Below are 72,089 nucleotides of genomic sequence, written 5' to 3' on the forward strand. Positions count from 1 at the left end.
AGGTGGTGTGATGAATTGGAAGATTGGGACTGACATGTATATACTAATATGTATAAAATGGATAACTAATAAGAACCTGCTGTATGAAAAAATAAATAAAATAAAATTCAAAAGAAAAAAAAAGGAGTAGTGGCTAAAGATAGGGACAAGCAGGGTCTGCTGATCTACTAGTGGTACCCTCTACCCTATATGCTTACCTAAAACATAGCAATCAGCTACAATATGAAAATCATTAACACTTTGGCCGATAGCACTTTAAAATCCTGACAGTGAAGACATGTCATCATCTGTAAAATGATGTACTTAGTAAATCATTACAGTAAATAATCTGTAATATATATATATTTAACTTTAGAAAAGAATCTTCAAAATAATAAACTACTGATTTTGTATGTGGGGTGTACTTTACTCTTCTCAGGCAGTGTAGTATCTCAGCATCCATTATGTTGTGTTCTTTAGTCAACTGGCAAATGGGATCACCATCGCTAATCCAGATGTAGACATTTTGGTTCCTCGCTTTTGGTAGTATTATTTCTTTCTATCCTAGAATTCTATTATTAACAACAAGGTTATACTAAGTAAAGCCATCCAGAAAGATACTAGTAGGCTCAAATTATAAGAAAAGTTTTACAAAAGTTAAAATGACAAACTAAAATGTAAAGTTAGGTTTAAGTTTGTTTAAGTTTGTTTAGAACTGTTGAAAAACAGTCACTTTTCTAAGTCTAAAAGATTGCTACAATAAGCAAAATGAATGAGGTTTATTTGGAGGTCTAGATTAGTTCTTAAGTGTTACAATTTGATGTTATTGTTAAGTGTTCTGTAAGAAGTTATAATATATACATATATAATATGATATGTATATATGTATGTATGTGTGTTTTATGATTCCATATTCTCTATAATGATTTCTTCACTTTTATGGCAAGTATTTTCCAATTAAATGACTCTCCAGTTTTACAATAAAGTCAGTAGGAAAAAAGCACTCAATTTACTGCAATGTCATTATTCCATAAAAGGTTTCTTCTTTTTTTAAAATTTTTGTTAGAGTGTAGTTGATTTACAATGTTGTGTTAGTTTCAGGTGTACAGCAAAGTGAATCAGTTATACATATACATATATACACTCTTTTTTAGATTCTTTTCCCATATAGGTCATTGCAGAGTATTGAGTTGAATTCCCTGTGCTATACAGCAGGTCTTTATTAGTTATCCATTTTATATATAGTAGTGTGTATATGTCAATCCCAGTCTCCCAATTTATCCTTCCCCCTCTTCTCCCCTTGGTAACCATAAGTTTGTTTTCTACATCTGTGACTCTATTTCTGTTTTGTAAATAAGTTCATTTGTACCATTTTTTTTAGATTACATATATAAGCAGTATGGTATTTGTCTTTCTCTGTCTGACTTACTTCACTCAGTATGACAATCTCTAGGTCCATCCATGTTGCTGAAAATGGCATTATTTTATTCTTTTTGATAACTGAGAAATATTCCATTGTACATATGTACCACATCTTCTTTATCCATTTATCTGTTGATAGACATTTAGGTTGCTTCTGTGTCCTGGCTATTGTAAATAGTGCTGCAATGAATACTGAGGTGCATGTGTCTGTTCAAATTATGGTTTTCTCTGGATATGTGCCCAGGAGTGGGATTGCTGGATCATATGGTAGCTCTATGTTTAGTTTTTTAAGGAACCTCCATACTGTTATCCACAGTAGCAGTACCAATTTACATTCCCACAAACTGTGTAGGAGGGATCCCTTACCTCCACACCTTCCATGAAAAGTTTCTTCTAAATTGCCTAAAAGGTATAGGATTGATCTATGTGAGTTCTAGGGTTCTATAGACTTTTCTATAGGCTTTTAAGATTCTAGCTCTAGGATTCCACATTTCCATTATCTATAGGTATTCCTAGATTTATGAAAGCACAAGAACTTAATCATGTCTAATCTGAAATATGTATGTATTTTACTTGGATAAAACTGAGGAGGAAAGAAGAGAAGTTGACTGTTTCAGTAACTCTTAGTGAGGATACCACTGTGATAGCTAGTCTCTGACGATGGTCACACTGATGAACCATACCTCCTGGTATGCAAATCTATGCATGGTCCCCTCCCCTTGAGTCCAGGCTGACCCTATTACTCATCAGGCTCACCCTATGACTGACCAATAGAACATAGTAAAAGTGACACTGCATGACATCTGAGGCCAGTACCTAAAAAGTCTTGCAGCTTCTACTAGGGTCTCTTTGGAACATTTGTTTTAAGGGAAGACACTTGCCATGTGAGAAGAATGACTACCCTAAGATTTCCATGCTCTGAGGAAGCTAAGATAGCCATGTGAGAGGCCACATGGTGGGAGAGAGGCTGAACAGCCTGAGCTGTTCCAGCCATCCCAGACCAAATGCCAAATGTGCAAGTGAAGAAGCCATCTGGGATATCCAGCCCAGTCGAGCTTTCATATGACTCCAGCCGAGCCACCATCTGACTGCAAACAGATGGTGAAATTCCAAATGAGCACTTATCATCAGAACAAAAAAAGAAATTAAAACCACAGAAATTTATTGCCCTACAGTTCTGGAAGCTAGAAGTCCAAAATCAATGTGTCAGCAGGGTCAGGCTCTCTCTGAAAGCTCTAGGAGAGGATCCTTCCTTACTTCTTCCTAGTTTCTGGTGGTTGCTGGCAATCCTTGGCATTCCTTGACTTGTTGATACATTGCTCCAATCTCTGCTCCCATCTTCACATGGTGTTTCCCTCTCTACGTATTTGTGTCCAAATTTCCCTCTTCTTATAAGGACATCAGTCATTGAATTAGGGCACACCTTAATCCAGTATGACCTCATTTTAGCTTGATTACATCTGCAAGGACCCTATTTTCAAATAAGATCGTATTCACATTCCTACTGGTGGATAGGACTTCAACTTATCTTTTGGGGGACACAATTCAACCCATAGCACCGTTCAGTGCCTTCCTTGCTCAAAGTCACTACAATGGCCTCACACACTTTTCTTCCACACTCTATGTGAATTCATCTTACACTGCTCACTATGCTTCCCTGTCTTACAGGGCATGCTCTTTCCTCAGAGTCCTTTAACCTTCTATGATCCCTTTGCCTGGTACCCTCTTTCCTGAGACACCTCCTCTCCACCCTCCATCCCCTTTCAGATCTTAATCACTTCCTCGGTAAGGCCTTCCTTGACCACATTATTTAAAATTCTCTTACTACCCCTCACCATCTGACTCTCTCATCCCTCTTCTTGGCACCATTTTTCTTCTCTGATGAGGCTATAGCTGTTACCATCCCCATTTCACAGTAAGATGAAATATCTTGCTCAAGATCACGGAACTAACTAAGAGAAGGAAATAGAAAAGCTGACTCCTTACAAGCTTACTCCAGAACTTGTTCTCTTAGTGTTCTATGAAGTCTCTTAATGACTATTTTCTATATTTAATTCATTACCCGCCTGGCTAGGATGTAAAAGGCCCAGGCTTAGTGGCAATCAATAGATTGTCCAATGAAGGATAAATTTTACCTTGCCTCATTTAAACAACATTTTTTTCAACATTCATAAAAGTCTGGTTTTCCATGAAAGACACAGGGTGGAAATTCTGAGCATGAGGGTATAAACTAATATTTTTATTTTCTTGACTAGTGATCCAGAGGCTGACTGAGCAATAAATCAAGGAGAGTTTATATTTTATTGAGTTCCCATCATGTCTATAATACTGGGGGTCCTGGTGCCTAAAGAATAGCATGGACCCATAGTTAAATGATTTATTTCACCGAGCAATTTTGTTTATACAAATCAATCAAGAATAATTGTCAATGGTGCCATTTCTAAACAAAGTCTTATTTATTGGTATGATGTCACATAGACACGATTGTTTATTTGCATTATGTCACATGCACACACATACATTTGTTTATTTGCCTGATGTCAGACCAAGAAAAGGGTCACCCATGGCTGAAGACTTTTCTGGGAATTACCCAAATGCTAGTCACTGCAGAAAGTACTTTTGATGTATTGCTAATTAACTTTCCTTAACTACGCTGAGGAAGGTATTTTATATCTGCTTTCCAGATGAAGAAACTGAGTATCTGGGAGATTCAATAACCCGGTCCAAAGTTACCCAGAAAGTCAGGATATGAAAATAGATCTATAAAACTACAAAGCAATACTATACAAAGACTGCAGTACATTTTTTTAATTTGCAGTGAAAAATATGCACAGGAGAAAGCAAGAATATATTCATGTTAGCTAGCTGTACACACTACTTCCCGTTTAATAATGCCTACACTAGTAACCATGCTACTATCACATACAGTGTTTATTAGCCTCAGGACGCTTCTATCTTGGGCAGTTCTCAAAAGGCACACAAAATCTTCTGTTTATTATTTTCTGTATTTCATGAAAATCATATTTTCGTTATTTTGCAATTTGCCTCAGATTGTGAAGACAATCTATCAGTTGCAATACAGTAATATTTTTCAGGAAGACACTAGCCATCTTGCTTGATTTGAGAGCACCAGGCCTCTTGCTAAGCCACTTGTGAAATATCCTTCCCTGACTCAGGTTTACAAGTTGATGTGGCCACAACTGACTGGTGCAGGTGGCTCACTCATCAGATTTGTATTGATTCCGATTAGCAACAATGAAGATCATTTAATTTATAATATCTGTGTCCCAAATACCTGAGGGTGCATTTCCTTAGAGACTAGAGGTTTCATGTACTCATCATATGTCTCAAAAAAGTCATAACTTTGATATATGAATAAACTAATCAAGATACGTTAACAGGTTTGAATTTTGCTGGGCACTTTTTCATAATAAGTATTTTAAAATAGTTTTTCTTTTGCTGAAGGAAGAGAAAATAAACCTCTTCAAAGACCAGAGAGAGCTAGGATTTGAACCCTGACTCCAAAATCCATATTCTTGAACGTTACATTAGAGTGTTTTTGCATTCCTAGTAGTTAGCTACTACTCTTAACTAGATCTTCATATTCTGTTCTTATTTGCAATCTTTGCCTTTTCCCCAGAGAAAGACATACATGAGTGCTTTGAGAGCATTTATCTTGTCATGTTCTCAGACTCTTAATAAGTTCTTCATTTATTTGTTCAATAAACACTTCTGAGAATGTGGCATACTCCTGGGTAGATTCTGAGGATATAAAATGGATTGGACATTGACCTTTGCCTAAAAAAATCACATAATCCACAGGCAGGTAAGACAGACAAATACTGTTGATACAGGGTGATATTGTGCTTTGGTACTAAGGAAGCACACAGGAGATTTATGAACTGTAGAGTAAGTGAAGAAGAAGAAGTCAGGATTCAGGATAAGGGAGCATCTGAGCTGAGTATGAAATACCATAGTTTTATGGATGAAAATACTTTATAAAGGCTATCCAAGCACAAGAGAAATTTATGAAAAAGCAGCTCCAGAATTTAAAAATATTGGCTTATGTATGGACTGACCCATAATTGAGAGTTTACAGGGCATCTGAGGGAAAAATGTAGGGGATCTAGTGTGCTGGCCATGAAACGAGAAAAGTGGTAGAACGACTGAACCATCAAGGCCACTAGAGAATGAAGTGGACAGAAAGGGAGAAAGGAGAGGGCCTGAGGGACCGGATGTCTCTAGAAACAAAACAAAACATGTGTACTTGTACTTGTGAGTAAAGCACTGAGAAGTTTTGAAAATACTTTGTTTGTAGATTAGTACTTTGTGATTTTAGATTTCTAGAGCTGTAGAAGTGAGGACAACTTTTCTAGTGGAGAAAGATTATGACATTACCAAATATACCTCTCTTGGCTCATTCTGTTAGTTGGCAAAAGGCTGAGTGCTCTTCAGAGAAAGGTACATGAAATCCATGTTTCCTACAAGGATATCCTAAAACGTGGCATCTGTGATCAATTGACAAGTGCAATTTCTGCTGATCCCAGCTTTTTGATACAGAACTGTATATTAGTAACCTTCTCTAGAAGTACTGAACAGATAAAAATCCACCTATGAAATATGTTAATCAATAATGTAATTTGTTCTTTCACTCACCAGATGGAAAGTACAGTAGAGTATATCATTTTTGGATGTATTAGAGATCTTTATCTGTTTCATTTTTCTTTTCTTGAAGGGTATTCTCACACATACTTTAAAGACATCATCTCTCAGGTTTTGGCCTGTTGAGTCAGGCCCTCATATCCCTAAGGACAAAGCTTGTGCAAGACATAGTCCCCTCTTGAGACTGCTCTGAGGAGAATCAGAATGTGAGAGCTTTGCCAAACTGTTGCTGAAAGGCAAACAGTTGATCTACACCAACATTTTTCTTTTTTTGTTGTTGTTAATTTTTCTTTCTTTCTTTCTTTCTTTCTTTCTTTCTTTCTTTCTTTCTTTTTCTTTCTTTCTTTTCTTTTCTTTCTTTCTTTCTTTCTTTCTTTCTTTCTTTCTTTCTTTCTTTCTTTCTTTCCTTCCTTCCTTCCTTCCTTCCTTCCTTCCTTCCTTCTTTCTTTCTTTCTTTCTTCCTTCCTTCCTTCCTTCCTTCCTTCCTTCCTTCCTTCCTTTCTTTCTTTCTTTCTTTCTTTCTTTCTTTCTTTCTTTCTTTCTTTCTTTCTTTCTTTCTTTCTTTCTTTCTTTCTTTCTTTCTTTCTTTCTTTCCAGCTGCATTGAGTCTTCATTGCTGCATGCAGGCTTTCTCTAGTTGCAGTGAGCAGGAACTACTCTTTGTTGTGGTGTGCAGGCTTCTCATTGTGGTGGCTTCTCTTGTTACGGAGCACAGGCTCTAGGCACGTGGGCTTCAGTAGTTGTGGCTTACAGGTTCTAGAGCATAGGCTCACTAGTTGTGGCACACGGGCTTAGTTGCTCCACCGCATGTGGGATCTTCCTGGCCCAGGGCTCGAAACCATGTCCCCTGCATTGGCAGTCAGATTCTTAATCACTGTGCCACCAGGGAAGCCCTACACCAACATTTTTAATACAAAGCAATTTTCTCTGAGACACCAGATTTGGATGAATATCAACTCATTGAAAACTCATGTAATAATTGCATTGGGAGCAAGTTCAAGGAAAACACTGATTATGAAATAAGAGATCAAGCTGTATCATAGGAAATATGAAACCAGTTCTTGGTTGCAACAAAAAGAATAAAATATCTAGGAATAAAACCTACCTAAGGAGGCAAAAGACTTGTATGTAGAAAACTATAAGATACTGATGAAAGAAATCAAAGACAACACAAACAGATGGAGATATATACTGTGTTTTTGGATTGAAAGAATCAATATTTTGAAATGACTATACTACCTAAAGCCATCTACAATCTACTATCTGATGCAATCCCTATTAAATTACCAATGGCATTTTTTACAGAAGTAGAACAAAAAAATCTTAAAATTTGTATGGAGACAAAAAAGACCCTGAATAGCCAAAGAGGTCTTGAGGGAAAAAAATGGAGCTGGAGGAATCAGACTCCCTGACTTCAGACTATACTACAAAGCTACAGTAATCAAGACAATATGGTACTGACACAAAAACAGACATATAGATCAATGGAACAGTATAGGAAGCCCAGAGATAAACCCACGCACCTATGGTCATCTAATCTATGACAAAGGAGGCAAGGGTATACAATGGAGAAAAGACAGTCTCTTCAATAAGTGGTGCTGGGAAAACTGGACAGCTACATGTAAAAGAATGAAATTAGCCTAACACCATACACAAAAGTAAATTAAAAATGGATTAAAGACCTAAATATAAGGCCAGACACTATAAAATTCTTAGAGGAAAACACAGGCAGAACACCCTTTGACATATATCACAGCAACATCTTTTTTGACCCACCTTCTAGAGTAATGGAAATAAAAACAAAAATAAATGGGACCTAATGAAACTTCAAAGCTTTTGCACAGCAAAGGAAACCATAAACAAGACGAAAAGCAATCCTCAGAATGGGAGAAAATATTGGCAAATGAAGCAACTGACAAAGGCTTAATCTCCAAAATATACAAACAGCTCATGCAGCTCAATATCAAAAAAACAAACAACTCAGTCAAAAAATGGGCAGAAGACCTAAACAGACATTTCTCTAAAGAAGACACACAGATTGCCAACAAACAAATTAAAAGATGCTCAACATCACTAATTACTAGAGAAATGCTAATCAAAACTACAATGAGGTATCACCACACACTGATCAGAATGGCCATCATCAAAAAAAAAAATCTACAAATAATAAATGCTGGAGAGGGTGTGGAGAAAAGGGACCCTTCTTGCACTGTTGGTGGGAATGTAAATTGATATAGCCACTATGGAGAACAGTATGGAATTTCCTTAAAAAACTAAAAATACAACTACCATATGACCCAGCAATCCTGCTACTGGGCATATACCCAGAGAAAAACATAATTCAAAAAGACAGTTGCATTTGGAAGTATATAGCAGCACTATTTACAATAGCCAGGACATGGAAGCAACCTAAATGTCCATTGACAGATGAATGGATAAAGAAGATGTGATACATATATACAGTGGAATATACTCAGCCATAAAAAGGAACAAAATTGGGTCATGTAGAGGCGTGGATGGACCTAGAGAGTGTCATACAGAGTGAAGTCAGAAAGAGAAAAACAAATATCGTATATTAACGCATATATGTGGAATCTAGAAAAATTGTATAGATGATCTTTTTGCAAAGCAGAAGTAGAGACGCAGACGTAGAGATCAGACGTATGGATACCAAGGGGGAAAAGGGGGTGAGTAGGATGAATTGGGAAATTGGGGTTAACATATATACACTACCTATACCATGTATGAAATAGATAACTAATGAGAACATACGTATAGCTCAGGGAAATCTACTCAATGCTCTGTGGTGACCTAAATGGGAAGGAAATCCAAAAAGAGGGGATATATGTGTACACATAGCTGATTCACTTTGCTGTACAGTAGAAAGTAACACAACATTGTAAAGGAACTATATTCCAATAAAAGTTAATTAACAAAAAAGCAACTAGTTCTTGGTACATTGTACTTGGAATTTTTGGTAAAATTATTACAGTTATATCTTAAACAGAAGTAGGTAATCATTTCAACCAACCAAATACCAATACTAATTTTCACTACTGAAAAGAGAAAATATATGTAATTTAACTTAAATACTTTTTCTTTAAATGTCTATAATCCGATATACCTTGCTTAAATTTATTACTTGAAGATTTTTACAAACCATAAACTACTAAGACAACAACAGCTTTAACATTAACTTTTAATGAAATAATTATTAAGAAATGCTTTCTTATTTTGAGGAGACTACATGAGACAAGACTCATATGTACTAAATTTGGTAAATATTATTTCTATTCTCCTATCCTCAGTTTCCTCATCTGTAAAATAAGCTTATGAAATGATAATTAAATGTGATAATATATGTGAAATATCCTATGCAAATATCCTAAATGGTAAAACAAAATAAATCTGGGTGTACTTATCTTTGAATCCCTTCCTAGTGGGCCAACATTACAGGTTGTATTATGTTTATCCTCTTTGCTTACCAACACATTTAGGATGGCTTTTTGAGACCAAGTAGAACACAATAGCAGTCACTTCCCTAATCCTTGAGAAAGTTATACCATACTGTTTTGTTCATAAGACTGGAATGGTAAGTCTTCAAATGTTTAGAAAAATAGAATGAAAAAAATTTTTTTCAATATCCATTAGTGACCTTTTAAGCCTAAGAACTTTTAAAAAACCTCCATCATTGATGTCTCAGTGTCTTAGTCCATTCAGGCTGTTATAACAGAATACCATAAACTAGGTGACTTATAAACAACAGAAATTTATGTCTCACCATTCTGGGGGCTGATAAATTCCAAGAGCGAGGGGCTGGTAGATTAAGTGTCTGATGAGAGTCCATTTCCTGGTTCATAGATGGCTTTTTTGCTATGTCCTCACATGGCAGAAGAGGCAAGGGAGTTCTCTGAGGTCTCTTTTAACTGGCACTAATCCCATTCATGTGGGCTCCACCCTCATGACCTAATCACCTCCCAAAGGTCTCACCCTCTAATGCCATGGCACTGGGGATTAGGTTTCAACATATAAATTTCGTGTAGGGGTGGAGAGAGATACAAATATTCAGTCTATAGCACTCAGTATATAAAACTAAAACTGGTACATGTACTATGAGTGTTTTTAGTCATGGGACTCACCCTCCTAGTCCTTTGTTTGAAGAAGACCACCAAGAAGCTAAACTAACTCTTGACCAGGTTGGAGGGGTAACGGGGGAGACAGAATTTGGAAATAGTCACCTAGGTGTTTGTTGTGTCATTTAAACTGTACTAGGCTCTTTACAACCCTTATAAAATTTAAATGTTATAATCCTGATAGTAAGACATGATTTTGGCAATTAGAAAAGAATGAGGTCAGATTTGATGCTATATTTTCTCTTGTTATGAATCTGGCAAACAATAAATACAATTATAGAAGTACCAATCTTGGTTGGCATCTAGAAAGGCTGTTTTTTAACAGAAAAGAAATGGCAGAGTTTTATAGAATCTCTGTCTTTTTACCACTGGAATTTTATTATATTAATTCTTTTTGATGAGTCCTGATCATTGACTCCTCATTTTCTGTTGTTAACTCTGTGAGTATGACCCCCAATTTTACTCTGAAAGGGCCCAAAGTAGAAATTATCAGTTTTCTAAAAGAAAGAAGATCTATCCAGCAATTCCACTTCAGGGTATATATCTGAAGAAAATTAAATTATGTCAAAAAGATATTTGCACCCCCATGTTCATTGCAGCATTATTCACAATAGCCATGACATGGGAACGACCTAAGTGTCCATCAGTAGATGAATGGATAAAGAGAATGTGATGTGTGTGTGTATATATATGTGTGTGTGTGTGTGTGTGTGTGTATATATATGTATACAGTAAGTCTTCTACATACAAACACTTCAAGTTGCGAACTTTCAAATATGTGAACGTGCGTTCACATGTCCAATCATGTAAGTTAGTTCATGTATGTGTCTGGTGTACATTGTCACGTGTGTGTATCCTCTACAAGTGGTTGTGCTTTTGTGTACTTTACTGTACAGTACTGCATAGAGTACGGTAGTACAGTCTCTTTATTTCAAGTCCAGGGTATCCAGAAGCAAGTGGAAAAGCAACGGTGATATAGCTGGTACTGCTAAGAAGCACCAAGAGATAATGATGGAAACAAAAGTGAAAATAATTGAGAGAGTGGAGAAAGGCAAAAAGTTGGTAGACATTGCTCATTCTTATAACATGAATCGTTCAACCATCAGCAGGATTCTAAACAAAGACAAGAGCATGGAATATGTGAAGTCTGCTGTGCCGATGATGTCAACAATAATGTGGAAATGTGAGGGAGGAGATGGAGAAACTTCTCAGTGTGTGGATGCAGGATCAGCATCAGTGTCGAGTCCTGCTTAGCTTAATGCTGATTCAAGAGAAAGTTAAAAGCCTTTATGAAGACTTGAAGAAGAAACATGAAGAAGAATCAGAGGGAACATCTTTTAATGCCAGCCATGGCTGATTTCATCGGTTCAAGGCTAGAGCCAACCTTCACAATGTAAAAGTAAGTGACGAGGCAGCGAGTGCAGATATGGTAGCTGCCCGGATATTTACTGAAACACTTCGAGAAATTCTTGGTGAAGGCGTGTGTTTACCCAAGCAAGTTTTTCATGTGGATGAGACAGGACTGTACTGGAAGAGGATGCCAGACCGAAGTTACATCACTAAGGAGGAAAAGTTGATGCCAGGTTATAACATAGCAAAGGATAGGCTAACTGTATTGTTTGGTGGCAATGCTTCCAGCGATATGAAGCTGAAGCCTCTCTTAGTTTATTATTCAGAGAAACCAAGAGCCCTTAAAAAACATAGTCAAGGGCTCTCTTCCTCTTGTGTGGAAGAGTAACCCCAAAGCCTGTGTTACACAGGTCCTTTTCCAGGGCTGGTTTTCCACCACTTTATCCTGGAGGTAGAGAAATATTGCTTGGAGGAGGAAGTCCCATTCAACATTCTTTTGCTGCTCAACAGTGCTCTGGGCCACCCTCCATTCATGGACAACTTTCATCCTAACATCAAAGTAGTGCATCTGCCACCAAATACTATGTCGCTCATCGAACCTATGGGCCAGGGAGTTATAGCGACTTTCAAGAAATATTATTTATGTCACACTTTTTGTCAGACAGTGAAGGCGAGTGACAAATCAGGAACAACCTTGGAAAAATTTTGGAAGGACTATAACATCTATGAGGCCATAAAAAACATTGACTTTGCTTGGCATGAGGTTACGGCTGTCACCATGAATGCAGCTTGGAAGAACCTTTGCCTGCAGTTTATTCATTATTTTTGTGGATTTGAGAAGGTGGATGAGGAGTCCAAAGAGGTCTTCTGCAACTTAGTGACCCTCAGCGAGAAGCTGGAGCTAGTTCTGCAAGAGGACGACTATATTGAACTCCTTGCTGTGTAACACGAGGAGCTTACTAATGAAGACCTGTTGGAATAGGAGGCCCAGAGAAAAGACGAAGAGGGACAAGAGGAAGAAGTAACTGAAGAACTGAAGAGATTCACGACGCAGGAAATGGCAAGGGGATTTTCTTTATTTGAGGAGGCACTGTTAGTTTTTGAGGCACAGGACCCAAATGTAGGACAGTATACGAAGCTTACAGAGCTACTACCCAGATATCACTGGATCATTTTTTCAAGAGGGTAGATATAATCGAATCCAGCAAGGAACTAGAACCTGTGCCTTCAACGTCAGGCATGAGTGAAATTGCACCTTGCCCTCCATCACCTATTGCTAACAATCCTTCAGCTCTACCATTTCCCACCTCCTCTCTCTCCTCCAGTCAGTAACTCTTCTTTCTTGTTCACTTGATGCCAGCCCCTGTATGTCAGCTGTTGTACTGTACTACCATACTTTTCAAGATATTGTACTGTACGATTAAAAATGTTTTCTTTATTTTTTGGTATTTGTTTTTTATGTATTATTTGTGAGAAAAGTATTATAAACCTATTACAGAACAGTACTATACAGCTGATTGTGTTGGTTGGGCGCCTAGGCTAACTTTGTTGGACTTACGAATAAATTGGACTTGCGAAAGTGCTCTCAGAACTCATTCATATGTAGGGGACTTACTGTATGTATATATATGTATAAGTATATATATGTATATGGATAATATTTGGCCATAAGAAAAGAAGGAAATCCTGCCATTTGCAACAACATGGATGGATCTTGAGGACACTATGCTAAATGAAATAAGCCAGACAGATAGACAAATACTGTTTGATCTCACTTATACATAAAATCTAAAAAAACAAACAAACAAAATTCATAGAAAAAAAGATATATTTGTTCTTACCAAAGGCTGGAGGTGGAAGGAGGGGGAATTGAATGAAGGTGGTTGAGAGGTACAAACTTCCAGTTGTAAGATAAATTAATATTAGGGATGTAAAGTACAACATGATGACTATAGTTAACGCTGCTGTATGGTGTATTTGAAAGTTGCTAAGAGTAAACCCTAAAAGTTCTTAACACAAGGGAAAAAAATTTATAACTATATAAGGAGATGGATGTTTACTAAACTTACTGTGGTAATCATTTTGCAATATTTGTAATTCAGGTCATTATGTTGTACACCTTAAACTTTTATTGTGCTGTATGTAATAATATCTCAATAAAACTAAAGAAAAAGGAAAGAAAACCCTATAGCCTCAGCAAATTATGAACATATTGGTTAGTTAAACACTTTTTTCTAATTTCATGCCAGTTTTTTTTTTTTACAAATTGTTAAGTTTTGGCCAATATTCCATACAAGGAGCAGGTGGGCTCTTCCAACAATTGATGACTGTGACACACTCAATCATATTTTGAGAAATTCAGAGGTGTAGCAGAAGATTGACAATTCTTCAGCTGGTATCTACTTAGCCTTTGACTGTGGGCAGAAACTGATCATGTATGAATTTACCTAGATTCATTGTTATTAATGTACAGACTGGATATCAAATTTTTCAAATTTAATTTAATTTTTATTTTATATTGAAGTATAGTTTATTTACAATGTCATTTAGTTTGTAAAGTGATTCAGTTATACATATACACATAACCATTCTTTTTTAGATTCTTTTCCCATATAGGTTATTACAAAATATTGAGTAGATTTCCCAGTGCTATACAGTAGGTCCTTGTTGATTATTTTATATATAGTAGTGTGTATATGTTAACCCCAAACTTCTAGTTTGTCCCTCCCCCCACCTTTCCCCTTTGGTAACCGTAAGTTTGTTTTCAAGGTCTGTGAGTCTATTTCTGTTTTGTAAATAAGTTCATTTGTATCATTTTTTTAGATTGAGATATGTACAATGGTGATGGGTTTTGGCCTCCTTCTCTTTGCCTTGCACCTTAATGATTTGAAGGCAATACTTAAGAAGTAGGAACTATAGCCATGTACTACCAAATATAAAGAGCTAAACATTCTTCTCTATTTCATTGTTTTCAGATGGATAATTGAGTGATCTTGTACCACAATCTGTCATTTCAATTCTCATCAGGTTTGTTCTGATCAACTAGACAAATGTCTCCTTCATTGTACCTGTAGTTATATGCTGGCTCAAAGACAATGACCATCCTAGGTAGCTAAGAATAGTGATAAAAAGAGTAGTTGTTGGAGGAGGTCATCGACAGGACATGATCATGGCAAACTGGATCCAGGCAATGAGTCTCCTCACTCACTTTCCGCCCTTGGGATGTGTGTTCCACTTGCCTTCCCCACACTAGAAGCTGCCCTAAGGACACAGTTCAGAGAGTAAAGTGTCGTTGAGGCCATCTGAACAGTATAGGTGACTGAACCCAGCTAAGGCTTCTATATAAACTTTAAGATTCTGGTGCGCATGTGCGGGAATCTACTCAGCTGCCCAAGACACCCACCTAAGTAAGTTCCCTTGCTTATTAAACCTGCTACCTACCAACCTGGAGTGGTCTGCATCTTTCTTTGATGTCTCCTTGCCCTCCGTGTACAAGTACAAAGGCCAATTTACAAACAGTAGTTGGGTTTCCATGTGATTTTCATAAAAAAGAGTGAGACAAAATCAATTATTCTAAGACCAAAATAATCATTTTTGACAGGTGGCCTCTAATATTTAATTAGCAAGTATCTGCCAGTTCTCCACATGGAATCAAATTATTCCATGTTCCGGGGTTACGTTTTTCTCACTAATCTTTATCTGATTTTTATAAGAAGCTGAATTGTTTTAAATTAGTTAACCTGTGTGTATTTCACTGAAACTTTTTAGCTACCACAGATGTTTGGCAATGGTTCATTTGAAAATACTTCAAATTAAACTGGTATAGTTGTGCTCTATAGAATTGGACTTTGGGAACTCAGTCACCCATGGGCATAAAAGTTCAAGTGGACCAAGAACTTTTTCTGCATAAAACCTTGTCTTACCTGTAGCCAGTACTTCAGACCACCTTAATATCAATATTAGTGGCATGGCACTAATCTTTATTTTAACTATTCTACTCTTCCTTTGACCCATTTATCTACTTATTGTATCTAGTTGCAAGTTGTCTGTTTTTTCAAGCCATGACCTCAAACACTTTTTGTACAAAGTGGGTTATAATAAAAATGATAATAATAATAATGAGCTACTAACAACAACAATAAATTTATAGCTTAGACTTTTGGAAGAGACCCCCAGAGCTTACCCAGTTTAATAGCTGAGATGCAGGAGAGGCAACTTAAGTTTGTGGCAGGCTCAGGTGAAAATCTATAATTTTGATTCTCTGTTTAATACTCTCTCCACTAATCCAGGATACCTCTTGGGTCAGGTGTCTCTGATTTTTGGGGGCAATTGTTCCTGCTATCATCCCAAAAGCTAGAACCCTTCTATCCTCTGCCAGAATATCACTGGAAACCATGAAAGTAGGGATTCCTTTTCTCTCTCCCTGAAACTTTCACAAACCTGAAAGTTTTCTAAACAAAAATTCCTGTTTGACGTTATTCAGATAAACACTAAAGTCCACATTTGGATCTTCAAGACAATAATGGTAAAAATATTTTATAATGTAGTGAAATGTTCACACCTTATTCAGTGTTTGCAGTTGCCCTTACATAGACATTAGGAATCTCGGAGTTGTTTTAAGTATTCGTAGCTGGCAAGAGAGAACAGGGGGAATCCAAAATTGAAGGATTAACTCTATCTAAGAGGCCATTATCAAAAGGAAACTCCTCTTATTCTTTGATAAAGACTTCCAAAGTGGACAACAGCCAAGAAAGCTTTTTTTCCCCCACCTCCTATCAAAGATTGCATCCCTCATTTTAAAAGTCTAATGATGCTGGCCTTTTTCTGGATCCATCTGTGCTATATCTGGACTCTCTCTTCCAAAGAGATTCAGGGTCTGGTTTTGTTCAATTGTACTTTGCTCTGTGCTCTCTTTTTATGTATCCTTTAAATGGTTATTTTGACCATAGTTCTCATCAAACAAAAGATGTCTATCTTTTATCATTTGGAGATATTGAAAGGAATGTTCCTTCTCTCCCTGCCTCTCAAAGCATTTACAGCCATTATACAACGAGAAGAGAAATTCCACAGAGACCAACTACCATAAACATGTGCAGGTTAAAGATATGTGAACATATTTTATATTTAATATATTTAGTTTCAATATCTGAAAGGGCTCAAGTAAATTTATGATGTTCTATTGCAAGCTATGTGATTTTTATAGACTCCAGGGGAAATATAGTCTAACTCTTGCTTCTTCATATCAAATGTATATTGAACAAAAGATAACTTGCCTTCTAAAGGCACCTAGTCAGACTGAAAGTCTAAACATTTAAGCTCTATTTTAAAGTATATTTTGACGTTTGAAAATGCATTCTTTTTGCATAGGTCTTTTCTGTCACAAGGTCAAACATAGATAGAAATACCATCCACAGTTTTAATATCAGTCCTAAAGTATAATGATTATGTGATTTGAAAATGCAGCCTGCCATGATCTGGAGCTTAAGAATGGTGAAATGAGTGACCCTGGAGCTGGTGTAGTCAATTGTGCTCACATGAACTCATCCTAGGACAGGGGTGGAGATGGCAATGCCGAAGGCAAAGGGAGGAGGTAAGCAGAAGACCACAGGGATGCAGTCTCTGCTGATTGTGGTTGATCAGAAGCATTGGGCATATTGCAAGGATGTTAAGGGAGCTGTCTCTGGTCAACCTGTGTGGGTTTGGACCCCAGCTCCAGAAGTGTACAGATGTGTTTTCTTAAGCAAGTTCTTTAACTTTTTCAGGCATCAGTAGCATAATCTGTAAAGTAGGAAAACAACAGTAGTCACTTCATAGCATTGTAGAGATTTAATAAGATGATGTACATAAAGTGCTTATTCAAAGACATCCCTATAAAATAATGGTTAATAATGCAAACTCTAACCTCAGTGTAAGTTTTAAACATAAACACATCACATACTTTCTGTGAAATTCTTTTTTAGTCTCAGTTTCCTCTTCGGGAATATGGAGATAATAAATACTAGGAGCATTGTTGTGCGAATTACATTAGTTAATTCATACACTTATAGAAGTGACTAATGCATGATAAATGCTCAAAAATATTAGCTGTTATTATTAGAGTTCCTAAAAATGTTACTTGGAAAGCATCCAGGACCAAAGAAACAGTGTTTACTTTCAATTGTTTACTTATCTAGTTCCCACAGCAAAAGGAGAGAGAAATATTCTCCCCTTATTTCTCTTCTGTTCTAAACCCATTTGTTTTTCTTCCAGGAGAAAGGAGGTGTACTTGTTTGGCTGTGGAAAATGGGGAGGGGTGCACATTAGGCTTGCATCCTGACTCATCCTGACCCATCTGTCTATCAGTACCTCCAGGATGGGGTGTGCATTGCCCTGCAAGCTGTGAAATCAGATGGCTTCAGGCACATGCTTTTTCCTGAGTGGAATCATGAAGGACTCTCCTTTGCCTGGTCTGAATTTAAGAGGTCTTAGACTTTCATCTTTATTCATGGACTCAACAGGTGTGGCCTCCACTGCTAGTGAGCAGTCATCTGTGGCTCGGCACTTGACAAAGGTGATTTTACTGGATGATGAATCTTATTGAATGTTACAGCTAAGAACTCTATTGTCTGTCAGTGGATGGGGTTTGAGGTACAGCCAGGTGTACCAGTCCTGAGATGAAACAATGCTGGATTGTATGTTATCAGTTTCATAAAGCATATGCTTGCTGTCAATAATGTTTATTCTTTAAAAAATACATGTGTTTGACAATACAGTTCTTTGAGTTGTGGCATATTAAGCCCTTGAACTCACAGATTCAGTTTTATCAACATGATGATCATCTTACATGAATGTTAGCCTTTCTCACTCATCACCCAAGGACATCCTGAAACAGCAAGTCTGAATATGTGTAAGGAGGGGCTGAGGTGGATCAAATCAGGAGAGAGGGAGGGGTGCAGAACGTGACGTGGAGCTAGATTTAGGTAGAAAATAATTTCCTAAAAAACGTTTCCTCTTATTGAGGTTCATAATCCATAAAATTTGACCTTATTTCCAGAGAAAAAGGACCCATGATCTTGTGAAATTGGGTGTCTGTAAATTTTTTCCCAAGCTTCTCAGCAGCAAAACTTGTTCTATGGCCAATTGTAACTGCTATTTTGCCAGGGTAAGAGAACTTTCCATGTATCTACTTTACTGCATGTCTTTCCAGGGTAGGAATGCAGCACAGGACTCTTTACATTAACTGAGCAATCAGATGCTAAAAGAATCACTTTGGCCATTCTCTGTGTGAACATTTTTTGATGATAAAATAAGTAATTCCATATGTACATGAAATGTTAGTATTCAATTCCTATTTCTCTTGTAATGTCCTTGGTCTTTTGTCTTTTGAATCAATTAGGTCAGTCTCAGGAGGATAAAAAAAGAAAAAGAAAGAAAGAGAAACAGACCACAGTTTAAGTCAAAACACGATAATACTGTCCCCTCAACATATGGTGTTTACAGATCTTAAAAACAGAATCAGGAGGAATGTTTCAGATTAGAAGGGATTTTTCCACATCAGGAGTGGTTTTAATTTGTTAGCTTTTTAAATCTTTGGTCTTGGAGTAGTTCTTACTACAGTCAATAAACTGGTTAGTGAAATGAAGGTAAAATATTATAATTATTTCATTAAATAAGATTTGTATGTCCCCATTATAGGCAAATAATTGTTTACATATAATAATTGCATATAATTGTTCTTTGGCTGTGGAAAATAATTCAAATAATTGCATATGATTGATTTTTTATTTCATAAGTACATAAATATCCTCCATATATATATTCTCCATATATATATTCCACACCTCTTTTAAGACACAATGTGATGTGAGAAGTTGTGAAATAGAGCCAGCTAGAAAATCTTTGCTCTGAGCCACAGCAACATGGCTTTTTTTTTTTTTAAACATCTTTATTGGAGTATAATTGCTTTACAGTGATGTGTTAGTTTCTGCTTTATAAAAAGAGAATCAGTTATACATATACATATGTCCCCATATCTTTTCCCTCTTGCATCTCCCTCCCTCCCACCATGCCTATCCCATCCTTCTAGGTGGTCACAAAGAACTGAGCTGATCTCCCTGTGCTATGCGGCTGCTTGCCACTAGCTATCTATTTTACGTTTGGTAGTGTATATATGTCCATGCCACTCTCACTTTGTCCCAGTTTAGCCTTCCCCCTCCCCGTATCCTCAAGTCCATTCTCTAGTAGGTCTGTGTATTTATTCCTGTCTTGCACTTAGGTTCTTCATGACCTTTTTTTTTTTTTTTTAGATTCCATATATATGTGTTAGCATACGGAATTTCTTTCTCTCTTTCTGACTTACTTCATTCTGTATGACAGACTCTACGTCCATCCACCTCACTACAAATAACTCAGTTTCATTTCTTTTTATGGCTGAGTAATATTCCATTGTATATATGTGCCACATCTTCTTTATCCATTCATCTATTGGTGGACACTTAGGTGGCTTCCATGTCATGGGTATTGTAAATAGAGCTGTAATGAACATTTTGGTACATGACTTTTTTTGAATTATGATTTTCTCAGAGTATATGCCCAGTAGTGGGACTGCTAGGTCGTATGGTAGTTCTATTTTTCGTTTTTTAAGGAACAACCATACTGTTCTCCGTAGTGGCTGTATCAATTTACATTCCCACCAACAGAGCAAGAGGTTTCCCTTTTCTCCACACCCTCTCCAGCATTTATTGTTTGTAGATATTTTGATGATGGCCATTCTGACCAGTGTGAGATATCTCATTGTAGTTTTGATTTGCATTTCTCTAATGAGTAATGATGTTGAACATTCTTTCATGTGTTTGTTGGCGATCTGTATGTCTTCTTTGGAGAAATGTCTATTTAGGTCTTCTGCCCATTTTTGGATTGGGTTGTTGTTTTTTTGATATTGAACTGCATGAGCTGCTTGTAAATTTTGGAGATTAATCCTTTGTCAGTTGCTTCATTGGCAAATATTTTCTCCCATTCTGCGGGTTGTCTTTTCATCTTGTTTATGGTTTCCTTTGTGTGCAAAAGCTTTTAAGTTTCATTAGGTCCCATTTGTTTATTTTTGTTTTTATTTCCATTACTCTAGGAGGTGGGTCAAAAAGGATCTTGCTGTGATTTATGTCATAGAGTGTTCTGCCTATGTTTTCCTCTAAGAGTTTGATAGTGTCTGGCCTTACATTAAGGTCTTTAATCCATTTTGAGTTTATTTTTCTGTATGGTGTTAGGGAGTGTCCTAATTTCATTCTTTTACATGGGGTTGTCCAGTTTTCCCAGCACCACTTATTGAAGAGGCTGTCTTTTCTCCACTGTATGTTCTTGCCTCCTTTAGAAAAGATAAGGTGACCATATGTGCGTGGGTTTATCTCTGGGCTTTCTAACCTCTTCCATTGATCTATATTTCTGTTTTTGGGCCAGTGCTATACTGTCTTGATTACTGTAGCTTTGTGGTATAGTCTGAAGTCAGGGAGTCTGATTCCTCCAGCTCCGTTTTTCTTTCTTAAGATTGCTTTGGCTACTCAGGGTCTTTTGTGTTTCCATACAAACTGTGAAATTTTTTGTTCTACTTCTGTGAAAAATGCCAGTGGTAGTTTGATAGGGATTGCATTGAATCTGTAGATTGCTTTGGGTAGTGTAGTCATTTTCACAATGTTGATTCTTCCAATCCAAGAATATGGTATATCTCTCCAACTGTTTGTATCATCTTTAATTTCTTTCATCAGTGTCTTATACTTTTCTGCATACAGGTCTTTTGTCTCCTTAGGTAGGTATATTCCTAGATATTTTACTCTTTTTGTTGAAATGGTAAGTGGGACTGTTTCCTTAATTTCTCTTTCAGATTTTTCATCATTAGTGTATAGGAATGCAAGAGAATTCTGTGCATTAATTTTGTATCCTGCTACTTTACCAAATTCATTGATTAGCTCTAGTAGTTTTCTGGTAGCATCTTTAGGATTCTCTATGTATAGTATCATATCATCTGCAAAGAGTGACAGCTTTATTTCTTTTTCTTCTCTGATTGTTGTGGCTAAAACTTCCAAAACTATGTTGAATAATAGTGGTGAGAGTGGGCAACCTTGCCTTGTTCCTGATCATAGTGGAAATGGTTTCAGTGTTTCACCATTGAGGGCGATGTTGGCTGTGTGTTTGTCGTATATGGCCTTTATTATGTTGAGGGAAGTTCCCTCTATGCCTACTTTCTGGAGGGTTTTTAAATTGGTGTTGAATTTTGTCCAAAGCTTTCTCTACATCGATTGAGATGATCATATGGTTTTTCTCCTTCAGTTTGTTAATTTGGTGTATCACGTTGATTGATTTGCGTATATTGAAGAATCGTTGCATTCCTGGGATAAACCCCACTTGATCATAGTGTATGATCCTTTTAATGTGCTGTTGTATTCTGTTTGCTAGGATTTTGTTGAGGATTTTTGCATCTATGTTCATCAGTGATATTGGCCTGTAGTTTTGTTTCTTTGTGACATCTTTGTCTGGTTTTGGTATCAGGGTGATGGTGGCCTTCTAGAATGAGTTTGGGAGTGTTCCTCCCTCTGCTATGTTTTGGAAGAGTTTGAGAAGGGTAGGTGGTAGCTCTTCTCTAAATATTTGATAGAATACGCCTGTGAAGCCATCTGGTCCTGGACTTTTGTTTGTTGGAAGATATTTCATCACAGTTTCAATTTCAGTGCTTGTGATTGGTCTGTTCATATTTTCTATTTCTTCCTGGTTCAGTCTCGGCAGGTTGTGCATTTCTAAGAATTTGTCCATTTCTTCCAGGTTGCCCATTTTATTGGCATAGGGTTGCTTATAGTAATGTCTCATGATCGTTTGTATTTCTGCAGCGTCAGTTGTTACTTCTCCTTTTTCATTTCTAATTCTATTGATTTGAGTCTTCTCCCTTTTTTTCTTGATGAGTCTGGCTAATGGTTTATCAATTTTGTTTATCTTCTTAAAGAACCAGCTTTTAGTTTTATTGATATTTGCTATTGTTTCCTTCATTTCTTTTTCATTTATTTCTGATCTGATCTTTATGATTTCTTTCCTTCTGCTAACTTTGGGGTTTTTTTGCTCTTCTTTCTCTAATTTCTTTAGGTGTAAGATTAGGTTGTTTATTTGAGATGTTCTTGTTTCTTAAGGTAAGATTGTATTGCTATAAACTTTCCTCTTACAACTGCTTTTTCATCATCCCATAGGTTTTGGGTCCTTGTGTTTTCATTGTCATTTTTTTCTAGGTACTTTTTGATTTTCTCTTTGATTTCTTCAGTGATCTCTTGGTTATTAAATAATATATTGTTTAGCCTCCATGTGTCTGTATTTTTTACAGATTTTTTCCTGTAATTGATATCTAGTCTCATAGCATTGTGGTCGGAAAAGATACTTGATACGATTTCAATTTTCTTAGATTTACCAAGGCTTGATTTGTGACCCACGATATGATCTATCATAGAGAATGATCCATGAGCACTTGAGAAGAATGTGTACTCTGTTTTTGGATGGAATGTCCTATAAATATCAATTAAGTCCATCTTGTTTAATGTATCATTTAAAGCTGTGTTTCCTTATTTATTTTCATTTTGGATGATCTGTCCTTTGGTGAAAGTGTGCTGTTAAAGTCCCCTACTATGACTTTGTTACTGTCCATTTCCCCTTTTATGGCTGTTAGTATTTGCCTTATTTATTGAGGTGCTCCTATGTTGGGTGCATAAATATTTACAATTGTTATATCTTCTTCTTGGATTGATCCCTTGATCATTATGTAGTGTCCTTCTTTGTCTCTTGTAATGGTCTTTGTTTTAAAGTCTATTTTGTCTGATATGAGAATTGCTACTCCAGCTTTCTTTTGATTTCCATTTGCATGGAATATCTTTTTCCATGCCCTCACTTTCAGTCTGTATGTGTCCCTAGGTGTGCAGTGGGTCTCTTGTGGACAGCATATATAGGGGTCTTGTTTTTGTATCCATTCAGCCAGTCTATGTCTTTTGGTTGGAGCATTTAATACATTTACATTTAAGGTAATTATCGATATGTATGTTCCTATTATCATTTTCTTTAATTGTTTTGGCTTTGTTATTGTAGGCCTTTTCCTTCTCTTGTGTTTCCTCCCTAGAGAAGTTCCTTTAGCATTTGTTGTAAAGCTCATTTGATGGTGTTGAATTCTCTTAAGTTTTGCTTGTCTGTAAAGGTTTTAATTTCCCTGTCGAATCTGAATGAAATTCTTGCTGGGTAGAGTAATCCTGGTTGTAGGCTTTTCTCCTTCCTCAGTTTAAATATGTCCTGCCACTCCCTTTTGGCTTGCAGAGTTTCTGTTGAAAGGTCAGCTGTTTACCTTATGGGGATTCCATTGTGTGTTATTTGTTGTTTTTCCCTTGCTGTTTTTAATATTCTTTTCTTTGTATTTAATTTTTGATAGTTTGATTAATATGTGTTTTGACATGTTTATCCTCTGATTTATCCTGTATGGGACTCTCTGTGCTTCCTGAACTTAACTCTTTCTTTCCCCATATTAGGGAAGTTTTCAACTATAATCTCTTCAAATATTTTCTCAGTCCCTTTCTTTTTCTCTTCTTCTTCTGGGACCCCAATAATTCGAATGTTGGTGCGTTTAGTGTTGTCCTAGAGGTCGCTGAGACTGTCCTCAATTCTTTTTTCTTTTTTCTTTATTCTGCTCTGCAGTAGTTATTTCCACTATTTTATCTTCCAGGTCACTTATCCGTTCTTCTGCCTCAGTTATTCTGCTATTGATCCTTTCTAGAGAATTTTTAATTGCATTTATTGTGTTGTTCATCATTGTTTGTTTGCTCTTTAGTTCTTCTAGATCTTTGTTAAATGTTTCTTTTATTTTCTCCATTCTATTTCCAAGATTTTGGATCATCTTTACTATCATTATTCTGAATTCTTTTTCAGGTAGACTGCCTATTTCCTCTTCATTTGTTAGGTCTGGTGGGTTTTTGCCTTGCTCCTTCATCTGTTGTGAGTTTCTCTGTCTTCTCATTTTGCTTAACTTACTGTGTTTGGGGTTTCCTTTTCATAGGCTGCAGGTTCGTAGTTCCCATTGTTTTTGGTGTCTGTCCCCAGTGTCTAACGTTGGTTCAGTGGGTTTTGTAGGCTTCCTGGTGGAGGGGACTAGTGTACATGGCTGACTTTTGTCTCCCAGGAAAGTCTGCCCTGTGTTCACACCCTGTTGGTCCAAACAGCCCAGGACAGATGGCATGAGCAGTTCTGCCAAGTCAGCCAGTGAGAACAGGCAGGCAGACATCTGCAGGTGGAGGCCAGGAAGGAATCAATGTCGTATGGTCACTCAAAGTCGTTGCACAGAAAGGCTGTTTCCCCAGCAGCAGCAATTACCCTCTAAGAGCTCTTCAGGTCCACGTAAGCAGTAGGCCAAGGGCGATATACACCGAACACTTAAGCTGTCCAAAGAAGGGCCTGGTGTATATTAAAATCCCAAACACCTGAATCACATCTGATTCTAAGATTATAACGTTTCCACCTAAAGCTTCTGAGCACTTAGGAAGGAGAATATTACCACAAAAAAAGCACATGGGGAGTTGTTAAAGTCCCAATGGCTAGGCTATACCACAGACCAATTAAGTCAGAATCTTCGGCGGTGGATCCAAGCATCAATACCTATCTCTAAACTGCCCCTGCAGAGGGCAGGATGCAGACAGAAAGGACCATTTCTCAAAGCGCAAAGCTGCAGTGTTTTTTTATGTGGTGAGTTGAGGGTGTGGAGACTGAGCTCTGGACACCCAAAATTAAAACTTAATCAATGGCTGTGGAGATGTCATCATTTCTTAAGAAATTGTCTTTCAAGGGAAAGAGAATTGACTAAGAGTCTCAAGATCTGATTATTATACTAAAATTTGCCAGTCACTTCAACTGAGAACCTCAATATCGCAGTCTGTATAATAAGAGAGTTGGATAGAGTGATCTCCAATATCCTCCCATTCCTCCTATTTCTGTTGTCAAATGCTGGTGTAAAACTTTGTACAGTCTATTCTTTTCTCTTTAAAACTGTTAAATGATTTTTTTTTCTGATGATTACAAAATAAGAATATCATAATTTTATATCTTAAAGCCTTTCTCCCACATTTCCACATAACATGTAATGGTAGATAAAACATTTTGAAATGCTTTATGCTCTGATCACTCCTATTTAACATTATATGGGAAATCATAACCAGTGCAACAAGGGAAGAAAAATAATTTTAAAAATTGAGAAAGAGAAATAAAACTTTAAATTTTTTTTTAAGATGAATGATTGTCTATGTAGAAAATACCAAAGATTTACAAAAAAGAAAAGAAAGACTACTGGATCTAATAAGTAAGTTTAGCAAGGTCTAAAGATATAAGTTCAATGTTCAAATATCAGTTGTATTTTTATATTCGAGCACTGAAAAACTGCATGTTGAAATGTTTAAAGTACTATTTAAAATAGTATCCAAAAAATAAACTAGAAATAAATCTAACAAATTTGTATGTTAAATCTAACAAGATTTGTATGTTAAAACTACAAAACATTGGTGAGAGTAATTAAAAAATATATGGTGTCCATGGTTTAGAAGGATCAATGTTTATAAAGATGCCAATTCTCCCCAAACTGATTGATAGAGTCAATGAAATTCCAATCAAAAACCCAGAAGGCTTTTGTAGAAACTGAATAAATGATCCTACTATTTATATGAAAAAAAAGCAGAGGACACAGAATAACCAAAATAATTTTTAAAACCCCAAAGTTTAATGATTCACACTACCTGATTCCAAGTCTTAACTATAAAACTTCAGTAATCAGTGCAGTGTGACAAGACACATTTAACTTTCAGGATTAGGTGGGAGCAGGAAGAGATGGATTAAAGAAGGCCACATCACATGTGCTCATTAATATGGGCAGGGACCCCACCCATGCACTGTACATATTTTTCTAAACAAAGTTTTATTGGAATACAACAGTGTATGCCCATTTGCTTACATACTGTCTATGGCTGTTTTCACACCATAGTGTCAAAGTTGAATAGTTGCAACAGAGTCAGAGACCAAATGGATAAGTTTGCCAGATTTGTATTTTAGTAAACAAAAATATAAGAAGCTCAGTCAAATTTGAATTTTAGATAAACCACAAATAATTTTTATTATAAGTATGATCCATGCAGTAATGTGGATATATTTATACTAAAAAATTATTTGTGGTTTATTTGAAATTCAAATTTAACTGGGTGCCATGTATTTTACCTCTATGTATAAATTTAAAGACTAAAATATTTACTATTTGGACCTTTATAGAAAAAGTTTACCAACCCTTGATTTCAGGTAAGGAGGAAAACGTTTTTCAACAATTAATTAAATTGTCAACAAAATTATTTGAAATTGTTTTTCATTAAAAGAAGTTACAAAATTAACAAGGCATAAATATATTTGGCTTTTTTCAGTTACCAATATTAAAATATGATACCTAAAATTATAACAAGTTCACTATTTTTTTTCACCAACTTCAAAACTTCCAGTAAACCCCTCTAAATATGAGGGTATACCATTATTTGAAGCAGTGGATCACAAACCTGCACATCAGATTTACTTAGGGTGCATTTAAAAAATACAGATACTTAGGCCCCAGTCCCCAAAATTCTGATTCATTATATCTGAAATGGAAACCAGGAATTTTTTTTTTTAATTTTTCAGATGATTTTTATGTACAGACTAGAGAACTGGTGACTTGAGCAGTGGTTTGCAAACTTTAATATGCATCAGGGCTTGTTGAAACACAGATTGCTGGGCCCTAACTCCAGAGTTTTTGATTCAGTAAGTCTGAAGTGGGACTCAAGAGGGTCTAACAATTTTCCAAGTGATGTTAGTACATTCTGCTGGTTTTAAGACTTCATTTTGAGAAAGAATGATTTAAAAATTGTCATGCACCTAACTTATGATTTTCTTAAGTTCAGATCTAGATTTTAACTAAACCTAGTATACAAAATAATGGAAATTTAGTGCCACAAAATGAATTGTATTGCTTGCTATTCCACTATAGTATTAATTTACCTAAAAAAGAAATGATAAAGTTTTTGTGTTTCAGACCATGTTTTGCTGTAACCCAGAAAGTCTCTAATCTTGTCAAAAAGTATTGAGAATGTGATCCAAACTTAAGTCTTAAATATGCCATTGAAAGCTTATTGTAAAAATAGAACTAACTACTAATAAACCAATTCAGCAAAGTAATGAAATACTTAGGAATAAATTCAACCAAAGAAGTGAAGAAGTTATACACTGAAAACTACAAATGTGGAAAGAAATTAAAGATCTAAATCAATAGAAAGACATACTATGTTCATGGGTTGGAAAGCTTAATATTGTTAAGATGGCAATACTCCACAAATTGATAAACTAGCAAATTTATCCTAAAATTTATGTGTAAATACAAAAGAACCAGAATAGCCAAAAAATCTTGAAAAGGAAGAACAGTGTTAGAGGGTTTACATTTCCTAATTTCAAAACTTACTAGAAAGCTATGGTAAGAAAAAAAAAATGGTACTAGCTTAAGAATAGACATATAGAACAATGGAATATAATTGAGAGTCTAGAAGTACACATTTACAGCCAATTGATTTCTGACAAATACGACAATAGTTTTTTCAACAAATGGTGCTAGGACTGCTAGATATTCACATGAAGAACAATGAAGCTGGACCTTTACCTTATACCATATACAAAAATTAACTCAACCTGGATTGAAGAACTAAGCCTAAGAGGTAAGAGCTATAAAAATATTAGAATGAAACTTAGGTGTAAATCTTTGTAAACTTGGATTAAGCAGTGGTTTCTTAGATGTCATGCCAAGAGCACAAACAACAAGAAAAAAATAAACTGGAAATCATCAAAATTAAAAACTTCTGTGCTTCAAAGGACACTATTAAGAGAGTGAAAAGAGGGGGCAGAGTCAAAATGGTGGACTAGGAGGACGCAGAGTTTGCTTCTCCGCACAACTAGGGCACCTACCAGGCACTAGTGGGGGACTACGGACACCTGAGGGGATGGAAGGAACCCCCAAACAACTGGGTAGGATGTGGCGGGAGATAGGGGATGAGAAGTAGAGGCAGGATGGGACCAGCACCCCTGAGGTGTTGCTGGGGGAGGAGAGGAGTTCCCACACCTGGAGGGGCCCACCCACAGTTAGGGGATCAATGGGTCAATGGGGATGGAGGGTCGCTTGGGAGGGTGAAGGATCGGAAGGGAATGAGGCCAGTGTTTCCCTGCCCACTTGGGCCCAAGGGAGCCTGCTGAGGTCCTGGACTTGATCCTCTGCCCAATGAGGCCCCCTCCAGCAACGTGAGTCCTGAGGGAGTAGCGGGGGAGGAAAAGTAAAGGCTGGCAAGATGGGACTGGCACCTCTGAGGGGCAGCTGAGGGAGGTGAGGGGTTCCCATGCCCAGAGGGGCCCACCCACAGTTAGGGGATCAACGGGGATGGGGTAGGCCCTTGGGAGAGGGGAGAATTGGAAGGGAATGAAGCCATCATTTACCCTACCCACTTGGGCCCCAGGGAGCCTACTGAGATCCCAGGTCTAATACTCTGCCCTCCAATGCTCCCTCCTGCTGTGCTGAGCCTAAGCCCTGCCCCCACAGCCCAACCCAGGTGCTTACCTCCAAACTCCACACTCCAGGACCCCCTCCAGCCTTGCTGCCTTTCCCAGCTGCACCATGTTTAATGTCGCCCACGCTTAGGCCCTGCTCCCAAGGCCTTTTCTGGCCACGTGGGTCCTAAGCCTAGGCCCTGCCTCCACTCTAAACCCCACCCCACCTAAGCCCCACCACCGCCTAAGTCCTGGCCCCACAGCCAAAGCCTTTCTGACCTTTCCGGGTTTTTTTATGTTGTGGTTCTGTTTTACTTTGATGCTGTTGATTCATTTATATCTTTATTTTTTCTAATAAATTTATATTTTTCTAATTTTATTTTATTTATATTTTATTATTTTTCTCCTTTTGGTTTGTTCTCCCCCTTTTTTTCTTTTTTCTGTTGTAGTTCTGTTTTACCTTGTTGTAGTTGTTTCACCTATATTTTTATTTTTCCTAAGATATTTTCTATTTTTCTATTTTTATTTCATGTTTTATTCTTTGTTATTGTACTCTTCTTTTTTTTTTTCTTTTGTCACACTGCATGGCTTGTCAAATCTTGGTTCCCAGGCCAGGGGTCAGGCCTGAGCTCCTGTGGTGGGAGTGCAAAGTCCAAACCGCTGGACTAACAGAGAAGCTCAGACCCCAGGGAATATTAAACAGAGTGAGGTCTCCTGGAGGTTCTCAACTCAGCACCAAGGCCCAGCTCTACCCAACTGCCTGCAAACTCCAGTGCTGGACAACTCAGGCCAAACAACCAGTAAGACAGGAACACAGCATCACTCAAGTAAAAAAAATATGTTACAGACGAAGGAGCAAAGTAAAACCTACAAGACCAAATAAACAAAGAGAAAATAGGCAACCTACCAGAAAAAGAATTCAGAGTAATGATAGTAAACATGATCCAAAATCTTGGAAATAGAATGGAGGCACGGATCGAGAAAATACAAGAAAAGTTTAACAAACACCTACAAGAACTATAGAACAAACAAACAGTGATGAACAACACAATAACTGAGATGAAAAATACACTAGAAGGAATCAATAGTAGAATAACTGAGGCAGAACAGCAAATAAATGTGCTGGAAGATAGAGTGGTGGAAATAATTGCTGAGGAGAAGAATAAAGAAAAAAGAATGAAAAGAATTGAGGACAGTCTTGGAGACCTCTGGGACATTAAATGCACCAACATTTGAATTATAGGGGTCCCAGAAGAAGAAGAGAAAGAAAAAGGGCCTGAGAAAATATTTGAAAAAAATTTTAAAATATCTGAAAATATTATATTCAAAAACTTCCCTAACGTGGGAAAGGAAATAACCTCCCAAGTCCAGGGAGTGCAGAGTTCCATACAGGATAAACCCTAGGAGAAATACACCAAGACACATATTAATCAAACTAACAAAATTTAATTCAAAGAAAAAATATTAAAAGCAGCAAGGGAAAAGCAACAAATAACATACAAGGGAATCCCCATAAGGTTATCAGCTGATTTTTCAGCAGAAACTCTGCCGGCCAGAAGGGAGTGGCAGGATATATTTAAAGTGATGAAGGGGAAAAACCTACAACCAAGCTTACTCTACCCAGTGAGGATCTCATTCAGATTCAATGGAAAAACCAAAAGCTTTACAGACAAGCAAAAGCTAAGAGAATTCAGCACCACCAAACCAGCTTTACAACAAATGCTACAGGAAATTCTCAAGGCAGGAAACACAAGAGAAGAAAAGGACCCACAAAAACAAACACAAATCAATTAAGAAAATGGTAATAGGAACATACATATCAATTATTACCTTGAATGTAAATGGATTAAATGCTCCAACAAAAATACACAGACTGGCTCAATGGATACAAAAATAAGACCCATACATATGTTGTCTATAGGAGACCCACATCAGATCTAGGGACACACACAGGCTGAAAGTGAAGGGTTGGAAAAAGATATTCCATGCAAATGGAAATCAAAAGAAAGCTGGAGTAGCAATATTCATATTAGATAAAATAGACTTTAAAATAAAGACTGTTACAAGAGATAAGGAAAGGGACTTCCCTGGTGGTGCAGTGGTTAGGAATCCGCTTGCCAATGCAGGGAACACATGTTCAATCCCTGGTCCGGGAAGATCCCACGTGCCGTGGAGCAACTAAGCCTGTGTGCCACAACTACTGAGCCTGTGCTCTAGAGCGCACAAGCCACAACTACTGAAGCCCACGTGCTTACAGCCTATGCTCCACAACAAAAGAAGCCCCCACACAGCAACAAAGAGTAGCCCGCACTCGCCGCAACTACAGAAAGCCTGTGCACAGCAACAAAGACCAATGCAGACAAAAATTAAAATAAATAAAATAAAATAAATAAATTTATTTTAAAAAGAGAGGTAAGGAATGACTCTATATAATGATCATGGGATCAATCCAAGAAGAAGATATAACAATTGTAAATATTTATGCATCCAACATAGGAACACCACAAAACATAAGGCAAATGCTAACAGCCATAAATGGGGAAATCAACAGTAACACAATAATAGTGGGGGACTTTAACACCCCACTTACACCAATGGATAGATCATCCAGATAGAAAATAAATAAAGAAACACAAGCTTTAAATGACACAGTAGACCAGATTGACTTAATTGATAATTGTAGGATATTCCATCCTAAGGAAAAAGAGTATACTTTATTATCAAGTGCACATGGAACATTCTCCACAATAGATCACATTTTGGGTCACAAATCAAGACTTGGAAAATTTAAGAAAATTGAAATCATATCAAGCATCTTTTCCAACCACAAGGCTTTGACATTAAAAATAAATTACAGGGAAAAAATGTGAAAAACACAAACACATGGAAGCTAAACAGTGTGTTGCTAAATAACCAAGAGATCACTGAAGAAATCAAAGAAGAAATAAAAAAACCTAGAAACAAATGACATCAAAAACACAACAATCCAAAGTCTATGGGATGCAGCAAAAGCAGTTCTAAGAGGGAAGTTCATAACAATTCAATCTCACCTCAAAAAACAAGAAAAACCTCAAATAAACAACCTGACTTTACACCTAAAGCAACTACAAAAACAAAGAAATCTCAATGTTAGTAGATGGAAAGAAATCATAAAGATCAGAGCAGAAATAAATGAATTAGAAATGAAAAAAACAATAAGAAAGATCAATAAAACTAATAGTTGGGTTCTTTGAGAAAATAAACAAAATTGACAAAGCTTTAGCCAGACTCATCAAGAAAAAAAGGGAGAGGACTCAAATCAATAAAATTAGAAATGAAAAAGGAGAAATTACAACTGATAATGCAGAAATACAAAGGCTCATAAGAGACTACTACAAGCAACTATATGACAAAAAAATGGACAATCTGAAAGAAATGGACAAATTCTTGGAAAGGTACAACTTTCCAAGACTGAACCAGGAAGAATTAGAAAATATAAACAGAACAATCACAAGTAATGAAATTGATAGTGTACTTAAAATCTTCAAACAAACAAAAGTCCAGGACCAGATGGCTTCACAGGCAAGTTCTGCCAAACATTTAAAGAAGAGCTAACACCTCTCCTTCTCAAAATCTTCAAAAAAAATTGCAGATGGGGGAACACTCCCAAACTCATTCTGTGAGGCCACCATCACCCTAATACCAAAACCAGACAAAGATATCACAAGAACAGAAAATTATGGACCAATATCACTGATTAACATAGACGTAAAATCCTCAACAAAATACTAGCAAACAAAATCCAACAACACATTACAAAGATCATACACCATGATCAAGTGGGATTTATCCCAGGGATGCAAAGATTCTTCAATATATGGAAATCAATCAACGTGATACACCATATTAATGAATTAAAGCATAAAAACCATATGATCATCTCAATAGAGGCAAAAAAAGCTTTTGACAAAATTCAACACCCATTTATGATAAAAACTCTCCAGAAAGTGGGCATAGAGGGAACTTCCCTCAACATAATAAAGGCCATATATGACAAATCCACAGCCAACATCATTCTCAATGGTGAAAAACTGAAAGCATTTCCTCTAGATCAGGAACAAAACAAGGATGTCCATTCTCACCACTATTATTCAGCATAGTATTGGAAGTCCTAGCCATGGCAATCAGAAAATAAAAAGAAATAAAATGAATCCAAATTGGAAAAGAAGAATTAAAACTGTCACTGTTTGCAGACGACATGATACCATACATAGAAAACCCTAAAGACGCTACAAGAAAACTACTAGAAGTAATCAATGGATTTGGTAAGGTTGCAGGTTACAAAATTAATGCACAGAAATCTCTTTCATTCCTATACACTAACAACAAAAAATCAGAAACAGAAATTAAGGAAACAATCCCATTTACCATTGCAACAAAAAGAATAAAATACCTAGGAATAAACCTACCTTAGGAAGCAAAAGACCTGTGATCAGAAAACTATAAAACACTGATGAAAGAAATCAAAGGTGACACAAACAGTTGGAAAGATATACAATGCTTCTGGATTGGAAGAATCAATATTGTAAAAATGACTATAGTACCCAAAGCAATCTACAGATTCAGTGCAATCCCTATCAAATTACCAATGGCATTTTACACAGAATTAGAACGAAAAATTTTACCATTTTTATGGAAACACAAAAGACCCCGAATAACAAAAGCCATCTTGAGAGAGAAGAATGCAACTGGAGGAATCAGGACTCCCCAACTTCAGACTATACTACAAAGCTACAGTAATCAAGACAGTATAGTACTGGCACAAAAACAGAAATATAGATCAATGGTACAGGATAGAAAGCCCAGAGATAAACCCATGCGCATGTGGTTACCTTATCTTTGATAAAGAGGCAAGAATATACAATGGAGATAAGACAGACTCTTTATTAAATGGTGCTGGGGAAACTGGACAACTATATGTAAAAGAATGAAATTAGAACACTCCCTCACACCATACACAAAAATAAACACAAAATGGATTAAAGACCTAAATGTAAGACTGGACGCCATAAAAGTCTTACAGGAAAACATAGGAAAAACACTTTGACATAAATCACAGCAAGATCTTTTATGATTCACCTTCTAGATTAATGAAAATAAAAACAAAAATAAACAAATGGGACCTAATGAAACTTAAAAGCATTTGCACAGTCTAGGAAACCATAAACAGGACGAAAAGACAACCTTCAGAATGGGGGAAAATATTTGCAAATGAAGCAACTGACAAAGGATTAATCTCCAAAATATACAAGAAGCTCATGCAGCTCAATATCAGGAAAACAAAAAACCCAATACAAAAATGGGCAGAAGAGGTAAACAGACATTCTCCACAGAAGACGTACAGGTAGCCAACAAACACATGAAAGGATGCTCAACATCACTAATCATTAGAGAAATGCAAATCAAAACTACAATGAGGTACCACCTCACACCAGTCAGAATGGCCTTCATCAAAAAACCTACAAACAATAAATGCTGCGGAGGGTGTGCAGAAAAGGGAATCCTCTTGCACTGTTGGTGGGAATGTAAACTGATACAGCCATTATGGAGAACAGTATGGAGGTTCCTTAAAAAACTAAAAATAGAACTACCATACGACCCAGCAATCCCACTACTGGGCATATACCCTGAGAAAACAATAATTCAAAAAGAGTCATGTACCAAAATGTTCATTACAGATCTATTTACAATAGCCAGGACATGGAAGCAACCTAAGTGTCCATCATCAGATGAATCAATAAAGAAGATGTGGCACATATATACAATGGAATATTACTCAGCCATAAAAAGAAACAAAATTGAGTTATTTGTAGTGAGGTGGATGGAGTTAGAGTCTGTCATACAGAGTGAAGTAAGTCAGAAAGAGAAAAACAAATACAGTATGCTAACACATATATACGGAATCTGAGGAAAAAAAAGAAATGGTCATGAAGAACCTAGTGGTAAGATGGGAATAAAGACACAGACCTACTAGAGAATAGACTTGAGGATATAGGGAGGGGGAAGGGTAAGCTGTGACAAAGTGAGAGAGTGTCATGGACATATATACACTACCAAACATAAAATAGATAGCTAGTGGGAAGCAACCGCATAGCACAGGGAGATCAGCTCGGTGCTTTGTGACCACCTAGAGAGGTGGGATAGGGAGGGTGGGAGGGAGGGAGACGCAAGAGGGAAGAGATATGGGAACATATGTATATGTATAACTGATTCACTTTGTTATAAAGCAGAAACTAACACACCATTGTAAAGCAATTATACTCCAATAAAGATGTTTTAAAACAAAAAAACAACTAAAAATAGAACTACCATATGACCCAGCAATACCACTACTGGGCATATACCCTGAGAAAACCATAATTCAAAAAGAGACATGTACCACAATGTTCATTGCAGCACTATTTACAATAGCCAGGACATGGAAGCAACCTAAGTGTCCATCAACAGATGAATGGATAAAGAAGATGTGGCACATATATACAGTGGAATATTACTCAGCCATAAAAAGGAATGAAATTGAGTTATTTGTAGTGATGTGGATGGACCTAGAGTCTGTCATACAGAGTGAAGTAAGTCACAAAGAGAAAATCAAATACTGTATGCTAACCAATATATATGGAATCTGAAAAAAAAAAAAAGTTTCTGATGAACCTAGGGGCAGGACAGGAAGAAAGACTAAGACGTGGAGAATGGACTTGAGGACACGGGGAGAGGGAAGGGTAAGCTGGGACAAAGTGAAAGAATAGCACTGACATATATACACTACCAAATGTAAAATAGCTAGTGGGAAGCAATTGTGTAACACAGGGAGATCATAAAAGGAAATGAAACTGGGTCATTTGTAGAGATGGACCTAGAGTCTAAATATCGTATATTAACGCATATATGTGGAATCTAGAAAAATGGTACAGATGAAACTATTTGTAGGGCAGGAATAGAAATGCAGACATAGAGAATGGACGTGTGGACACAGTAGGGAAAGGGGAGCGTGGGATGAATTGAGAGATTAGGTTTGACAAAAATACACTACCATGTGTAAAATAGAGAGCTAGTGGGAACCTGCTGTATAGCACAGGGAGCTCAGTTCAGTGCTCTCTGATGACCTAGATGGGTAGGATGGTGGGGGAGGGAGGTCTAAGAGGAAAGAGATATATGTATACATATAGCTGATTCACTTCATTGTATTGCAGAAACTAAAACACAACATTGTAAAGCAATTATACTGCAATAAAATTTTAAAAAATGAAAAGACAACTCACAGGAGAAACTTTTTGCAAATCATAAATCTGATAAGGGATTTGTATCTAGACTATATAAAGAGCTATAAAACTCAATAATAAAAAGACAACCCAATTAAAAATAGGCAAAGGATCTGAATAGATAGCTCTCCAAAGAAGATATACAAATGTCTAAGATAGTGTAATTAACCAACATGGAAATAAAGATGAAAACCACAAGGAGATACCACCTCACAGCCACTAGGATGGCTATCATTACACACACACACATACACACACACAACACACAGAGAGAAAATAATAAGTACCAGAGAGGATATGGAGAAATTGGAACACTTAAGCATTGCTGATGGGAATGTAAAATGTTGCAGCGACTTTGGGAAACAGTCTGGCTGTTCCTTAAAAAGGTTAAACATAGAGTTACTATATGATCCAGCAATTCCACTCCTATGTATACACCCAAGAGAAATTAAAATATATGTGCACACAAAAACTTGTACTCAAGTGTTCTTAGCAGCATTCTTCATAATAGTGAAAAGGTGGAAACAACCCAATTGTCTATCAACTAATGAATGCAGTATACCTCTACAACAGAACATTATTCATCAATAAAAATAAATTATTGATATATGCTACAACATGGTTGAAACTTGAAAACCTTAGACTAAGTTAAATAATCACTGTTAAAGGACCACATATTGTACAATTCCATTTATATAAAATGTACAGAATTGGAAAATCTATAGAAGCAGAAAATAAATTAGAGGTTGCCTAGGGTTGTTAGGAGTATGGGAGGATTAGAGAGTGGTAGCTAAGGGGTCCAGGGTTTCTTTTTAGGCAATGAATATGTTCTATTATGGTGATGGATGCACAACTGTGAATATACTGAAAGGTGCTGAATTTTACACTCAAAGAATGAATTGTATAGTATACTAATTATATTTCAATTAAGCTTTTAAAAGAAAATAGAACTAACTACGTTAAGGACACTGTTCTGAAATAAAATCTATTAGGCATTTTGAGGTGTAGTTCCCAAGTTCTATTTCTAATTCCCTTTGAAAACATGTTTTTAAATTTATATTGAGCTGAGTATTGCTTGCTTAATTTTGTAGTCTTCATAGCAAAACTACAGCACCACATATTTCCTCTGTTTGTGCAAATAACCAGCCTTTGCTTCAAATGAATGTTTCTATTAACACTATGCCTAATTATTGAAATTAAACATGTGCAATATGAGCTTCTGCTCACTGCCTCTCAACCTATCTTTTCCTCCTGCTGGTTCACTCTGAGGGACCTTGGCTTACTGAAGCTTGCCAGGAACCCTGATTTGTATGAACATGGCCTTAACCGGAAGTAGTGTATCTAGTCTATCCTAAGAATTAAAATTTAAATACTTCTTTTCATCATCTTGATAAAAATCATAAACATATACATGTAATAAAACAAATAAGGAAAATTCCATTTAAAATAAAAAGCTCAGCTCCTGAAAGACTGCATTTTTAAGATAATATTTTTTTATTTGATAAATACAAGCAAAATCCCAGAATCCCAAATCCATGTCCCAACACCAAAGTCATGGACTAAGGTGAGATTGTGTCTCCATGACAGAACATTTAAATAAAAAATAAAAAAAAAGCTAGATAACTAATAATTTCAACTAACAAAATTGACACTTTCTGAAGTGTTGTGAGAGCATGTTTTCTCCTTTTTGTTTTCCTTTTAATCTTTCAATGCATTAATCGACTTCCTTTTCAGTGCTTTATACTTCACACCATTTTTCAGTGTGCCACAAATTCCCAACCCTTACTCTCAAACATTGTATCAAGACTATTGTAATACTAGGGAGATTACCTATCATGACTAACTGGAAAATTGTTCGACAGACACACTGCATAATCTTTGGAGGTTTCTACCAAGTAAAGCACACACCTCCCTTTGTAATAGGAAAGATTGAGGTCAGTATATGGAAACGAGTACATGAGACAAAATATGATATTTTACATATTGAATTCTATAGGTATTCTACAATAAACATGGAAGAATTTAGCGTGATAATACATGTGAAGTGATACTATAAATTGCAAAGTATTAGACGAAGTTTAGGTAGTACTGGTAGTAGTAACAGTAATAATTTCTAAGAACATACTCATTGTTACTTATTTGCAAAACTGCATGGTTTGAGGAACTCAAGACTAAAATGGCAATCTGTAAAGTCCCAGGGATAAAAATCAAATCAAATTTACTCATATTGACATTTTCCTAGAAAAGAAAATATATTGTATTTTTCAGCATAAATTAGTGTAAAAAGAGTCTGTTATTATTGAACCTATTGAGACCTAGGAGATCATCAATAAACAGTGCTAAGTAGGTTCAATCCCAAGGAAAACAGCCCAGCCTCTGCTAATGAGATTTCCATGCAATACCAGGCCAAATTTGATTTTATTTCATTCAGTGACTTCACAGCCTCTGAATAAGAGGTTCCTGTGAACTTCTGCAGTTTAATAACTGCAGAAATTCTGCAGTTTAATAAAAGTTGATCAAAATGGGGTTTTTAAGTAAATGCTTCAAACATATTGAGAATGGATACCCTTTCTCTGTAATAATTGTTTTGTGGGAAAAGGTTTAGTATCTTAAGATTCAATTCTTTGGAGGAAGGAGAATCATTAATGGTAAGAAATAAGCCCTCCTGGATTTCAACTGATCCCTCTTTCTTCCCTATGAAATCATAGTTATGGATGATACAGAATATTTTTAAAAACTCCCTATTTTATACAAAAATAAAAGTAGAACTGATTAATAGCAATCTTGAGCCCCAAACTAAGAATTAATTTCAAAATACTTTGAGGCCCATATACCCATATTTGTCTAGTATGTGCTAAAGAAAGAGTAGGTTGAGTAATTACCTGGCCAGAAATCTGTTCCTGTTTCTATTTTTTTAGCCAATTTTATAATTTGTTAAATGAAAATTTAAGTACTTATAATTTTTCTGAATTTTTTAATAAATCTCCAATGCTTTAGCTTTTAGAATTAATGGTTTAATTTTTATATTAAAGATCCTGAAAATGGTTGATCTACTACAGATCTGTAAGAAAAACTCAAAATATAAAACTTTCTCTTGGGGACCTTCAAGATGGCAGAGGAATAAGACATGGAGATCACCTTCCTCCCCACAGATACATCAAAAATACATCTACATGTGGAACAACTCTTACAGAACACCTACTGAACGCAAGCAGAAGACCTCAGACTTCCCAAAAGGCAATAAACTCCCCCATGTAACTGGGTAGGGCAAAAAAAAAAAAAGAAAAAACAGAGACAAAAGAATAGGGACGGGACCTGCACCTCTGGGAGGGAGCTGTGAAGGAGGAAACGTTTCCACACACTAGGAAGACCCTTCACTGGTGGAGATGGGGAGTGGTCAGGGTGAAACTTTGGAGCCATGGAGGAGAAAGCAGCAACAGGGGTGCAGAGGAAAAAGCGGAGAGATTCTCATGCAGAGGATCAGTGCCAACCAGCATTCATCAGCCTGAGATGCTTGTCTGCTCACCCACCAGGGTGGGTGGGGGCTGGGAGCTGACGCTTGGGCTTTGGAGGTCAGACCTCAGGGAGAAGACTGGAGTTGGCTGTGTGAACACAGCCTGAAGGGGGCCAGTGCGCACAGCTAGCCAGGAGAGAGTCCAGGAAAAAGTCTGGACCTGCCTAAGAGGCAAGAGACCATTGTTTCAGGGTGCACAAGGAGAGGGGATTCCTTCCCTGTCTGCCCACAGAAGGCAGAGCACCACCTAAATGAGCTCCAGAGATGGGCGTGAGCCACAGCTATCAGCTCAGACCCCAGAGATGGGCATGAAATGCTAATGCTGCTGCTGCAGACACCAAGAATCCTGTGTGCAAGCACAGGTCACTATCCATGCACACACACACACACACACCAGGAACCTGCACAGAATTCCACTGCCAGGGTCCCATAATCCAGGGACAAGTTCCCTGGGAGAACACATGGTGCTCCTCGGGCTGTTGCAACATCACGTTGGCCTCTGCCACAGCAGGCTTACTCCATATTCCAATTATAACTACCATACCCCTCCCTCACACTGGCGTGAATGAGCAAGAGCCTCCTAATCAGCCCTGCTTTAACCCCATCCTGTCTGGGCAGAAACAGATGCCTGAGGGTGACCTACATGCAGAGATGGGGCCAAAGCCAAAGCTGAATCCCAGGAGCTGTGCGAACAAAGAAGAGAAAGGGAAATTTCTCCATGCAGCCTCAGAAGGAGCAGATTAAATTCCCACAGTCAACTTGATGTACCTTGCATCTGTGGAATACCTGAATAGACAACAAATCATCCCAAAACAGAGGCGGTGGACTTTACGAGCAACTGTACACTTGGGGTTTGCTATCTGTGACTGATTTGTTTCAAATTTTTATGTTTCTCTTAGTATACTTTTTAGCACTTGTTATCTTAGGTGGATTTGTTTATTCATTTGGTTGCTCTCTTCTTTTTTATTATTATTGTTTTTTAAATTTTTTTTATTTTAATAATTTTTTTATTATTTATATTTTTTCTTTCTTTTTTCCCTTTTCTTCTGAGCCGTGTGGCTGACAGGGTCTTGGTGTTCCAGCCTGGTGTCAGGCCTGAGCCTCTGAGATGGGAGAGCCGAGTTCAGGGCATTGGACCACCAGAGACCTCACGGCCCCAAGTAATATCAATTGCTGAGGACTCTCCCAGACATCTCCATCTCAATGCTAAGACCCAGCTCCAATGGCCCGCAAGCTCCAGTGTTGGACATCCCATGCCAAACAACTAGCAAGACAGGAATACAACCCCACCCATTAGCAGAGAGGCTGCCTAAAATTATAATAAGTTCAAAGACACCTCAAAACACACCACCGGACGCAGTCATGCACACTAGAAAGAAAATATCCAGTCCCACCCACCAGAACACAGGCACCAGCCCCTCCACCAGGAAGCCTACACAAGCCACTGAACCAACCTCATGCATTGGGGGCAGAAACAAAAAACAACAGGAAATATGAACCAGCAGATTGCAGAAAGGAGACCCCAAACACAGTAAGTTAAACAAGGTGACAAGACAGAGAAATATGCAGTAGATGAAGGAGCAAGGTAAAAACCCACCAGACTAAACAAATGAAGATGAAATAAGCAGTCCACCTGAAAAAGAATTCAGAATAATGATAGTAAAGATGATCCAAAATCATAGAAATAGAATGGATAAAATACAAAAGTTTGTTTAACAAGGACCTAGAAGAGCAAAAGAACAAACAAACAATGATGAACAACAAATAAATGAAATTAAAAGTTCTCTAGAAGGAATCAATAGCAGAACAACTGAGGCAGAAGAACGGATAAGTGACCTGAAAGATAAAATGGTGGAAACAACTACAGCAGAGCAGAATAAAGAAAAAAGATGAAAAGACTTGAGGACAGTCTCAGATACTTCTAGGACAACATCAAACACACCAATATTCAAATTATAGGGGTCCCAGAAGAAAAACAGGAAAAGAGAGGGTCTGAGAAAATATTTGAAGAGATTATAGTTGAAAACTTCCCTAATATGGGAAAGGAAATAGTAACTCAAGTCCAGGAAGCGCAGACAGTCCTATACAGGATAAATCCAAGGAGGAATATGCAAAGACACATATTAATCAAACAACCAAAAATGAATAACAAACAAAAAATATTAAAAGCAGCAAGGAAAAAGCAACAAATAACATACAAGGGGATCACCGTAAGGTTAACAGCTGATCTTTCAGCAGAAACTCTGCAAGCTAGAAGGGAGTGGCAGGGCATATTTAAAGAGATGAAAGGGAAAAACCTACAACCAAGATTACTTTACCCAGCAAGGATCTCATTCAGATTCACAGAGAAATTAAAAACTTTACAGACAAGCAAAAGCTAACAGAATTCAGCACCACCAAACCACCTTTACAACAAATGCTAAAGCAATTTCTTTAGGCAGGAAACACAAGAGAAGGAAAAGCCCTACAACCAAAACAATGAAGAAAATGGTAATAGGAACATATATATCGATAATTACCTTAACTGTAAATGGATTAAATGCTCCAACAAAAAGACATTGACTGGCTGAATGGATACAAATACAAGACCTCTATATAGGCTGTCTACAAGAGACCAATTTCAGACCTAGGGACACATACAGATTGAAAGTGAGGAGATGGAAAAAGATATTCCATGCAAATGGAAATCAAAAGAAAGCTGTAGTAGCAATACTCATATCAGATAAAATAGACTTTAAAATAAAGTCTATTACAAGAGACAAAGACATGCACTATTTGATGATCAAGGGATCAATCCAAGAAGAAAATATAACAATTGTAAATATTTATGCACCCAACATAGGAGCACCTCAATACATAAGGCAAATACTAACAGCCATAAAAGGGGAAATTGACAGAAACACAATAATAGTAGGGAACTTTAACACTCCACTTTCACCAATAGACAGATCATCCAAAATGAAAATAAATAAGGAAACACAAGCTTTAAACGATGCATTAAAAAACATGGACTTAATTGATATTTATAGGACATTTCATCCAAAAACAACAGAATGCACTTTCTTATCAAGTGCTCATGGAACATTCTCCAGGATAGATCATATCTTGGGTCACAAATCAAGCCTTGGTAAATTTAAGAAAACTGAAATCATATCAAGTATCTTTTCTGACCACAACGCTATGAGACTAGATATCAATTGCAGGAAAAAAAATCTGTAAAAAATACAAATGAATGGAGGCTAATCAGTACACTACTAAATAACCAAGAGATCACTGAAGAAATCAAAGAGGATATCAAAAAATACCTAGAAACAAATGACAATGAAAACATGATGACCCAAAACCTATTTGATGCATCAAAAGCAGTTCTAAGAGGGAAGTTTATAGCAGTACAATCCTACCTCAAGAAACAAGAAAAATCTCAAATAAACAACCTAACCTTACACCTAAAGCAACTAGAGAAAGAAGAACAAAAAGAACCCGAAAGTTAGCAGAAGGAAAGATATCATAAAGATCAGATCAGAAATAAGTGAAAGAGGAATGAAGGAAACGATAGCAAATATCAATAAAACTAAAAGCTGGTTCTTTGAGAAGATAAACAAAATTGATAAACCATAACCCAGACTCACCAAGAAAAAAAGGGAGAAGACTGAAATCAACAGAATTAAAAATGAAAACGGAGAAGTAACAACTGACACTGCAGAAATACAAAGGATCATGAGAGATTACTACAAGCAACTATATACCAATAAATTGAACAACCTGTAAGAAATAGACAAATTCTTAGAAAAGCACAACCTTCTCAGACTGAACCAGGAAGAAATAGAAAATATAACCAGAAGAATCACAAGCACTGAAGTTGAAACTGTGATTTAAAATCTTCCAACAAACAAAAGCCCAGGACCAGATGGCTTCACAGGCAAATTCTATCAAACATTTAGAGAGGAGCTAACACCTATCCTTCTCAAACTCTTCCAAAATATAGCAGAGAGAGGAACACTCCCAAACTCATTCTATGAGGTCACCATCCCCCGGATCCAAAACCAGACAAAGATGTCACAAAAAAAGAAAACCATAGGCCAATATCACTGATGAACATAGATGCAAAAATCCTCAACAAAATCCTAGCAAACAGAATCCAACAGCACATTAAAAGGATAAAACACCATGATAAAGTGGGGTTTAACCCAGGAATGCAAGGATTCTTCGATATATGCAAAACAATCAATGTGTTACACCATATTAACAAATTGAAGAATAAAAACCGTGTGATAATGTCAATAGATGCAGAAAAAGCTTTAAACAAAATTCAACACCCATTTATGATAAAAAAAACTCTCCAGAACGTAGGCATAGAAGGAACCTACCTCAATATAATAAAGGCCATAAATGACCAACCCACAGCCAACGTCATCCTCAATGGTGAAAAACTGAAACCATTTCCTCTAAGATCAGGAACAAGACAAGGTTGCCCACACTCACCACTATTATGCAACATAGTTTTGGCAGTTTTAGCCACAACAATCAGAGAAGAAAAAGAAATAAAAGGAATCCAAATTGGAAAAGAAGAAGTAAAACTGTCACTGTTTGCAGATGACATGATACTATACATAGAGAATCCTAAAGATGCTACCAGAAATCTACTAGAGCTAATCAATGAATTTGGTAAAGTAGCAGGATACAAAATTAATGCACAGAAATCTCTTGCATTCCTATACACTAATGATGAAAACTCTGAAAGAGAACTTAAGGAAACACTCCCATTTACCATTGCAATAAAAAGAATAAAATACCTAGGAATAAACCTACCTAAGGAGACAAAAGACCTGTATGCAGAAAAGTATAAGACACTGGTGAAAGAAATCAAAGACGATACTAATAGATTGAGAGATATACCATGTTCTTGGATAGGATGAATCAACACTGTGAAAATGACTATACTACCCAAAGCAGTTTAGAGATTCATTGCAATCCCTATGAAACTACCAATTGCATTCTCACAGAAGTAGAACAAAAAAATGTCACAATTTGTATGGAAACACAAAAGACCCTGAATAGACAAAGCAATCTTGAGAAAGAAAAATGGAGCTGGAAGAATTAGGCTCCCTGACTTCAGAGTATACTATAAAGCTGCAGTATTCAAGACAGTATGCTACTGGCACAAAAATAGAAATAGAGATGAATGGAACAGGATAGAAAGCCCATAGATAAACCCACACATATATGGTTACCTTATCTTTGATAAAGAGGCAAGAATATACAATGGAGATAAGACAGGCTCTTTATTAAATGGTGCTGGGGAAACTGGACAGCTACATGTAAAAGAATGAAATTAGAACACTCCCAAACACAGTATACAAAAATAAACATAAAATGGATTAAAGACCTAAATGTAAGGCCATACACTATAAAACTATTAGAGGAAAACATAGGCAGAACACTCTATGACATACATCACAGCAAGATCCCTTTTGACCCACCTCCTAGAGGAATGGAAATAAAAACAAATATAAACAAATGGAACCTAATGAAACTTAAAAGCTTTTGCACAGCAAAGGAAACCATAAACAAGATAAAAAGACAACCCTCAGAATGGGAGAAAATATTTGCAAATGAAGCAACTGACAAAGGATTAATCTCCAAAATATACAAGCAGCTCATGCAGCTCAATAACAAAAAAACAAACAACCCAATACAAAAATGGGCAGAATACCTAAACAGACATTTTTCCAAAGAAGATATACAGATTGCCAACAAACACATGAAAGGATGCTCAACATCACTAATCATTAGAGAAATGCAAATCAAAACTACAGTGAGGTATCACCTCACACCAGTCAGAATGGCCATCATCAAAAAATCTACAAACAATAAATGCTGGAGAGGGTGTGGAGAAAAGGGGACTCTCTTGCACTGTTGGTGGGAATATAAATTGATACAGCCACTATGGAGAACAGTATGGAGGTTCCTTAAAAAACTAATAATAGAACTACATATAACCCAGCAATCCCACTACTGGGCATATACCCTGAGAAAACCATAATTCAAAAAGAGACATGTACCACAATGTTCATTGCAGCACTATTTACAATAGCCAGGACATGGAAGCAACCTAAGTGTCCATCGACTGATGAATGGATAAAGAAGATGTGGCACATATATACAATGGAATATTACTCAGCCATAAAAAGAAATGAAATTGATTTATTTGTAGTGAGGAGGATGGACCTAGAGTCTCTGATACAGAGTGAAGTAAGTCACAAAGAGAAAAACAAATACCGTATGCAAACATATATATATGGAATCTAAAAAATAAAAAAAGTTCTTACGAACCTAGGGACAGGGCAGGAATAAAGATGTAGATGTAGAGAATGGACTTGAGGACACGGGGAGGGAGAAGGGTAAGCTGGGATGAATTGATAGAGTAACATTGACATATACATACTACCAAATGTAAAATAGATAGCTAGTGGGAAGCAGCTGCGTAGCACAGGGAGATCAGCTCGGTGCTTTGTGACCACTTAGTTGGATGGGATAGGGAGGGTGGGAGGGAGGCTCAAGAGGGAGGGTATATGGGGATATATGTATACATATAACTGGTTCACTTTGTTATACAGCAAAAACTAACACAACATTGTAAAGCAATTATACTCCAATGAAGATGTTTCAAAAAACACCTTTCTCTTATTTCTACAGTACAATAATGCCATATTTCATAGAATTTAAGACTCCATGAACTGTAAGAAACACAAATGTTTTATACACATTAAAACAGAAGACCAATGCCAATTAAACTATGGCACAAAGCTTCTTGTCACTTAACATTGTGTTCTATATTTTAAAAAAGAGATCTTTGTGACTTACTTGGACATAGATATTTATCACCATATTCCTACATAGAAAGCAAAATATAAGCAAAATAAATTCATTATTGCTTTGGTAAATGTTGTCATTTGCAGGCAATCCTTTAGCACATATATCAGTAGAAAACATAAGGTAGCTTCTACTTTTGGGGATCTTCCTTTCTAAGATCCCATAAAGCATGTGGTCATTGCCTTATAAGAAAGTGTGAAACTGGCTATTCCTCTGGCGATGGATATTACTTCACTGTATCACATTTAGGCTTCATTGCTCTGTTTCTGTGTCTTTCTATTAAATAAATTTCTATTTCAATGCCAAATCATAATGTAATATTTTAATATCTGTATATCATTTAATCAACACATGCAGCAGACTCAATTGAAATAACAGTAAGACTAGCGATAACCAATTTACACATAAGCAGGCAACAACTACTACGTCATGATTGTCCTCTTACCGTCAATTGTAAGACACATACTGATTTTTTTAAATGCTGAAATGTGAAAACATGTGAATCTTAGAATTGAAGAATCCAATGACAGTCCCCTATATCTGCATCATGGTGGCTATTAGCATGAACTTGGTAGCCAGATAGACATGAGTACTGACTCAGTCATTTAACTGCTGTGTGATTGATACTGGGCAAGTTACTTAACCTCTACAAGCCTTAGGTCATTTAAAACTAAGTATTATAGGGGGCTTCCCTGGTGGCACAGTGGTTGAGAATCTGCCTGTCGGTACAGGGGACACAGGTTCGAGCCCTGGTCTGGGAGGATCCCACATGCTGCGGAGCATCTAGGCCCGTGAGCCACAACTGCTGAGCCTGCACGACTGGAGCCTGTGCTCCGCAACAAGAGAGGCCGCGATAGTGAGAGGCCCGCGCGCTGCGATGAAGAGTGGCCCCCGCTCGCCGCAACTAGAGAAAGCCCTCGCACAGAAACGAAGACCCAACACAGCCAAAAATAAATAAATAAATAAATAAAAATTTAAAATAATACAGACATACACTTTATAAAAAAAAAAGTGTTATAGTAGTATCTACTGTACAGAATGATTATAAGGATGTAACAATGTAATTTCTAGACAAACTGCTCATTAAATATTAGATACTATGATTTTTATTAGAAGCATTATCTGTTTGGGTCTTCACAACCACCTGTGACGTAGTAGAAAGACAATATTATCCCCATTTGCTGCTGAGGAGAACAAGGATCAAAGATATTTTGATCCGCCCAAGATCATAAAGTCAGTAAGTGACTGGTTCCTTCCATATATATTCTCCCTAGATTGAGACTGATAAATATACATATATTTCCCATTCTCATTTAAAAAATATTGAATTAGCTTAAAGAAAATAAAAAGGATCTGAGCATTGTGAATATTTTTGGTTCTCCAGCAGCCCACTCCTCTTTATTCTAAAAGCAATACCCCTTCTCAACTTTCAATCCATGTGCTTTGAATCCAACCTCAATTCCTGGTTCCAGGGATGGAACATAAGGCCCAAGTTCAGCTAATCAGAACTTTGAATTCCCCTAGCTACAAAGATTGATCCAGGAATAGGCACTTAACTCAAGCCAAGTTAGTCAGAATAAATCAGAGCTAATCTCAGGACTTTTACTTGAATAACCAGAAAGAGATATTTCAACAGAAAGGACATTTCCCCCTTCGGTTTGGCTTTGACTTGAGGAGATGTGAGGCTGGCGCAGCTGCTACCATCCTGTGACCGCACTGATCCTGAAAATGAAGCCAAAACATGGCCAATCTGGGTAACAGATAGAAACCAGCTACTAAATCCAATAAGTGGGTTTCTGAATCCAGCCATGCTTGAATTTACCCTATTTTTTACTTCTCAGTTATTTGAGACAACATGTTCCCTTTCTCTGCACAAATTATAGCTTTCGCCTCCTGAGCAAGGGACTCAAGGTAGGGCAGTATAAGCCTAAAAGAGCTATGTGTTTAACAAGCACCAAGACTGCTATATCCAATACATAATTATTTATCTTTGTTCTGAAAAAGCAAAATTGGCCAAATGGTAATGATTAAACACCACTGATCTGCAGTGTACACAATTCCAAGAACAGGAGACAAATGTTTACTGTGTCAATTTCCATATCACTGGCCAAGCATCCTAAGGGCTTTCTATATTAATTTATAGTAGGCAACACTATGGAAAGAGTTGGTTTAGATAAATTTAAATACCTTGTGGTGTCAGTGACACACACATAGAATTGTTTATTTCACTATATCCAAGTCCACTCTGATTGGTATCATCGTGCATTTGGAAATGGTTGACACTACGCAATTACATTTTCTGTCTTTTAATCCTCTAAAATCTGACTAGTTAGAAACCCAAATATAATTAACACAACTAACTGGTTACAATAATTTATTCAGACTTGTAAAATTTAAATATGCTACAGAGTAAAATCTAGGCTCTTCAAAACAGCACTAGCACTAATATTTGAATATAAAAAGGGAAAAGAGGAAAATGGCAAATTCAAAACCTTGTTTACTAGGTAAGTAGTTAAGTTTCTTTGCTAAAATGTAAAATAATATTTATTGAGAAATTTAGTGTATCTAAGGTTCTTCCAGGAGAACTTAACAACTGCTGGGACATTTGTAAACATACAGAGAAATCTATATATTCCCCGCATCCTAGGATTCCCCTCTTATTTCCACCAGTAAAGGAACTACAGTACTATTTTGATTTTCTCATTCTTTCAACATGCTGACTTAAGGTGTTGCTTTAACATAACGTTTTTAAACCATCTACTCCTACTACTAATCCACATGTTTTGTGAAAATGTTTGTACACAGAATGGGATTCCAAAGAGAAACAGATTGTAACTTAATACCACACACGGAGTTTAGTTGGATTTTATATATAATTCTATACAATATAAATAATAAATCTGCAAAAGCACATGTGTTCAATAAGTATGAATATTAGCATACATATATGCTTCAATTTCAAATGTTATTCCTCTTTCTCTTTCATTAGAGGTCAAAAATCCAGAGGGAGGTGGGAAGGAGGAGGTGGGGAACCCCCCTCAATTTATCACCTCAGTAAATGACCCACACATACATTTTCCTTGAAACAGTAATTACTACTATCTTCCCTTGATATGGCAGGTGAAGGGTTAAATTAAAGAAGTCTTGTAGTTTGCCATGACTGAAATGAAGGTCCGCTGTCCTCCTTCAGCCCTCATGAAGTTTTCTGCTTCTCATTCCTATTCTACCCTTGCTGTGAGGTGTGCTATCCTGTCGGTTACCTACAAACATTCAACTTCATAGGAGGAAATAAGAAATGAGTTAACGTAGTAGCTGTGATCTGATCTTTATTTCACTAGATGAGTTTTTCAAACTTTTTAAAACTCAGCCAATTGTAAGAAGTATATTTCCCATCATAACTCAGGACACACCAATATTTATGTTTATACATGTGTATGTCTAACTGAAGCAAGAATTTCAACCAGTGTTGACCCTTACTATGTGTAGTGCACTCTGATACCCTCTTTTTTATTTTATTCTAGTCTTTGTATTTTTTTCAAATGCTGTTTAAGAACCACTAAATTGATTCCATGATCCTTTAAGTCTTGACCTAAAGGGTTGAAAAACACTGTCTCAAGAGATGAAAGCAGCTTAAGCTAGAAAGAGCTTGAGTCTTGAAATAGGTTTAAAATCTGACTTTGCCATTGATGGCCATGTGACCTGTGGCAAGATCCTTAGCTCATATACTCAGTTTCCTCAACCATAGAATGGAGGTAATATTCCTACTTTGCAGGATGACTGTGAGGATCATTGAGTTGACATGTGAAAATCCAAGCCCATTCTCTGATATATGGTAGAATGAAAATAAATATTAGTTCATGGATCATCCCTTAAATCTCAAAAAACCTAAGAGAGAGCAAGATCTCTGTAGAAACACTGCTTTTCAAACCCTTTTAAACCTTCTCCCTCTCCTTCCTTCTCAGTCTTTTTCACTAACTCATAGACAAAACACTTGTTTAAATTCTCTAGTCTATTAGGGGCCAAGTGAGCCACGGCCACAGCCACATTGGCAAACACCGGAAGCACCCGGAAGTCCAGGGTAATGCTGGTGGCATACATTGCCACAGGATCAACTTTGACAAATACCATCCAGGCTACCTTGGGAAGGTTGGTATGAGGCATTACCACTTAAAGAGGAACCAGAACTTCTGCCCAACTGCCAACCTTGATAAATTATGGACCTTGGTCAGTGAGAAGACTTGGGTAAATGCTGCGAAGAACAAGACTGGAGCTGCTCCTATCATTTATATGGTGCTATCGGGCTACTACAAAGTTCTGGGGAAGGGGAAGCTCCCAAAGCAGCCTGTCGTCGTGAAGCCCAAATTATTCAGCAGAAGAGCTGAGGAGAAGATTAAGGATGTGGGTGGGGCTTGTGTCCTGGTAGCTTGAAGCCATATGGTGGAAGATTCATTAAATGTTAGCGAGTGCTTTTCAAAAAATATAAATCAATAAAGTCCCTAGTCTAAAGAATAAGAAATTATTAAATAAGGAACGTTTAATATCTCAAACTTTTCCACCAATTTCTGTGCAGACCTAATTAACAATTCTTTGGAATATTGGGTCAAAACCAGTATAAACTTCAAAATTCTTGGAGTGATCCTTGTCCATTATGATCTGATTCTGTTTTCATCTGCAACATTAGATCAAATTATTGCTACTTCCCTCAGCTTCCAAAGAATACCTGATTCAGTCCCATTAGTTCCTGCCTTGTCATGCTCTGTTGCACCTTTGTATTTTGTAAATGTTTCCTTTGTGCTGGTCTCATCATCTCTTTCCCAGCTTTCTGTTTTGACACTTAACTGCCTATGTAATCTTGGGCAAATTACTAATTCAGTATTTCTAAACATACTTTCCTCTTCTGTAATATAAGAATAATAATATTTACCACATGAAGATTCTTGAAAGGATATAATGACATCAGGGTTGTAAATTGCCTGACATATAATAAGCACTCAATGAATGATGATTGTTAGTATTTTTATTATGTTTATCAGTCAATGCTGAGTTAAAGTAGCATCTATTCTAGCAAATCTTTGCTGACACTCCTGTTCTAGATTACATGCCCTACTTCTGGACTCTCTTCACACTCTGTGCAAATGTCTTATTGCATCATGTTCTAAGTGTTTGTTTTCTTGCTGCCTCCTCTACAGGACTGGAAAACCTCTTAAGGACAAGGACATGTCCTTTTCCTTCAAATCTAGAGCATCTAGCAGGGTGCCTGGAACATTATAAGGTTTTTAATATGTTTGTTTGTTTGCTTAACTTGTTTTATGGATGACTAAAATACAAAAGTACATAATTACCACCTCTACCGTACCTTTTAGAACTGGAGAACTATAAGAAAAGAACGGGTAGTCACTGGAAGAAATACTACTCAAAATAAAAATGCTGTTCTGTAATTTCAAAGACAAAGTAATGCTAAGGAATTATTTCTTCATTTTTAGCTTCCTTGGATTGCTTTAGAAGCCTGAAAAGTGAGGGTTCCTTTTTACAGTGACTCCAGTAGTTATTTTCATTCATTTAACAACAGTTTATTGTGTAACAGCAGGGTACACTACTCTATGTGTTGGGGATATAGCAATGAAAAGTCCACACCCTAGAGGAATTTACAGCCCAATGGAAAAAAGAGGCAAATAACTTAAATAAATATATTATATAAAGTATAATATATAATAGATAGTAATAGATGCTATAGAAAAAATAAAGCACAATAAGGAAATGGACGGGATTTGCTGTTTTAGGAAACCTGAATCTGTTATGAGACAATATTTGAGGAAAAAACTGAATGAAGCAAAGAAATAAACAATGTGTTTAGGTCTCTGTAACACTTCTACACTTAATTCTAAAATTTTCCAGTATTGAAGTTGATAATAAACTAGGAAAGCAACTTTGTCATCCTAAGCAGTTGAAGGGGAGACCACCTCAGATGCTTAAAGTGGCATAACGAGCAGACATCAACTCAAGCACTAATTGAATTACAGCCATGACCTTGCAGGAACACACTGAACTCTATTTAAAATTGCTATGGCAATGACTCCGTGACTTAAAAGAAGTGTTCATGTGACCTACAACCCTTTTATGCCATCAACTTCTTTTATCTGTTCAAAAAAGCCTGAACACTGACCCATATCTGCTAGGTTACTTGACTTAGTATTTCATTTATTTGGCCACTAAAATTAGTAAAAGTTCACTCCATCTGACTTTAAATAACTTAAACTTGACAAATTCCTGCATCTTTTTCAATACTGCCTATATCCTAAGCCTGCATGGTTCCAATGTTAGTAAAATGATATCCTAGACTAACGTTTCTCACTCCTTCGACCAATTGGTTACAACATCCAAGGTTTTTCTACTGACCTAAATTTGTTTTTGAAAACAAATCTCAAGCTCATATTAACATAGTCATTTCAAAGTATCTAAATTAACTCTTACTTTTTAAAACGTCTATACTGAAGCACCATAAGCTGCAAAACCAGTATAATTTCTCTAAGGGATATTTCTAGCCATGTTCAAGTTATATAGACATACTTGCAGGACTATAGGAAATCGAACTTGAATAAGAGAAAGGGACTCTCTGACTTCTTTCTGACAATAGTTGAAATAAACATGTGTTACCCAGATAGTTAAGTAGCATTGCAAACAAATTAGTAAATAAGGAGGGGGAAAAAACTACATCGGTTGAATTTATGGCTTACTCTGCATATTAGTGAAAATGTCTGACATATAGGTAAAACAATAAGATCCCACCTGCAATGGATACTGCAACTTACATTTCTAAATTTTGGGGGAAGCATGTCTGTCAGTACGATAACAGACTTTATAATAGACCCACATCTTAAAATAGATGTAATTGATTAGTTATTACTGTAGCTAAAAAGTTGGATATATATTAGTTATTTCATACAACCTTAGAAATACATGCAAACTCATTTAATTTAACATGCAACAATATTGATTGCAAATATCTCAAATGTATATATGTTCAACCAGAGAGACCCAAAACTCCATGTGCACATAGAAGACACAAAATTATTCAGTTAAATTATTTAAACAAGTTCTTCTCTTCATTATTCACCAGTCATCTTTCTACTATCTTTTCATCTTCCAAAACAAACAAATCATTTAAGGATATATTTATGTGTTAAGGGATTGGGGGGGTGGACAGGGAGTGATGGTGGCCTAAATTATAAAAATAATTGCCTTAATTCTTCAACTGGATATGTATGTGCAACACAGCTTCATTCAAGCTGAAAAATTTGTCTAATATTAAAATAATATGCAAGGTCAGTATCATTTTTCTACTATATTTAGTGATTTGTAAGGCTGTTTTAATTGTTAATTGGCTCTCCTGTGATGTAATAATAACCAGATCACTATTTCCCAAACCTGTCTTGTGAGAAGAATCACTAGACCACAGTCCAGACCTGCTAATTCAGGATTTCCACAGGTGAGGTCTGAATTTCTAACAAGAAGATGAGAGGCTGCTTCTTACCTTTAGGCAAATCTGGGAAAAGCTGAACTAAGTAACTGATGAATTGTAAATAAAAGCTGAGAATCATCATCTTTTACATGTGCAAATAACTTCTTATAGGTCTTTCCTCTGACTCAAAGCCAGAATCAAGAGTAAATGTTATGGTTACCAAGGAGGAGAGGGAGGGAGGGATAAATTGGGGGATTGGGGTTGACATACACACAGTATTATATATAAAATAGGTAACTAATAAGGACCTACTGTATAGCACAGAGAACTCTACTCAGTACTCTGTAATGATCCATATGGGAAAAGAATCTAGAAAAAAGTGGATATATGTATATGTATAACTGATTATCTTTGCTGTCCAGCAGAAAGTAACACAACATTGTAAATCAACTATACTCCAATTAAAATTTTTTATAAAAAGAGTAAATGTGATAACAAATGGATTCAAGACTTGAATGTAAGAATTGAAACAATAAAACTAGAAGAAAACATAGGCAGTACACTCTTTGACATCAGTCTTAGAAGTATCTTTCTAGATATGTCTCCCCAGGCAAGGGAAACAAAAACAAAAATAAACAAATGGGATTACATCAAACTAAAAAACTGTGCAACAAAGGAAACAATCAATAAAGTGAAAAGACAACCTACCAAATGGGAGAAGATATTTGCAAATTATATATCTGATAAGGGGTTAACATCCAAAATATATAAAGAAATTATACTATTCAACAACAACAAGCCTAATTTAAAAATGGACAAAGGAGCTGACATTTTTCCAAAGAAGATGTACATATGGCACATGAAAAGATGTTCAACATCACCAGTTATTGTGGAAATGCAAATCAAAACCACGATGAGCTATCACCTCACACCTGTCAGAATGGCTGTTATCAAAAAGACAAGGAATAACAAATGTTGGCAAGGATGTGGATAAAAGGGAAGCTTCACAGTCTGTTGGTGGGAATGTAAATTGGTGCAGTCCCTGTGGAAGACAGTATGGAGATTCTTCATAAAATTAAGAATAGAACTACTATGTGAGCCAACTATCCCACTTCTCGGTATTTATCCAAAGAATACAAAACCTAATCTGCACCCCATGTTCATTGCACCCCCATGTTCATTGCAGCATTATTTACAATAGCCAAGAGGTGGAAACAACCCTAAGTGCTCATCAATAGATAAGTGGATAAGGAAGATGTGGTGGAGTACTACTCGGCCATAAAGAAGACTGAAATTTTTCCATTTGCAGCAACATGGATGAACTTGGAGGGTATTATGCAAAGTGAAATAAGTCAGAAGGAGAAAAACAAATACCATATTATTTCACTCATATGTGGAATATAAAAAAAACTAATAAACAAACAAAAACAAAATAAATGAACAAACCAAACCAAATAAAAACAAACACATAGATACAGAGAATAGACCAGTGGTTACCAGAGGGGAAAGGGCAGGGGGGAGAGCAAAATGGGTAAAGGGGGTCAACTGTATGGTGACGAATGGAAACTATATTTTTGGTGGTGAACACATCATAGGGTATACAGAAGTAGATATAGAATGTCGCCCACATGAGACATATAATGTTATTTTAAAACCTCAAGAAATTAAAATTTTAAAACAGTAAATGTAATTATCATTGACTTTACAGTGGGGGCAAGAAAAAAAATATTATTCCAACAAACGACATCACAGTTCCTAAAAAATGTATCTTTGTTTGGAAGTAATAATACGTTGAGGATTCACTTTGAGTGGTAAAGTTGAGATTAGGAGAGCATGGTAAGAAGACAAAAGAAGCCTTTCCTTTCTGTGAGTCATGAGTCTATCAGAATAAGGTAAGAAAGAGAAATGACATTTTCTTTTAGTAAAGTAATATTGCAATGTTTTATTTACTCTTTGTTCAAAGAGAGAATATCTTTGACCTTTTTAGTATAATGGGGCTCTTTTGAACAGGTAAAAAAAAAAAAACACAATTACTAAATAGAGTAAGAATGTTCCTAAAGCTAGATAAAATGTATATATTTTTCAAAAATATGCATAAAGGCATAGGAGAGCTAACAAGGCAGTGACAACTTGACATCTCAGAGGGGAGAAAAGAACAGAGAAGGGAGTCCAATAATCAGCACCCCTCAAGGGATTTGCTGATTCTCAAGTATAAAATGAGAAGTTGAAAATAATTTCTGGATGCCTTATAAGGTTAAGGCATAAAAATTGGAGTTCAGGATGCATTAAGGAAGAAGGTCACCAATGTAAATACCCTAGCTTTTAGCTGAGACCACTGAAGGTCATACCCTAGAAATAAAGACAAACTAAAAGAAGCTGGGCCCTAAAAATATTGAAAACTTCTTCAAGTCAGCTCAGTTCCTTGTTTGATTGAGATGATCTTCTTGACTCTTAATTGCCTGACACAAGTAGCATAAATCTTCTGGAGGATGCTAATAATCCAAAGACTCAAATTGCCTCTACAAATATTCATATACAAGGTTCATCATTAAGTTACAAGGGATACCAGGTACAAGACCTAATGATCAAACACAAACAAGCAATAAAAATCATACAAACAAAATAGACAGTAGAAATAGACTAACAGGTGATTTAGATATTGAGATATTAGAAGTACCAGACACCAATTCTTAAGATGTATGATTTTATACACAATATATTAGATGACAAAATGAAAATTTTCACCAGAAAAGTAAAAATTCTTTAAAAAAAAAAACAAATGCTAATTTCAGAATTGAGAAATACAACTGAAAATAAGAACACAATAAGTGGAAGTAACAGGACCCAGGAGAGAAAACCACTACCAGTAATTTGAACAGAGGAGTTTAATATAGAGAATGGTTAGCTAGGCATAAATTTATTAACTAAGTAACTAAAAGAGTAGGATAAGAACTCTAATATATCATGAAAGTAGCAACTTCAAGGAGTTAATACCACACCTACAACAGAAATAGGGAAACAAAGGGAAGACATTGACATTATTAAAACTTAGAAACTTAGAGGAAGAGTCCTGTGAAGCTGAAACTTGGGCCTCTGAGGAGGAGGCCCTGGCCAGCTGGTGTTGGTGTTTCCGAGTCTGGGACTTAAATCTCTGAGATTCTGTGGCCTCAGAGGGAAGAACAATGAAGCTATGTCTGCTAGCTTCAGATGGAAAAACTGCAAACAGTATTCAGCTGATGCAACAGGAAGGCATTTCAAGAAGCATGCTGGAGGTGATGCTCAAAGGATCCGGTAGGGGAAAGAAATCTCAAAGGGAACTCACGGGACACAGAGTAAGAAACAAGTTCCTTTTTCCTCCTCCAATCTTGCACTCTCCCTCTAATGTTTCCTCTTGTCAGATCCTAATGTAGAACGAGACGACCTAATGTAGATCCTAGTGACAAAAGCAGAAATGTGGTTTGCAGAGTCCCAGTTCAGCATCCCAAAGCAGAGTACAGAAGAGTGGGTTTGGAGCTGAGAGGCAATAATGTAATTACTGACACAGTAGATTTAACAGCAGATTAAACTCAGTGAAGAGAGCATTTGTTATTCGAAAGGGGACAGAAAAAATATCTAGACTGAAGCTGTAGAGAAAAAAGAGAGAATACAGAAAAGAGAATAAATTAAGAGTTCTACCATATGTATAATTGGAGTCCCAGAAAGGGAAGAGAGAGAAGGGAAACTGAAGCAATATTTGAAGGATAATGACAAATGACTTTCCAAAAATTTGACAAAAGATATCAAGGCAAGATTTAAGAAGCCTGATAAACACTGAGAAAAACTCACCTAAGGCTAGTATAGTGAAACTGAAAATCAAAGAAAAGAAAAAATGTTTTTTAGCGTTCTTAAAGAGGGGAGAAAATCAGATTATTTTCTGTGCTCTTTTTCTTTCTAGAACTAATAAGTGAGTCTCATTTTAGTGATTGTCGCCACTAGTCACTCTGCTACACGTGCCTAAAATGTGCTTTATATTTCCTTTTCACTTATTTCTATACCCAACTTATCAAAAGTCCATTTATTTATGGCTCCACTGTATATTTCAAATATATTCTTCTTTCTATGTTCATCACTATTACCCTACTCTCAGCTACCATTATCTCTAACTCATAGTACAGGCAGACCTTGGAGATATTGCAGGTTCAGTTCCAGAACACCACAATAAAGCGAATATCACAATAAAGTAAGTCACAAGAATTTTTCTTGTTTCCCAGTGCATATTAAAGTTATGTTTACACTATACTATAGTCTGTTAAGTGTGAAATAGCATTATGTCTAGAAAAACAATGTACATAACAATCAAAAATACTTTATTGCTAAAAAATGCTAACCATCATCTGACAATACAGGATTGCCACAAACCCTCAATTTGTAAAAAAATGCAATATCTGAGAAGCACAATAAAGTGAATACAATAAAATGAGGTGTGCCTGTACTGAAATAGTTTCCAAACTGTTTTCTCTGCCCTCATTTCACCTCTTTCAATCTATTCTTCACACCATAGCCAGACAAATCTTTTTTAAGTGCGAATATGATCTTGTCATTTTCCTGATGAATACCTATCAGTGGGCTCTGAGTTCTTTTAGGACAAAAGCCAATGTCTCACCACGGTCTACAAATTCAATCTGACACCTACCTGACCCAACAGTCTCAGGTAGCTCCACTTTTCCCAGCTCTCCATACTCTGGACCTTCTTTTAGATATGCAAACATGAAATGCTTCTTCCCCCTTCAAAGCCTGCATAGAAGGACCAGATAGCATAGGAGTTAAGACTATGAGCTGTGGAGTCACACTAGATTTGTACACATTACCTGCAAGTTGTAAGTTGCTTAAGGTCTCTATGCCTCAGTTTCTCCATGAATTAACTGGAGATTGTTAGGGTTAAAATATATATATATATAGTATATATGGAGCTTAGCACAGTTCACAGTTTTTGGTACATAATAAGTAATAAGTAATCAATGTAAGCTCTTAGTTATTATTTTCCTTATATCTGGAATTCTTGTTGTCCCATCCTTAAACCTTCGTCACCAAATTAACACGTAGTCATCCTCCAAAACTCAGGTTTTGGTCCTTCTAAAAGGAAGTCTTCTTAGACACCCCAGACTTAAATCAAGTGTCTCTGTTATGTTTTCTCATGACACCCTGCGGATCTCTATTCTATTAGCTATCACTTTTGAAATTTAGTTTTTCAATTAGTCCCTTAAAATCTATTTTTCACACTAGGATATAAACTCCTCAAAGGCTAAGTTCTGTGTTGGACTTGTTTGCTGATATATATTCGTGCTTAGTGCAGGGCCTCTCAAACGGTTGGAACCCAGTGAGTAGCTGATGACTTAGTGAGTGAATGAATAATTACTGCATGTACTTCAAAAAAGAGTATAAAGCATTGTCTATATTCTTTAAAAGTGATTAATTTAGTTAAGGAATAACAGATTAAGCCACGTGAAATAATCAGAAAACAATAAATGAGGATGTAACCATGAGTTAAGTAAGTGGAAGATGGAGAATACCAGTGGCCAAAATTATAGAACATTTTAAGGTGTTTGAAGAGTAAGAAGTACTTTTACTAGATATTAAAGAATGAACTGTTTATTGTTTTTAGAACTAGGACTTATATAGAGACCCATATGAAGAAAACTGCTAAACTCCACCAAGGGACATATAAAAAGTTATGACTAAAAGGAAAGACACATAATTATCCTGAGTGAGATGACCAAATACCTTAATAGGTTTAACATTATTTCAATCAAAATCTAAAATGATTTTATGTTTGATAATATTATTCTAAAATTCATCAAAAATATATAATAAAAAGGAGATTAATTAAAGGGATTTGTCTTAACAGATACTAAAACATATTTATAAAGCTCTGAAGCTTCTTCCAAAAAATTGCAGAGGAAGGAACACTCCCAAACTCATTCTATGAGGCCATCATCACCCTGATAACAAAACCAGACAAAGATACTACAAAAAGAGAAAATTACAGACCAATATCACTGATGAATATAGATGCAAAAATCCTCCACAAAATACTAGCAAACAGAATCCAACAACACATTAAAAGGATCATACACCATGATGAAGTGGGATTTATCCCAGGGATGCAAGGATTCTTCAACATACACAAATCAACCAGTGTGATACACCATAATAACAAATTGAAGAATAAAAACCATATGATCATCTCAATAGATGCAGAAAAACCTTTGACAAAATTCAACACCCATTTATGATAAAAACTCTCCAGAAAGTGGGCATAGAGGGAACCTACCTCAACATAATAAAGGCCATATATGACAAACCCACAGAAAACATCATTCTCAATGGTGAAAAACTGAAAGCATTTCCTCTAAGATCAGGAACGAGACAAGGATGTCCACTCTCACCACTATTATTCAACATAGTTTTGGAAGTCCTAGCCACGGCAATCAGAGAAGAAAGAGAAATAAAAGGAATACAAATTGGAAAAGAAGAAGTAAAACTGTCACTGTCTGCAGATGACATGATACTATACATAGAGAATCCTAAAGATGCCACCAGAAAACTACTAGAGCTAATCAATGAATTTGGTAAATTTGCAGGATACAAAATTAATGCACAGAAATCGCTTGCATTCCTATACACTAACGATGAAAAATCTGAAAGAGAAATTAAGGATACACTCTCATTTACCATTGCAACAAAAAGAATAAAATGCCTAGGAATAAACCTACCTAATGAGACAAAAGACCTGTATACAGAAAACTATAAGACACTGATGAAAGAAATTAAAGATGATACCAACAGATGGAGAGATATACCATGTTCTTGGATTGGAAGAATCAATATTGTGAAAATGACTCTACTACCCAAAGCAATCTACAGATTCAATGCATTCCCTATCAAATTACCAATGGCATTTTTTACAGAACTAGAACAAAATATCTTAAAATTTGTAGGGACACACAAAAGACCCCAAACAGCCAAAGCAGTCTTGAGGGAAAAAAACGGAGCTGGAAGAATCAGACTCCCTGACTTCAGACTATACTACAAAGCTACAGTAATCAAGACAATAAGGTACTGGCACAAAAACAGAGGTATAGATCAATGGAACAGGATAGAAAGCCCAGAGATAAACCCACACACCTATGGTGAACTAATCTATGATAAAGGAGGCAAGGATATACAATGGAGAAAAGAAAAGCTAGTGGGAAGCAGCCACATAGCACAGGGAGATCAGCTCAGTGCTTTGTGACCACCTAGAGGGGTGGGATGGGGAGGGTGGGAGGGAGGGAGATGCAAGAGGGAAGAGATATGGGAACATATTGTATGTGTATAACTGATTCACTTTGTTATAAAGCAGAAGCTAACACACCATTGTAAGGCAATTATACTTCAATAAAGATGTTTAAAAAAAAAAGTTAGTTTACACTAAAAAAAAAAAAAAATCTGAAAGAGAAATTAAGGATACACTCCCATTTACCATTGCAACAAAAAGAATAAAATGCCTAGGAATAAACCTACCTAATGAGACAAAAGACCTGTATACAGAAAACTATAAGACACTGATGAAAGAAATTAAAGATGATACCAACAGATGGAGAGATATATCATGTTCTTGGATTGGAAGAATCAATATTGTGAAAATGACTCTTCAATAAGTGGTGCTGGGAAAACTGGACAGCTACATGTAAAAGAATGAAATTAGAACACTCCCTAACACCATACACAAAAATAAACTCAAAATGGATTAGAGACCTAAATGTAAGACTGGACACTATAAAACTCTTAGAGGAAAACATAAGAAGAACACTCTTTGACATATATCACAGAAAGATTTTTTTTGATCCACTTCCTAGAGTAATGGAAATAAAAACAAAAACAAACAAATGGGACCTAAGACAACTTAAAAGCTTTTGCAAAGCAAAGGAAACTGCAAACAAGATGAAAAGACAACTCTCAGAATGGGAGAAAATATTTGCAAATGAATCAATGGACAAAGGATTAACCTCCAAAATATATAAATAGCTCATGCATCTCAATATTAAAAAAACAAACAGGCCAATCCAAAAATGGGCAGAAGACCTAAATAGACATTTCTCCAAAGAAGACATACAGATGGCCAAGAATCACATGAAAAGCGCTCAACATCATTAATTATTAGAGAAATGCAAGTCAAAACTACAATGAGGTATCACCTCACACCAGTTAGAATGGGCATCATCAGAAAATCTACAAACAAATGCTGGAGAGGGTGTGGAGAAAAGGGAACCCTCTTGCACTGTTGGTGGGAATGTAAATTGATACAGCCATTGTGTAGAACAATATGGAGGTTCCTTAAAAAACTAAAAATAGAATTACCATATGACCCAGCAATCCCACTACTGGGCATATACCCAGAGAAAAACATAGTTCAAAAAAACACATGCAAAGCAATTATACTCCAGTTAAGATTTAAAAAATAAAATAAAATAATATTCAAAAAAATAAGAAGAAAAGAAAAAAAACAGACACATGCATCCCGATGTTCCTTGCAACACTATTTACAATAGCCAGGTCATGGAAGCAACCTAAATGCCCATGGACAGATGAATGGATAAAGAAGATGTGGTACATATATACAATGGAATATTACTCAGCCATAAAAAGGAATGAAGCTGGGTCATTTGTAGAGATGTGGATGAATCTAGAGACTGTCATACAGGGTGAAGTAAGTCAGAAAGAGAAAAACAAGTATTGTATATTAACGCATAACTGTGGAACCTAGAAAAATGGTACAGATGAACTGGTTTGCAAGGCAGAAATTGAGTCACAGGTGTAGAGAACAAATGTATGGACACCAAGGGGCGAAAGCGGTGGAGGGAGGTGGTGGTGCTGTGATGAACTGGGAGATTGGGATTGACATATATACACTAGTATGTATAAAATGGATAACTAATAAGAACTTGCTGTATAAAAACATAAATTAAATTTTTAATAAAAGCTCTGAAGATTAAAACAACATTGTGTTATCACTAGGATCTACAGATGACTAGAATGGGATAGCCCTAAATCAGATATGTCATGTATGTATGTAAGAATTTAATATATGATAAAAGAGAGATCAGAAGCCCATAGGAAGAAATGGATTGTTTAACAAATTATGTTGTAAAATTTAGCTATTTGTGGAAAAAACTCAATATAGATTCTCAACAAAATAAATTCCAGATGGATAGCAGGGTTAAATATAAAACTGTTAAACCATAAGAAAACAAGATTATGTGCTCATTTTAGCAGTAAATATACTAAAATTGAAACAGCACAGAGAAGATTTGACATACAATTGTTTTAATCCCGCCCCTTAAAATCAAAACAAAATAATTTAAAAGAAGTAAATATAAATCAATAGGCAACTCAGCACAGTGAATACAAGCAAACAAAAAAATGAAAATGGCAAGTACCAATGAATTTCATTGCATAAAATTTTAAATTTCTGTACGTGTTAAAATACGTAAAGTTAAAATAGGAAAATTTTGCAAAAATAAATTTAATTAGGATTTAACACCTTTAATATATAAAGACATTGTAAAAACTGATTTAAAATACCCAATAAGAAAGTAGACAAAGAAAATGAAAAGACAACTCTAAGGAGGTATTAAAAGTATCTAGCAGTATAGTAATCAAAGAAATTAAAACAATATTGAAATACCATTCTCCACATATCAAATTGGTAAGATTTATAAACCAATAATACCCACTGCTGGTAAGAATATGTAGTAGGGCAAGTACTCTCACAGGTTAGTAGTAAGACTTCTAATTAATACAATCTTTCCAGGAGGTAGTTAGACCATATGCATTAAAAACGGAAATAGGGACTTCCCGGGTGGCACAGTGGTTAAGAATCTGCCTGCCAGTGCAGGGGACATGGGTTCGATTGCTGGTCCAGGAAGATCTCACATGCCACGGAGCAAATAAGCCTGTGCACCACAACAACTGAGGCTGCACTCTGGAGCCAGCAAGCCACAAATACTGAGCCTGCATACCACAACTACTGAAGCCCACACACTTAGAGCCTGTGCTACACAACAAGAGAAGCCACCGCAATGAGAAGCCCGGGCACTGCAGTGAAGAAAAAGCCCCACTCATTGCAACTAGAGAAAGCCCGTGCGCAGCAAAGAACACACAGTGCAGCCAAAAATAAATAAATAAAGAAAATAAAGAAAAAAAAAGAATGGAAATAGCCTTTTGACTTATGGGTCATTTAAAAAATTCTATTTGTGAATACTAATTCAGGACATAACAAATTACACACATAATTAAAATACAAAAGTTAAATATTAATAACTGAGAATAAACTTGTATATATATTATAGCTGCAAATTTATAAATATGTAGGAAAAATACTACAAAGAAATACACCAAAATGTTAACAGTAGTAGTTATTCCTAGGTGATGTGATTAAGGGTAATTTGCTTTTCCACTGTTTTGTTTTTTAATTTTTATTGAAGTATGGTTGATTTACAATGTTATGTTAGTTTCAGGTGTACAACAAAGTGAATCAGTTATAGATATATATATCTCTCCACTCTTTTTTAGATTATTTTCCCATATAAGGCATTACAGAGTACTGAGTAGAGTTCCCTGTGCTATAAAGTAGGTCTTTATTACTTATCTACTAAAAATTATCGATTTTATATATAGTAGTGTGTATATGTCAATCCCAATCTCCCAATTTATCCCTCCCCCCTACTTTCCTCCCTGGTAACCATAAGTTTGTTTTCTGTATTTGTGACTCTTTTCTGTTTTGTAAATAAGTTCACTTTTATCACTTTTTTTAGATTCCACATAAAAGTGATATCATATGATATTTGTCTTTGTCTGACTTGCTTCACTTAGTATAATAATATCTATGTCCATCCATGTTGCTGCAAATGGCATTATTTCATTCTTTTTATGACTAACATTCCACTGTATATAAGTATCACATCTTCTATATCCATTCATCTGTTGATGAATATTTAGGTTGCTTTCATGTCTTGGCTATTGTAGAGAGTGCTGCTATGAATATTGCGGTGCACGTATCTTTTAAAATTAGATTTTTCCCTGGGTATATGCCCAGGAGTGGAATTGCTGGATCATATGGTAGTTCTATTTTTGGTTTTTCAAGGAACCTCCATATTGTTCTCCATAATGGTTGTACCAATTTACATTCCCACCAACAGTATACGAGGGTTCCCTTTTCTGCCCACCCTCAATGCCATTGGTAACCCTCTATTTAGAACTTTTGCCTATTTTTGATTCAGTTGTTTGTCTTTTTTGACGTAGAGTTACTTGAGCTGTTTGTATATTTTGGAGATTAATTCCTTGTCGGTCACATCACTTGCAAATATTTTCTCCCATTCTGTTGTCTTTTCTTTTTATTTATGGTTTGATTTGCTGTGCAGAGGCTTTTAAGTTTAACTAGGTCCCATTTGTTTATTTTTGGTTTTATTTTCATTAACCCAGAAGGTACATCATAAAAGATATTGCTGTGATTTATGTCAAAGAGTGTTCTATGTTTTCCTCTAAGAGTTTTATACTGCCTGGCGTTACATTTAGGTCTTTGATTCATTTTGACTTTATTTTTGTGTATGGTGTTAGAGGGTGTTCTAATTTCATTTCTTTTTACATGTAGCTGTCCAGTTTTCCTAGCACCATTTATTGAAGAGACTGTCTTTTCTCCATTGTATATCCTTGCCTCCTTTGTCATAGATTAGGTGACCACAGGTGCATGGGTTTATCTCTGGGTTTTCTATCCTGTTCCATTGATCTATATTTCTGTTTTTGTAACTTACTGTCTTGATAACTGTAGCTTTATAGTATAGTCTGAAGTCAGGGAGGATTCCTTTGGCTATTCAGGGTCTTTTGTGTTTCCATATAAATTTTAGAATTTTTGTTCTAGTTTTGTGAAAAATGCCATTGGTAACTTTATAGGGATTGCACTGAATCTGTAGATTGCCTTGGGTAGTATATTAATTTTGACAATATTGATTCTTCCAATCCAAGAAAATGATATCTCTTTCCACCTATCTGTGTTGTCTTTGATTTCTTTCATCAGTGTCTTACAGTTTTCAGAGTAGAGCTTTTTTGTCTCCTGAGTTAGGTTTATTCCTACGTATTTTATTCTTCTTGATGTGATGGTAAATGGGATTCGTTCCCTGATTTTTCTTTCTGATCTTTGGTTGTTAGTGTATAGGAATGCAAGAGATTTCTCTTTTTTTTAATTTTTGAATTTTATTTTATTTTTTTATACAGTAAGTCCTTATTAGTCATCAATTTTATACACGTCAGTGTATACATGTCAATCCCAATCACCCAATTCATCACACCACTCCCACCCCGACCTCCCCCACCGCTTTCCCTCCTTGCTGTCCATACGTTTGTTCTCTACATCTGTGTCTCAATTTCTGCCCTGCAAACTGGCTCATCTGTACCATTTTCCTAGGTTCCACATATATGCGTTAATATACAATACTTGTTTTTCTCTTTCTGACTTACTTCGCTCTGTATGACAGTCTCTAGATCCATCCACGTCTCTACAAATGACCCAATTTCATTCCTTTTTATGGCTGAGTAATATTCCATTGTATATATGTACCATATCTTCTTTATCTATTTGTCTGTCGATGGGCATGTAGGTTGCTTCCATGACCTGGCTATTGTAAATAGTGCTGCAATGAACATTGGGGTACAGGTGTCTTTTTGAAATATGGTTTTCTCTGGGTATATGCCCAGGAATGGGATTGCTGTGTCAAATGGTAGTTCTATTTTTAGTTTTTTAAGGAACTTCCATACTGTTCTCCATAGTGGCTTTCTCAATTTACATTCCCACCAACAGTGCAAGAGGGTTCCCTTTTCTCCACACCCTCTCCAACATTTGTTTGTAGATTTTCTGATGATGCCCACTCTAACTGGTATGAGGTGATACCTCATTGTAGTTTTGATTTGCAGTTCTCTAATAATTAGTGATGTTGAACGCTTTTCATGTGCTTCTTGGCCATCTGTATGTCTTCTGGAGGAATGTCTATTGAGGTCTTCTGCCCATTTTCGGATTGGGTTGTTTGTTTTTTGTAATATTGAGCTGCATGAGCTGTTCATATATTTTGGAGATTAATCCTTTGTCCATTGATTCATTTGCAAATATTTTCTCCCATTCTGAGGGTTGTCTTTTCGTCTTGTTTGTAGTTTCCTTTGCTTTGCAAAAGCTTTTAAGTTGTGTTAGGTCCCATTTGCTTATTTTTGTTTTTATTTCCATGACTCTAGGAGGTGGATCAAAAAAGATCTTGCTGTGATTTATGTCAAAGAGTATTCTTCCTATGTTTTCCTCTAAGAGTTTTATAGTGTCTGGTCTTACATTTAGGTCTGTAATCCATTTTGAGTTTATTTTTGTGTATGGTGTTAGGGAATGTTCTAATTTCATTCTTTTACATGCAGCTGTCCAGTTTTCCAGGCACCACTTATTGAAGAGACTGTCTTATTGCCACTGTATATCCTTGCCTCCTTTGTCATAGATTAGTTGACCATAGGTGCATGGGTATATTTCTGGGCTTTCCATCTTCCTCCATTGATCTATACCTCTGTTTTTGTGCCAGTACCTTATTGTCTTGATTACTGTAGCTTTGTAGTATAGTCTGAAGTCAGGGAGTCTGATTCCTCCAGCTCCGTTTTTTTCCCTCAAGACTGCTTTGGCTATTCAGAGTCTTTTGTATCTCGGTACAAATTTTAAGATTTTTTGTTCTAGTTCCGTTAAAAAAAGCCATTGGTAATTTGATAGGGAATGCATTGAATCTGTAGATTGCTTTGGGTAGTAGAGTCATTTTCACAATATTGATTCTTCCAATCCACGAACATGGTATATCTCTCCATCTGCTGGTATCATCTTTAATTTCTTTCATCAGTGTCTTATAGTTTTCTGTACACAGGTCTTTTGTCTTCTTAGGTAGGTTTATTCCTAGGTATTTTATTCTTCTTGTTGCAGTGGTAAATGGGAGTGTTTCCTTAATTTCTCTTTCAGATTTTTCATCATTAGTGTATAGGAATGCAAGAGATTTCTGTGCATTAGTTTTCTATCCTGCAACTTTACCAAATTCATTGATTAGCTCTAGTAGTTTTCTGGTGGCATCTTTAGGATATTCTATGTATAGTATCATGTCATCTGCAGACAGTGACAGTTTTACTTCTTCTTTTCCAATTTGGATTCCTTTTATTTCTTTTTCTTCTCTGATTGTTGTGGCTAAAACTGCCAAAACTATGTTGAATAATAGTGGCGAGAGTGGACATCCTTGTCTTGTTCCTGATCTTAGAGGAAATGCTTTCAGTTTTTCACCATTGAGAATGATGGTTGCTGTGGGTTTCTCATATATGGCCTTTATTATGTTGAGGTAGGATCCCACTATGCCCACTATCTGGAGAGTTTTTATCATAAATGCGTGTTGAATTTTGTCAAAAGCTTTTTCTGCATCTATTGAGATGATCATATGGTTTTTATTCTTCAATTTGTTAATATGGTTTATCGCATTGATTGGTTTATGTATTTTGAAGAATCCTTGCATCCCTGGGATAAATCCCACTTGATCATGGTGTATGATCCTTCTAATGTGTTGTTGGATTCTGTTTGCCAGTATTTTGTCGAGGATTTTTGCATCTATATTCATCAGTGATATTGGTCTGTAATTTTCTTTTTTTGGAGTATCTTTGTCTGGTTTTGGTATCAGGGTGATGGTGGCCTCATAGAATGAGTTTGGGAGTGTTCGTTCCTCCGCAAATTTTTGGAAGAGTTTGAGAAGAATGGGTGTTAGCTTTTCTCTAAATGTTTGATAGAATTCACCTGTGAAGCCATCTGGTCCTGGGCTCTGTTTGTTGGAAGATTTTTAATCACAGGTTCAATTTCATTACTTGTGATTGGTCTGTTCATATTTTCTCTTTCTTCCTGGTTCAGTCTTGGAAGTTTCTAACTTTCTAAGAATTTTTCCATTTCTTCCAGGTTGTCCATTTTATTGGCATAGAGTTGCTTGTAGTAGTCTCTTAGGATGCTTTGTATTTCTGCAGTGTCTGCTGTAACTTCTCCTTTTTCATTTCTAATTTTATTGATTTGAGTCCTCTCCCTCTTTTTCTTGATGAGTCTGGCTAATGGTTTATCAAGTTTGTTTATCTACTCAAAGAACCAGCTTTTACTTTTTTTGATCCTTGTTATTGTTTGCTTTGTTTCTATTTCATTTATTTCTGCTCTGATCTTTATGATTTCTTTCCTTCTACTAACTTTGGGTTTTGTTTGTTCTTCTTTCTCTAGTTCCTTTAGGTGTGAGGTTAGATTGTTTATGTGAGATTTTTCTTGTTTCTTGAGGCAGGCTTGTATAGCTATAAACTTCCCTCTTAGAACTGCTTTTGCTGCATCCCATAGGTTTTGGATTGACGTGTGTTCATTGTTATTTTTCTCTAGGTATTTTTTGATTTCCTCTTTGATTTCTTCAGTGATCTCTTGGTTATTTAATAACGTATTGTTTAGCCTCCACGTGTTTGTGTTTTTTACCTTTTTTTCCCTCTAATTCATTTCTAATCTCATAGCATTGTGGTCAGAAAAGATGCTTCATATGATTTCAATTTTCTTTAAATTACTGAGGCTTGATTTGTGACCCAAGATGTGATCTATCCTGGAGAACGTTCCATGCGCACTTGAGAAGATAGTATAATCTGCTGTTTCTGGCTGGAATGTCCTATAAATATCAGTTAAATCTGTCTGGTCTATTCTGTCATTTAAAGCTTCTCTTCCCTTAGTTACTTTCATTTTGGATGATCTGTCCATTGGTGTAAGTGAGGTGCTAATGTCCCCCACTATTATTGTGTTACTGTCGATTTCCTCTTTTATAGCTGTTAGCAGTTGCCTTATGTATTGAGGTGCTCTTATGTTGGGTACATTTATATTTATACTTGCTATATCTTCTTCTTGGATTGATCCCTTGATCATTATGTAGTGTCCTTCCATGTCTCTTGTAACAGTCTTTATTTTAAAGTCTATTTTATCTGATTTGAGTATTGCTACTCCAGCTTTCTTTTGATTTCCATTTGCATGGAGCATCTTTTTCCATCCCCTCACTTTCAGTCTGTATGTGTCTCTAGGTCTGAAGTGGTTCTCTTGTAGGCAGCATATAGATGGGTCTTGTTTTTGTATCCATTCAGCGAGCCTGTGTCTTTTGGTTGGAGCATTTAATCCATTCGTGTTTAAGGTAATTATCGATATGTATGTTCCTATTACCATTTTCTTAATTGTTATGGGTTTGTTTTTGTAGGTCCTTTTCTTCTCTTGTGTTTCCCACTTAGAGAAGTTCCTTTAGCATTTGTTGTAGAGCTGTTTTGGTGGTGCTGAATTCTCTTAGCTTTTGCTTATCTGTAAAGCTTTTGAATTCTCCATCGAATCTGAATGAGATCCTTGCAGGGTAGAGTAATCTTGGTTGTAGGTTCTTCCCTTTCATCACTTTAGGTATATCATGTCGCTCCCTTCTGGCTTGTAGAGTTTCTGCTGAGACATCACCTGTTTACCTTATAGGAGTTCCCTTGTATGTTATTTGTTGTTTTTCTCTTTCTGCTTTCAATAATTTTTCTTTGTCTTTAATTTTTGACAGTTTGATTACTATGTGCCTTGGCTTGTTTCTCCTTGGGTTTATCCTGAGTGGGACTCTTTGCGCTTCCTGGAGTTGGGTGGCTATTTCCTTTCCCATTTCAGGAAGTTTCCAACTATAATCTCTTCAAATATTTTCTTGGATCCTTTCTGCCTCTCTTCTCCTTCTGGGACCCCTATACTGCGAATGTTGTTGTGTTTGATGTTGTCCCAGAGGTCTCTTAGGCTGTCTTCATTTCTTTTCATTCTTTTTTCTTTATTCTGTCCTGCAGCAGTGACTTCCACCATTCTGTCTTCCAGGTGACTTATCCGTTCTTCTGCCACAGTTATTCTGGTATTGATTCCTTCTTGTGTAGTTTTCATTTCAGTTATTGTATTGTTCATCTCTGTTTGTTTGTTCTTTAATTCTTCTAGGTCTTTGTTAAACATTTCTTGCATCTTCTTGTTCTTTGCCTCCATTCTTTTTCCGAGGTCCTGGATCATCTTCAGTATCATTATTCTGAATTCTTTTTCTGGAAGTTTGCCTATCTCCACTTCATTTAGTTGTTTTGGGGGGTTTTATCTTGTTCCTTCATCTTGTACATAGCCCTCTGCCTTTTCATGTTGTCTATCTTTCTGTGAATGTGGTTTTTGTTCCACAGGCTGCAGGATTATAATTCTTCTCACTTCTGCTGTCTGCCCTCTGGTGGATGAGGCTATATAAGAGACTTGTGCAAGTTCCCTGATGGGAGGGACTGGTGGTGGGTAGAGCTGGGTGTTGCTCTGGTGGGCAGAGCTCAGTAAAACTTTAATCTGCTTGACTGCTGATGGGTGGGGCTGGGTTCCCTCCCTGTTGGTTGTTTGGCCTGAGGCAACCCAACACTGAAGCCTACCTGGGCTCCTTGGTGGGGCTAATGGCGGACTCTGGGGGGGGCTCACACCAAGGAGTACTTCGCAGAACTTCTGCTGCCACTGTCCTTGTCCCCACAGTGAGCCACAGCCACTGCCCGCCTCTGCAGAAGACCCTCCAACACTGGTAGGTAGGTCTGGTTCAGTCTCCCCTGGCGTTACTGCTCCTTCCCCTGGGTCCCGATGCACACACTACTTCGTGTGTCCCCTCCAGGAGTGGATTCTCTGTTTCCCCCAGTCCTGTCAAAGTCCTGCAATCAAATCCCACTAGCCTTCAAAGTCTGATTCT

General features: G+C 36.5%; 1 protein-coding gene across 1 annotated transcript; it reads left to right on the forward strand.

Moving 5' to 3' along the window:
- Positions 1–12,129: 12,129 nt before the first annotated feature.
- LOC137751042 (large ribosomal subunit protein uL15-like) lies at positions 12,130–51,230 on the forward strand. Its single transcript, XM_068525487.1, has 2 exons — positions 12,130–12,408; positions 50,811–51,230. The coding sequence occupies exons 1-2, from the start codon at positions 12,130–12,132 to the stop codon at positions 51,228–51,230; spliced, it is 699 nt and encodes a 232-aa protein (XP_068381588.1).
- The last annotated feature ends 20,859 nt before the right edge of the window (positions 51,231–72,089 follow it).

The sequence above is a fragment of the Eschrichtius robustus genome, chromosome 17, assembly GCF_028021215.1.
Source record: "Eschrichtius robustus isolate mEscRob2 chromosome 17, mEscRob2.pri, whole genome shotgun sequence".
Taxonomy (NCBI): domain Eukaryota; kingdom Metazoa; phylum Chordata; class Mammalia; order Artiodactyla; family Eschrichtiidae; genus Eschrichtius; species Eschrichtius robustus.

Bases quoted from the DNA above. Each gene is read 5' to 3' on its own strand.
- LOC137751042 (XM_068525487.1), top strand. From the start codon at position 12,130: ATGTCGCTCATCGAACCTATGGGCCAGGGAGTTATAGCGACTTTCAAG. The intron at 12,409-50,810 runs GTCTTCTGCAAC...TAAATTCTCTAG, and splicing joins TGGATGAGGAGTCCAAAGAG to TCTATTAGGGGCCAAGTGAG.